We start from the raw sequence: 71834 nt of genomic DNA on the forward strand, positions 1-71834 counted from the left end.
TCACTCAGTATGTTTACATGACACTTGAAAAAAACGAATTATTGCCTTAATCTGACTATAACTGGACAACTGAAGTGCATGTAAACGCGTTACTCCGACTAATATCGGAGTTCTCCAAATCCGATTAAGACACCCAGATAATGCGATCGGAATTCAATTTTCTCCTGCATGTATACACTTTAATTGGAGTTAAACTAGACAATGCATGTGCGCATGCTCCACACCCCCTGTGCTGGCGTATGACCCCGGAAGAATCAAAGACATGCTATTGTTGTAGCCCTCCAACAGCATACGGCGTTCTTGTCTGCCTCTCGAAATCACCATGACCACGAGGGATAGCGTGCACCTTATCTGCACAATCAGTAACGCGTACTTATGTACAAGATGAACAAAGCTGTACGATTATCCATCTTGCTGTTGTTTGAAAATGCCGGTCTGCCGCCTGACTCCAGTTGTTTATTATTAAGTGACGTAATAGCTCAACCGGAAAGGGGGCCGTATTAACCCGCTGAAATGACGCATATCACCACCTAGTGTTGAGGAGGAGGACACGTTCCTGTCAGTAACTCGATTTTGTCAGTTGTATGTAAACTGGGACAAGGACAGAAGGCCGATTAGATGCCAAAATTGAATTTTGAGCATAGCTCGATTAAGCTGTGCATGTAAACGTACTGACTCAGAACCATACAGTTCTTCACATAGCCCACTGGCACCGATGGGCAGGCGTCCCTCCCTGCGATCTCTTGCACATCTGTCTTGGAGCAATATCTTGCCAGTGTTCTATAATTTATCCCAAACATCTTGGCAGTGCTCCGGATAGTCTTCTGCTTTAATTTCAGCTCCCTGACTGCCATCATCATCACATCTGGTGGAGTCTGGCCCTTGTCTGTCTTTTTAACAAAATTTCTCCCCATGTTCCTTTACATAAAAGACAGAATTCAATATTAATTTTAATTAATACTTTATACTACATCATACTTTTCAATAGTAACAGTTGTTTTGTTATAAACCCAACTGATCTTAATTAATTTTAATTTATTTTTTTAATGGTAACAATATTTTGTTATAAAACAAGCCCAGAAGAAAAATACTGACAAGCTTAATATTTACAAACTGACATGAAAAACAGCTATCTCCTGTGAACAACCAACCCCAAATGGAATTTTTGGCTATCAAGAAAGCTAGCAACCATCCAACAACTACCTGGCTAGCAAATGACAACCAAAACTATAGCTTTCCCTTCATACTTTTTAATGGTAACAATTTCTTTGTTAGAAACCCATTGTGTAAAAGCCCAGAAGAAAAATAGTGAAGAGTGTAATATTTACAAATTGACATGAAAAAAAGTCATATCCTCTCACCTCAAGGTCAAGCAACACACTCCAGCAAGGACTATGTAGATTAACTCTGTTCCCAATTCTGATCATTTCAATACCAATATTGTGTGACAGCGCTCTCTGGTGGGCGAGTTATAATGAGTGTGACAACCAACCCCGTTCTCCCCTACCTGCCTATTTCCTTGTTTGCTTTGATCATTGAAGAAGAAGAAGAAGAAGAAGAGGAGGAGGACACGGTTCGACGAGAGCTGCGAGGACGCGAGAGCGGTCGGAGTGGGTGAGAGCACGAGTTTGAATTGTTTGAAGATACGAGGTAAAGGAGCGGAGGGCTATTTTTGGCGGATTTGCAACAACTGTACCGTGAATGTAGCCATCATGGGTGATAGTACGGATTGAGATAATGACAGTGAAAGTATGGCATGGCAGGAGATAACCAGAAAGAGGAAAGATAGGAGCAACAGCTCTGGCAGTGCGACTTCTAGCTTGGAGGGAGATGATATGAACAAGAAAGTTAAGTCGGCCAGTCTGAGAAGAGTGGATGAAGTTGAATGGAAATAATAGTGACTCTCAAAAAAGAAGGAGGACGCTTTCACCCAGTTAAAATTATGAAAGCAATTGAAAAAGAAATGGGTAAAATCAAGTTTGCTAAATTCTGAAGCAACAAAAGACTACTGATATTTGCTAAAGATAAACTGCAAAGAGATAGATTTCTTAAAGCTGAAACACTGAATGGAGAAAGGATCAGTGCTCATATCCCTGGAGTAGCAGCAAAACTTAGAGGAGTGATTTATAATGTCCCATTGGAAATGAAGATGGATGAGATAATCCAGGAAGTGAAAGGAGGTAAAGTTGTGAAAGCGACAAGAATGAAAACACAAAGAAATGGTGTGAAAACGGACAGTTTATCAGTACTCCTTGAGTTTGAAAATATGATGCCCAAAAGAGTAAGAATGGGATATTTGAGCTATGATGTCAGGGAGTTTATATCAGCACCAATGCGTTGCTTCAAGTGTCAGAGAATGGGACACACTGCAGGACAAGATAAAGGAAAACTAAGATGTGCAAGATGTGGAGGCAAGGCAAGGCAAGGCAAGGCAATTTTATTTATATAGCACCATTCATACACAAGGCAATTCAATGTGCTTTACAAGGGAAATACGTTAAGATAAAACATTAAAGAAACAATAGATCATTAAAAACAAAAGCTAAAAGCAAGAAAAACAGTGCAGAAAATGCATTTAAAAAGCAAACATAAAGCAAAAGCAACAGCAGACAAATATAAAAACAATAGCTACAGATTATCCTAACAATAAGTTACATATCTAGTTCACTGGTAAGCTGCAGTAAATAGTAATGTTTTAAGCCCTGATTTAAATGAGCTGACAGTTTCAGCCGACCTCAGATATTCTGGAAGTTTGTTCCACAGGCGGGGAGCATAGAAACTAAAGGCTGCTTCACCTTGTTTGGTTTTGATCCTGGGAACACTGAGTAAACCTGTTCCAGATGATCTGAGGGGTCTGGATGCTTCATAACGTACAAGTATATCAGAGATGTATTTAGGCCGGAGACCATTTAGTGCTTTATAGACAAGTAACAAGATTTTAAAGTCTATCCTTTGACACACAGGAAGCCAGTGCAGTGATTTAAGCACTGGTGTAATGTGCTCCACTCTCTTGGTGTTGGTGAGGACTCTGGCAGCAGCGTTCTGGACGAGCTGCAGTTGTCTGATTGATTTTTTACTCAGGCCTGTGAAGACACCGTTACAATAGTCCAGCCTGCTGAAAATGAAAGCATGAACAAGTTTTTCTGTATCTGGTTTAGACAGAAATTCTTTTGTTCTTGCTATGTTTTTAAGGTGGTAGTAGGCTGATTTAGTAATTGTCTTAATGTGACTATTGAAATTTAGGTCTGAGTCCAGAACTACACCAAGATTTCTGGCTTGATTTGTAGGTTTTAGTGTCATGGCGTCAAGTTGAGCACTGACTATTGATCTTTGTTCTTTGGGGCCAAAAACAACTATCTCAGTTTTTTCTGCGTTCAGTTGTAGAAAATTCTGGCACATCCACGTATTGATTTCGTCAATGCACTTATTTAGCAGATGTAGGGGACTGTAGTCATCTGGTGACACTGTTATGTAAAGTTGTGTGTCATCTGCATAAGTATGGTAGGAGATGTTATGATATTCCATAATCTGAGCAAGAGGGAGCATATAGATGTTGAACAGAAGAGGCCCAAGAATGGACCCTTGAGGAACTCCACATGTAAACTTTGTTCACACAGATTCATAATTGCCAAGTGACACAAAGAAATCCCTGTCTTGTAAATAAGATTTAAACCAATTTAGCACAGTGCCAGAAAGTCCCACAAACTTTTCTAGTCTGTTGAGCAGTATCTTATGGTCAACTGTGTCGAATGCAGCACTGAGGTCCAGTAATACCAGAACCGAAATCTTTGATGCATCACGGCTCAGATGAATGTCATTTAAAACTTTTACAAGTGCAGTCTCAGTGCTGTGATGTGCTCGAAATCCAGACTGAAAGGCATCAAAGATATTGTTTTGCTCCAAGAAGGTGTTAAGTTGCTGAAAAACAACCTTTTCAATGATCTTTCCTAAAAATGGTAGGTTTGATATGGGCCTGTAGTTATTTATTACTGAGGCATCCAGATTAGGCTTTTTTAAGAGAGGTTTAATGACTGCAGTCTTCAGGGGCGTTGGAAAAAGGCCTGACTGAAGAGAACAGTTGACTATCTGTAGTATATCTGATGCTATGCAGTTAAAAACATCTTTAAAAAAGCTTGTAGGTCAAGGCAGCAGGTAGTGGACCTAAGGTTTCTAACTATGTCTGTCAAAGTAGCATAATTTAATGGGTGAAAAAGTGCCAAATTAACTGGAGTAGTCTTATGAGGCACAGGTGAAATAGCCACTGTGTTGGAGTTACAGACTGTCTGTCTTATCTTTAAAATCTTGTCTGTGAAAAAAGAAGCAAAGTCATTGCATGCCTTGGTGGATAGCAGTTCAGGAGGGACTGACGCTGATGGGTTTGTCAGTCTGTCAACAACAGTAAATAAAGTCCGTGCATTGTTGTTATTTTTGTTGATAATCTCAGAGAAAAAGGACTGCCGCGCCCTTTTTAGCTCCAAGTTATAGATGTGCAGACTTTCCTTATAGATGTTATAATGAACCTGGAGTTTGGTTTTTCGCCACCTGCGTTCTGCTTTTCTACATTCTCTTTTTTGAGCTTTTACCTGTGTGGTGTTCCTCCATGGTGTTTTTTTCTTACCAGAGACAACTTTGACCTTCATGGGGGCAATATTGTCCATAATATTCATAGCTTTAGAGCTGAAACTATGAACCAGATCATTGACAGAGACTGAGGGCAGAGCTGGTGTGGGTATAAAATCCTGGGTGAATAGTGTACAGGTCTTTTCGTTGATATATCGTTTTCTGATTACCCCTGTTGTACTTTTACTGGTGTCAGCGGAGATGGCCATTTTAAAGAAAACACAGTAATGATCAGAAAAGCCAACATCAGTCACCACAACCTCAGAAATGTTGAGCCCTTTGGAGATAATTAGATCTAAAATATGTCCCTTATTGTGTGTTGGCTCTGTTACATGCTGGGAAAGTTCAAAGTTGTCCAGGATGTAGAAAAGTTCTTTCGCACTGCCATCTTTGGGATTATCAATATGAATATTAAAATCACCCACTATAACAACACAGTCAAAATCAATACAGACAACAGACAATGGTTTAGAAAAGTCATCAACAAAGTGTGCACTATATTTTGGGGGCCTGTAAATGGTTACTAATACTGCTTGACAGGAGGATCTCAACTGCAGTGCAACATATTCAAAAGACTCAAACTTCCCATATGACAACTGTTTGCACTGGTAAACATCCTTAAATAAAGTGGCTACTCCACCTCCTTTCCTGAGTTCTCTAACTGAGCTGATAAAATGGAAGTTTGGAGGGGCTGATTCAATAAATACTGCTGCATTGTTGTTTTCATTTAACCAAGTTTCAGTTAAAAACATAAAATCAAGGTTTCTCTTGATAATAAAATCATTAATTAATAGTGACTTGCCAGCCAGAGATCTGATATTTAATAAAGCTAAGTTTAGTGTACTAACATTGTCTGACACAGTCTGTGGTTGACGCATAACTGGAGTAAGATTAGATAGAGTAGCTGTGCGCTTCGAGTACACATTGTTTTTCCTGATGCTAGTCAAAACAGGAATGACAGACCTTGGAGATGACTCTGGCTGATGCTTTTCAATTTCAAGATGTGTTTGACCATGCCACCGGCTATTTAAGATTGCCGGTATGTTTAAGGAAGCGGCATGGGGTCTGTCTCATCTCTGACAGGCACCTGAGTGATGATGTCTAGGGCTACTATTTAAGAGTTCATCAATTTGACTGAGCTTTAGAGTGGCAGCTTTAACTAACCCCTTGATTGGTGAGCGTGGTGGAGGGGGGGTTGACGCTGGCTCCGTGGTGATTGTGGTGGTGGTGGGGAGGGTCGACGTTGGCTCCTTAGTGTTTGCACCGGTGCTGGGGGGGGGGGGGGGGGGGGGGCGACGTTGGCTCCTTGGTGGTTGTGGTGAAGGGCAGGAGGGGGGTTGTTGGATCCCTGACTGGGACAGGGACATCCTCTGAATGCCTTGGGTGATGTGGAGCAAAGGGTCAGGTGAAGGGGGAGGGATGCAGGCTGTCTGTCTCTGTGCCACGTACTTGTCCTTGGCTCTTATCTGTCCATTCTTGTTTTGGTATGGCCTTCCAAGAGCATGACGTAGGTTGGCCCCGAGTAGTCTGCATCCAGTGATGTTCGGATGAATCCCATCACGCTGAAAACGATCCTTAGATGTTAAAATTGTCAATGAACTTTATCCCATGAGTGAAGCATGCCGATGTCAGCCATGTATTCAGGGCAAGGAGTCTGGTAAAAGACTCGATTCCTTTCCCCAGGGTTGGAATGGGGCCAGAAATGAACACATTTTGTGACTGACAGTCACTCAGTTTCTCCAGGAGCAGGGAAAAGTCTTTTTTCAGGATCTCAGAGCCAGTTTTTCCTCGTAGAATGTCAAAAGACCCAGCATGGATGATGATCCTCATGTTACTGGGGTGTGTAGAGAGGATCACTGGCAACAGCTCAGTTAGCTCCCTGACAGACGTGTCAGACACTGTTAGATTTTCAGTCTTTGCCATTCTTACATGCTTGGTTATTGAGTCTCCGATCAGGATGGTATCTGGCTGATCAGGTGTGGTGTTAGCGATACTTCTCCTGGCCCTTGGCTTCTCAGGTGTGGAGTTAGCATAGTTTTTTCTGGCCCTGGGTCTAGCAGTGGTTTTGGGGCTATTTCTTGCATTTTGGATAGCCTTGGCCTGCCTGGGTTCAGTGTAGTTGGTATGAACATGAATATAGAAGGTGTGATAAAGATGCAAAGATTAAATGCTGTAACTGTGGCGGTGATCATAGTGCTGCTTATGGAGGATGTCCTGTTCAAAGGCAAGCCAGAGAAGTGCAGAAATATAAAGTAACTAATCAGGTATCTCATGCTGATGCAGTTAAAAAGGTGAAGGAAGGGGAGCTAATCAGATCCAGCAATACACATGTGGTACACAGCGGTAGGAAGTCTGAGACATGTAATGGATACACCGTCTACCACACCAAAACACAGCCAAATGGAGACAAATCCATATTTAAAGAGGATTAATCAGGACACAATGATTGTGGATAAAATCAATTTTGTTGCTTTTATCTGCAAAGTGGTTAATATGGCAATGCAACAAAAGAAAAAAAGTGACAGAGTTAAGACAATTGTAGAGGCAGCGATAGAGATATTGGAGATAAAAGAAGTCACAGCTGAACTGATACATGAGGTTTTGAGTCCTGCAAACTATGATGGATTGTCTCAAGGTGATTAGTATCCTTATGGTAATACATATCCTCCACTGGAATGCCAGAAGTTTAATTTCTAATGGGCAAGAATTTAAGAAGGCTGTAGCTGATCTGGAAGTTAAACCTGATGTTGCATTCAGGAAAGATGGTTAAAGCCACACTTGGACTTTATTATGCCAGGTTACAGCTCGGTTAGATATGACAGAATCAACAAACAAGTTGGGGGATGTGTGACATTTATTAAGGATGCTATAGCATATAGAAGAGTTGAGGTAACAAATGAACATGAATGTGTAGCGATAGAAATGTGTAGTCCCAGAGGAGACATTAAGTTAGTCCATTTCTACAATCCTTGTAAGAAATTGTCAATGCAGACATTCCATGAAATCTCAGAATATGTTGGTAGGAGAGAAATTTGGTGTGGAGACTTTAATGCTCATAGCACTCTCTGGGGAAGTGAACATACAGACATAAATGGAGAAGTAGTTGAAGAACTCATGGAGGAGAGATCATTGGTTTGCCTCAGTGATGGTAGAGATACCCGGGTGGATGTTACAAGAAACTCAGTAACATGCATAGAGCTTACTCTGGTTTCTGGTAATATGAGTAATTTGTGTGAATGGAATGTAAAGAATGAGAACAACATAGGGAGTGATCACTTCCCAATATGGTGTTCTATAAATTTTGATGTTTATATGCAGGAAAGCTATGTAATTAAAAGATGGTGTTTCACTAAAGCTGACTGGGAAGAATTCAGGAAATGCTGTAGTGAGTCTGCTGAAAGAATATTGATTGAAGATGACATAGATAGTTGTGCAGCAGCAGTGACATCTGTAATTACAGATGCTGCATCACCATGTATTCATAAGAGTACAGTGAGCGGGCAAAAGAAAATGGTTCCCTGGTGGAGTGATGAATGCAAAAATGCTATAGCATTCAGAATATTAAGAAATCATCAAGTCAAGAAAACTTGATCGATTACCGAAGCTAAGGCACGGAAGATAATTAAGTCAACCAAGAGGAATGAATGTATGAAATACTGTTCCACCATAGGCAAAGAAGTAAAATTGGGTGACATCTGGACAATGATTAAAATGATGAGTGGGAAAAGGAAATCTGCTAAAATCCCAGTGTTGATAGAGGAAGATCATGTAGCAATTAAAAATAAGGAAAAGGCAGATCTGGGGAAAATGTTTGCAGGTGTACATAGTGGAAATCATTTGGATGAGAAACATAAACAGCGGAAAATAGAAATATTAAGAACTAATAATGATGTAACAAAGAAGAAGGATAGCAATAGATCTGTACTTGACATGGACCTGACATTTCATGAGCTGGAAATGGCCTTAAAAGGAACAGGATATACAGCTCCAGGTCAAGATCAGTTATGCTACGCTATGTTCAGACAACTGCCAGATGAAGGTCTGAAAATAATATTAAATCTGTTTAATAAGATATGGAGAGAAGGTGTAACGCCTAGCAGCTGGAAAAATGCTCTAGTCCTACCCTTTGTTAAACCTGGTAAAGACCCAGCTAGTGCAGGAAGCTATCGACCAATAGCTTTAACATCACACTTGTGTAAACTGATGGAAAAAATCATTGTTAGGAGATTATCATATTATTTAGAACAAAGAGGACTGCTTAGCTCATGCCAAAGTGGATTCCGTAAAGGAAGATCTACAGTTGATGCTTTGGTGAACGTTAGTAATGAGGCGGAAAAAGCAGTTAGTATGAAAGAGGTCATGGCTATAGTGTATTTTGACATTGAGAAGGCATACGACTCTATGTGGAGAGAGGGACTGCTAATCAAAATGTTTAAAATGAGTATTGGCAGAAGAATGTATAACTGGATTCTAGTCTTCCTATCCAATAGGACATTCCGAGTTAAAGTTGGGGATGCTATTTCAGAGGAGTTTGAAATAGTAAATGGCATTCCCCAAGGTAGTGCTATTAGCCCAATCCTGTTTAACGTAATGATAAATGATATCTTTCAAAATGTTGGTGGAGATATTGAGTCATCACTTTATGCAGATGACGGGGCGATATGGAAAAGAGGGAGAAATATCATCCATGTGATTAATTGCATTCAGAGGGCTATACAACAGGTAGAGAGATGGTCTTATAATTGGGGGTTCAAGATGTCTGATACAAAGTCTTGCTACATGCTCTTTACCAGGAAAAGAAAGCTAAGAGATATACAGCTTAAATTATATGGGCAAAACATGGAAAGGGTAAGTGAGTTCAAATACTTAGGATTGTGGTTTGATGAGAAATGTATATGGAGAAATCATGTTAAACAGGTGGAGACTAAATGTAAAAAAGTGTTGAATCTCATGAGATCAGTGGCGGGATATGCATGGGGAGCAGATAAGCAATCTTTAATGGATATATATGGCCTTAATACGATCTAGCTTTGATTATGGTTGTATGGTGTATGGTGTATGGAGCTAAGAGTGTTTTGGAAAAGTTAGATAGAATTCAGTTCAGAGCTATAAGAATCAGTATTGGTGCAGTCAGAACAACTCCAACTAATGCATTACTGGTGGAAGCAGATGAATTACCATTACACCTAAGATGATTAAAGTTGTCTTTAGCTTATTGGGTTAAACTAAATGGATATGGAGAAAATCAATCTGCAAAAGCGGTACTTTCTGATTGCTGGGAGTATACACAACAGCATATAAGGAGAGGGTTTGGATGGAATATCAAGTCTATAGCAGGAAAATATGGATTAAATAATTTGGAATTTGGCCCTGGTGTTGTATGGGGCAATGTTCCTCCTTGGATACTCCCAGTACCCACTGTAAATTTACAACTTGTAGAACAGAAGAGCGAGTGGAGCAAGATGAATATGGATAACATCATTATGTTGAGGATTATTTGAAGAGAAATTATTACAACTTTCTCCCCATTTTTACAGATGGGTCTAAAGATCCAGAGAGTGAACAAGTAGGAACAGGAATATACATACCAGAGTTTAATGTAAGTATTTGTAAAATAATCAATAATAGATTGTCTGTATTTACTGCAGAAATAGCAGCCATAATACTAGCATTACAATGGATAGAAGAGGTTAGGCCTGAGAGAGTGGTCATTTGCTCAGATTCCACTGCAGTTCTTCAGAGCTTAAATACAAATGAATCAATAAGAGAGGATCTAGTGATGGAAATATTAATGATTTTTTTTAATTTAATTAATTTCATTTAATTTTATATACTTTATTAATCCCCTGAGGGGAAATGCAGTTTTTTCACTCTTGCTGTCAATTACACACAGGTCTGAAAGACACACACACATGCACAAACAGGACCTATACATGCACAAAGTGGAGAGATATCAGAGTGAGGGGGCTGGCTTGGTGACGCACCCTGGGCGGTTGGGGGGTTCGGTGCCTTGCTCAAGGGCACCTCGGCAGTGCCCAGGAGGTGACCTGGCAGGGGGGTCTGCCCATTGGTCTGACAGCCCATTGGTCCGACATCCCATTGGTCCGACCATATTAAACCCATTGTTCCGAAGTCCCTTTGTTCCGAAATCATCATGATGCCCTGTGGTTAAGGTCTGGTTAGGTTTAGGCACAAAAACCACTTGGTTAGGGTCAGGAAAAGATCATGGTGTGGGTTAAAATGAAAAAGAAAGTGGCAAACACATAAGCTGTGAGCCTGCTTCGCCTCAAGCCTTTCCCAGCTGACCCAGAGCCGGTCGCGGCGCACCATCAAGGCTGAAATACGCCCACCGGGAGCCGTTCAGCACCGCGGAGAGCACCCCACACAACCCCGACCCCAGAGTTAATAACAGGAGGTTATGGTGTTTCATTCTCTCCTCTCTATGACACTTGTATCTCGACCAGTAGCCTACTTTTGTTTCGTTGCTGATCCTCTATGGTACACAAATACAGTATAGTACAGTATAATCACATATCGAAACGTTGGTCTAATGAGAGGTCGGAACAATGAGAGGTCAGAACTGCCACAGCACCACTGGCACCTCTCCAGCCACCAGTCCACGCTCCATATTTGGTCCGGACGGGGACTCAAACAGGCGACCCTCCGGGTTCCCAACCCAAGTCCCTATGGACTGAGCTACTGCTGCCCCATGTGATAATGTGGAGATTACACAGAAGTGGAATTTTTGTACAATTTTGTTGGGTTCCTGCACATGTAGGTGTTAGTGGTAATAAAAAGCAGACAATATTGCCAAAAGAACTTTAAGATTAAGTAATGAAGAGATAATGAAAATTCCCTTCGGAAAAGGTGAGGCAAAATCAATAATCAGAAAGGCAGTGATAGATTCGTGGCAGAAGAAGACACTACTATAAAATACAAAAGTCCGTTAACACAAAGGTTTTTAAAGGAAAATGCAGAAGAGAAGAAGTAATCATTTCCAGGTTAAGACTAGGACACACTAGTTTAAAATCAACTCTGTATCTAATGGCAAAGTCTGCGTCTGATAAATGTGATGGGTGCGATGTTCCAGAGAGTGTTGAGCATGTCATTTTGAAATGTAGTAAGTATGAGTTAGAAAGGAACAGGTTGTGTGATAGGATGTATGAGCTGGAACAGGAATGGAGCTTGGAAGGAATTTTAGGGATGAGTGGGAAAATGAGGGAATGTTACAGGGCAGTATTTAGTTTCCTCAAAGACACAGTATTAGAAAATAAAGTATAAGGGAGTTTTACCCGTGTTTTGTTTTTTCTTTTTCCTGTTTAGAATGTAACCTGAAGTACACACCATGACACTACACACTCCAGTACAGTAGGTGGCGGTATGCACCTGAAAAAGTTGGTTGTAATCCGCCATTAAATGAAAGAAGAAGAAGAAGAAGAAGAAGAAGAGGAAGAGGAAGAGGAAGAGGAGGAGGACCCCCCCCCCCCCAGTGCCAACTACCAAGAAAATGCGGAACAAGCAGCTGCCCCAGCACGGTCACTTCTTCATCAAAACAAGATGAAAATTTTACATTTGCTGCTTCTCTTGTGTCACGTGTCATCATCAGGTGAGATCACACTGTGAATATTTGCTTCACTTTCCATTGAGCTCTGTATTTTGTTTGTATTTTGTTCCTGCGTAGCTCCAGGAAACACTTGTTTAGTTTCACTTTTACTTCTACAGTACTTTAGAATTTGGTAAGACTGTAAGTTTAAAGTTGACCACAATGAATACCTGCCCTTTTGCGCTCTGACTAGATAAATGCCCTTTTTTGTTGGACATTTATTATTTATTTTGTCTTATTTTAAATTTGGCCCACGTGTTCCTGTCCCCCCACCTCACAGCTGCCCGGTGAGCAGAGTAAGACACCAAATTACATTCCCATGTCCACGTGTCGTTATAAACCAAAACTGAACTTGAAATAATGTTTAGATCCCCCATGCTGCAGCTGTGATACTTAATTTAAATAAATCTGAATGCAATTTGTTGCTGCACATGCCTTGCATAGAGAAGGAGAGCAAAGCTGCAGGCGCCTGTTCTCTAGGATTCTTTATTAATATTTAAAGTGTTATAAGATAATTATAAGAATTAGTGGCTATTATGACTATTTAATGAAATCACAGCAGTTTCCTTGTAAATTCAAAATTTTGTTTACAAGGTCTTCGGGGGGTGGATTGAATTTTTAAAAATGTGACTTTATTCTTATTTCTGAAGCAACAGGAAATAAAGCATTTAGATGGATCGCAGGTTAAATTAAAGGGTTCTGATGGGAACGTAACAACAAGAGAAAAATTGATGTAAATAGCCAAAACCAAACTACTACTACCTCAACAGAGTCTTTTCTCTTCAGCACTCTGTTAACTTCATATTTAAAAACTTTGAGGCAGAAATCATCCTCAGTGTGTCGCTGTGTCAGAGCAGTTTCTACTCTGTACATCCAGAACCACTGAAACCTCTCTGCAGAACACGCTCCGTCATTTACACACAGTAAAATGTGTTGACTCAGCACACAACATGACATAGGACAAGTTGATCTACAGGAGAATAAATATTTGAAAGCAGTACAGAATGCCTGAGAGTGTTACTGTCTTATATTCTATCATATTTTTTATTTTGAATTGTCGCCTGCCACCTGAATTTAGTTTTTTTTTTTTTCATAAATAAATACATTTCCACTATAAGTCAATGCAGACAACGTTACCAGAACGTGGAAAATAAAGAGTTTCCTGGGTCTGGGGTATTTTTTCAATTAATAATTATTAGAGAGGTGCCCTTTTTTTGCATGAGCACTGGCCCCCCCAAAAATATCTGTGCACGGGCCTGCCACATATATCATATTTATGATGGGTGATGATGATGTGTATATTTAAACTGAATGTTCCTCATTTGTCCTGCAGTAAAACACTCCCTGAAGTTTTTCTTCACTGCATCTTCTGGAATCCTAAAATACCCACAGCTTGTGGGTGCTGCAGTGGTTGATGACCTTCTGGCGGGTTACTGCGACACCAATATAAAGGTCGTAGAAGTGAAACAGGACTGGGTGAAAACAGCATTAGAAGACAATCCACAGCAGCTGGAGTGGTACACTGTACAGTGTCTTGTGATCCTGCCAAACGTCTCCAAAGCCGAAACTGACAGATTGAAGCAGCGCTTCAACCAAAGTGGAGGTACAGTTTGTATTTTAATGCTCTGTATCTTAGTTGAAAAGTAAAGTGACCCAAACTCATTCCCAAAAGTCAAACCAGAAAAGTGCACTCATTTCAGCACTGGTTCCCAGCCTGGGGGTCGGGGCCCTCATTCGGGGAAGCCAAAGCTTCACACAGGGTCACGAGGCCTTCATGATGTAAAGGGGTGTAAGAAAACTTTTCTTTTAAATATACAGTAGGCCTTTATCTCAGCATTTCATTCATTTCTGTGAGGAAAAGTAAATTAATTGGTATTTTTTAAAGTTTAGATTATGATTAATGTTAATGTTATAAATGTTATAAATGTTATAATGTTATAAACTCTCCCAGGATAAGGGCACGGTAAAGACCTGAACAGAAGCTACACTGCTTATTAAAATTAAGGGAACACTTAAATCACACATCAGATCTTGATGAACAAATGATTCAAGTTGAAAATCTTTACTGATGTACATTGTTTAATTTGTTGAGAACAAAATGACGTAACAACTGTCAGTGGAAACCAAAATCATCAACCCACTGAGGGCTGGATTTAAAGTCACACTGAAAATCAAAAGCCCCTTTTCCACCAACATTTCCAGGAACTTTTATTACCAGGAATGTATTTACCTGGGTAAAATAATTCCTGGTAATCTGTGTGGTTTGCGTTTCCACCGCACCTCAAAGTTCTGGAAAATTGATTCAAATTAGCGTGATGACGTAGATGATTCAGCGTGTGTCCTGTATTTGGCTTCGCCAGCTTGGCTGGTTACATGCTGGTGTAGAGAGTTGGGGCTGTTTGTCTCAGCCTGCAGCTCAGTTTAAAAGTATTTTAAGATAAGTGTCAAACTAAGTTAGTCTACAGACAGACAGCTGTCATTTGAGCTTATTAGTTACAGTTCGCTATCAGCTGAACTAGCATGCTGTCCTTGTGTGAGACATAATGTTAGTGTCGGTGGATGAGAGACTGTGGGCGGAGCATATTGAATATCACTGTCTACATGTTTATATGTTCATGCTCGCTGAACACACGTATTGATGAAGTAACGAGTGTTTGACAGTTTGGTCAGAAACATGCACACCAGCAGCCTGCTGGAGGTCATTTTGTAGTCCTGCTGCTGGGTCGATGCCCTTCTACAGCCCTGTCCAGCTCTCCAAGGACACTAGCAGAACACAGATCTAGAGAGGAGTCAGTCAGGAAGGATAAGGAGAGTCTTGCTTTTGCCTCTTCATTGAACCTGTTGTCACTTTCATTTGCACCAAAGCAGATGAAACTGATTCACAATCACTTGACAAATTGATATCCCTGAAGTTTAACTCACTTGCTGTTATACGATGACCAGAAAGTGTTCCCTTAATTTTTCGAGCAGTCTATATGTACAGAGCCTATGGTCTGTGTGAAAGGGCCAAACATCTGGCCAATGTAATTTGATTGAGAGGATAGCAGAGCATCACACAATGTACAATATGTTTAAGATCATCTTTCCACTGGAGGTATCATCTGTACATCACTGGTAATTACAGTCTCTGTTTCTCAGGTATCCACATTTTCCAGAGGGTGAGTGGCTGTGAGTGGGATGATGAAACTGGAGAGGTTAATGGTTTTATGCAGTATGGTTATGATGGAGAAGACCTCATATCATTAGACCTGAAGACACTGACATGGATCGCTCCGAAACCACAGGCTGTCGTCACCAAACTGACATGGGATGCTGACAAAGTCAGACTAAAAGACCATGAAAACTTCTTAACTCATGTTTGTCCTGAGTGGCTGAAGACTTATGTGGCCTTTGGAAAGAGCTCTCTGCAGAGAAAAGGTAGAATCACATGACCTGATGTAGTTTCATTAACATAACAATGTTCATACAACCTGCTCAGAATGAACTGCTGCTGTATTTTCACTCCAAACTGTCTGACATTAACTTCTGTTTGACTGTTTTCTGTGGCGGTAAAGTTTGATTTAGCTCTCACCAATCAGTAGAGACTGACATGTTGGAGTGCTGTGACGTTTCTGTCCATCAAAGCTGAGACTGTGGTAGTTAGTGCACAGTTAGCATGAGTTAAGTAAGTTTGAAAATAGACATATTGCTGTTTCATTGAACATTGCTGTGAACTGTTTTGCTGTAATCCACAAAAACAGGCGGATCCTTCTTCTCTGACTGTAGTGAGTTTTTTAAATGGTGGTGGAATTCCCTTTTCGGTCTACATACAGACAGTGTGGAGGTAGCTAAGGTAGGTGTAGCTGATGGGTTGTTATGTAGCAGTCGTATATTTTAATGCTCATAAGATTGTATGGGCTTATACATGTCATGCATGTATCTGACAGAAAAGTTGTTTACATTTTATCAGCCTGACTTATCTGTTGTGTCTTGAGTTCACTTAAAGGAACCGTATGGAGTGTTTGACCTCTAGTGGTGCTGTAGAGCAATCTTATTATAAGTGGATTCCTGTTTGTCTGTATCATGATGGTGTTGTGATTCACATCATGCTGCTGGTGTAACAATGGGTGTAATAAATAATGCATTCAACACATTTGTTAGAACTCAAAGATTCACACAATGCATTATAGTGAGAAACACTGGAAATATAACTGTTGTTTGTTTACAAGGAAACATGGCCCCCAGAGGAAAAACATTTCAGTATGATTTACATCATAGTCTGTTTTATTAGCAGCATTGTTGATGAATATTTACTCATTCTTTTTTTTTTTTTAATTTTGCCCAGAAGAATTTTCATGCCTCCTGTTGTTGATTGAGATCACTTTTAGATTGACCAGGAACAATTATCTTCCACTGGTATGAACAAGCATCCAGGTTTACTGTGCACATATGTCTTCACTTGCTTCTCTCTGTGCAGACCTTCCCTCAGTGTCTCTCCTCCAGAAGTCTCCCTCCTCTCCACTCAGCTGCCACGCTACAGGTTTCTACCCTGACAGAGCCATGATGTTCTGGAGGAAAGATGGAGAGGAGATTCATGAGGGCGTGGAGCTCGGAGAGATCCTCCCCAACCACGATGGATCCTTCCAGATGAGTGTTGACCTGAACCTTTCATCAGTCCCACCTGAAGACTGGAGGAGGTACGACTGTGTGTTTCATCTCTCTGGTGTGAAGGACCACATCGTCACCACACTGGACAAAGCAGTGATCAGGACCAACATGGGTAAGAGTGACAGATGTGAGAAAGATGTATTTATGTGGCGAGAGAGAGAGGATATCTATGGTGGTTGCGAAAATGCCACCTGGGGGAATTTCACCACCAGGAAATTCTGAGCCAAGATTTTAAGGAGTAAGGTCCCACAGGTTCAAAAATACCACGGGGGAAGAGGCTGTTTTCAAATTAAACAGGAGGGAAACTTTGTTTAACAAAACTAAATGAACTATTGAAAAGAAGAAAATCAAGTCTCACTCACCATTACGATAAGATAGAATTAGCACCAGGTGGCTCAAGGGTATGAGAACATGGCATAAGTCCTTAAGTTAAAGGAGAAGTCCAGTATTTTGCAGTTTGAGCCCCATTTCTGGGTTGTTTATGATGAAATAAAGTGGTTAAGACCAAAATTGTGACCATTGCTCCTTTTCGGAGAATTTTGCTTTCCCCGCGAGTTTAACATGCCAAGAGAAGAAGAAATATGCTAAACTAGGTCTGGTTACTATAACGTTAACATTACAATCAAGACAGTCAAACGCAACCCTGGAGTTTTAAAACTTAACCGGAGTCAGTGATGACTGATGAGTTTTAGAATAAGGTTACAGTGCTAACGTTAGATAGTAGCGTTAACTTTACTAGTAAGTGGAAACGCACAAGGAAGATAACGTTAATGTTTCAGAGGGTACGCTACAGTAGACTAACATTAGCCATTAGCAACTGGATGCTGTGTTGTCATATATAACGTTATAGCCTATGTTACATCAGAGGCAAACTAAAAATACCTGTCCAGCAGAAACTCTGCCACCATCTCGTCCCTTTTTAGCCCAGGATGAAGCTGCATCAGTATTCGCCATCGCTCAAAAGCAGAAAGCAGAGCCGCGAGCGGTTACGTCATTTGGAGGCCTCCATGTGGGGAAGACAGACAGGACGCTCGGCCAATGATTTTTCTTAGAACCATATGAGAATGGTATAATTATGAGTTTGTATCTCTGGTGGAATTCACTTACATTTTAGTGTGCCAACAGCTTATTAATAGCATTTTAACCAAAACAAAGAAAAGCGTAACATTTCCAGAAAGGTAAGTGTCGCTTTAAAACATGTCAAGCTATACTGATGTGGACAAACACAAGTAATTAAGTGAAACAAACAAAAGAAATAAAGCACAAAGAACAATAAACAACACTAAATTATAACATACAAAATACATATTAACCAAATGTTAAATTTAACACAAATGAAATGTTTTAAAACAGCGGAATGTCCTTTTAAGCGTGGGCCCAGACAGCTATAAGCCGCTGCCTATCAGGACATTCCTGGAGAGCCACATCGGCAAGCCAAACCAGCAAATTAAGGGAGAATATTGATCAAACCCAAAAAGCTGGAAGTCAAACAGAAGGGAGACAAAACAGCAGGGATCCACCCTGCTATTTTGACAGGTAGAGGTGGCCGAATACCGGCCAAACAATTTGCCAGGGTCTCTACAAGAGAATGCACACAGCTATAATCCTAGCAAAAATGAACTCCTACATATCACTCTGCAAAGCCAGTGACACCCAAGAGAGCTGGAGGATGAAAGGTTTGCTAAACTGAAGACAACTTTAACCTTGATTATTCCAGTTTTAGATTATTTTCTTATACATTGATTCCTGTATTATTATGCCTCTGCGCCAGTGATAACTGTGGCATGAGGCATTATGCTTTCTGGTTGTCCGTCTGTACCATTCTCGTGAATGTGATATCTCAAGAGCACCTTGAAGGAATTTGCTCAACTTTGACACAAACGTCCACTTGGACTCAAGAATAAATTGATTAGAATTTGGTGGTTGAAGGTCAAAGGTCATTATGACCTCACACAACTTGCTTTTGGTCATAACTAATTAATTCATACAGTAATTGTGACAAATTTCACACAAGTGTTAGGATGATAGGAAAAAAAGGTCAAAGGTCACCTCACTGTGACATCATAATGTTCTGCAAAAATTATTCAGCATCATAACTCAGAAACAGAAGGAGAGACATTTGCTCAGATACTGAATTGGTGACACTAATCTTGGGTGTCCACCTTGAAACTGTGCTGATTGTTTAGATCCTCTGTGCTGTCGGGGGGAAGATGTGTGTGAAGCATCCGTGTTGTCACAGACAAGGATATAAAAATAAACTGTTTCAAAGGGGGCACACAACCATGAAGAGGTAATTCTAGTTTTTAACAAAATGTGCCACAGTGTCTGTCATTTTAAATCCAACACATATGATTACATTTTTTTTTAAGATAAGAGCCCGTTATACTCTATTAACTCAAGTCCAAGTCAGTCTTAGTTCACAGCAACAAATCCATATGTATGTGTGAATGAAATGTTGGATGGATGGATGCTCTGACCTGCTTTTGTACCAGTCTCATTTTTCATTGTTGTTTTTGTTGTTGTTATCAGAGAAGCCCAGTGACATCACCGTCTCCATCACTACAGCAGTGGTTGTTCTCGTCCTCGTCGCTGCCTCTGGATTCATCGTTTACAAAAAGAGGAAAGGTGCTGTTTAACTGGCTTTTCTAGTTCTTTGATTTTGGCCTTTGAGTTGATGCTTTTATCCTGGTTGCATTTGAAGTTAATTGAAACAAACATCAGTTCCCTGCAACTCAATTTTATACAACCAACAGTAAGTGCTGTCAGGCTCAGAGCCTGTCATAATACGACTAAACCACAATGATGTAGGAGAGAAGAGATAAGTAAATAAAGTAAGGACTAATCAGAAGGATGGAATGGATTTATATATTCTGGCATTTCCGACTGTAACTTAAATTATAATTTCTTTTTTTTTTATTTCAGCCAAACTTCCCTCATCTCGTAAGTAAAACTTACTCTTATTCTATTTCTACTGATCAAATCAGATTAAAACAGGTTTCACATTATTGTGCTGATTATTTCAAGTGTGTTTTCTGTATTTGCTGTTTATAAAAGTTCAGAGCAGGATGAGTGGACTTCACAGTTTCACACTAACAGTTTGTTTCTGACCACACAGCTCCTGACGGCAGCTCTGAGCTCTCTGAGGAACTCAATCCAGAAACCTGACTGACTGATTATATTGGAATATTTTATGGCTTCAGAACAAATGAATTGCAGGTTTCTGTCAACATGTAGAGACTGAATGCAGTGCTGAAAATCACCTCTTGTGGTGGATTAGACAGGACAAGTGAAGAGACATGATTCATGAAAAGTTTACCACAGGGATTGCTAACTAGTAGTTATTTGTAATGTGGGATTTATACTTCTGTCTGCCGTACTTACGATGTAGGCTCTGCGTCGACATGGAGCCTACCCAGTACCCTACACCATAGCCCTACATGCACCTCCACATAAATGTCACTGCATGTCGCCGCAACGCAGACCTCCTGTCTATTCGTGGAAGCTTAAACCATTTCCCTCAGTAGAAATAAAGCTTTTATTTATGTTAATTTCACAGACAAGAAGCAATACATTGTGAAAACAATAAAGGTTGCTAGGCTAATTTATACAATGTAAAATGGCATAGGCTTGTGTTAATAACGTTAGCATGTTGTATCTGCTTGGAAAACGTGTTGAGTATCACAGTTATTTTGTCCATGAACCTTGTGAGTTGCAATAGAGCCAAAAGTTTACCTTTGTTAAATGTTGCTGTTGAACCTGGCTTCATATGAGTAGAGAAAATCTCTGCTAGCCAGTAGGCTAATTTATACAATGTAAAATGCCATAGGCTTGTGCTATTAACAAAAGCCTGTTGTATTTGTGGGGAAAATGTGTCAGCAAAATATAAGTGTTTGCTTCAGTCAAGCCAATTTGTGTAGTTGTGCAACTATTGTTGCTATTAAGCCATGTTTAATGTGTGTTTTGGGTGTGTTTTGAATCAACTAAACTTAACAGCACTTCATAGAAACCCCGCCGCCAACTAGTGTTTTGGAGGTGTAACTGTAGAGTGACACAGACACACCACCGCACAAGAAAAAATGCTCACAATGGCAAAGGCAGATGCATAGGTTACATGGCTAGGCTACGGAGTGGGGTCTGCACAGAGCTGACGCACAAGTATAAATCACGCCTAAGACTGGAGGAACCACATAGACAATGATTCTGGCCCCCATCTCTGGAATGCTCTGCCCCTTGTCCTGCGCCAGTGCACTTCCCTGGTTTCTTTTAAACGTCAACTGAAATCGTACCTTTTTAAATTAGCCTTCCCTGTTTTGTAATTTTATTGTTAACTCAGTGTTTTATACATTTATTTTGTGCTGTTATGTTGTTATCTCGATTGAACACTGTTTTTTTGACTGTTTGATGTTTTTGATGTTTTATTGTTGTTACGTCCCCCGGCCGCCTGTGTGTTTATTATGTGTATGTGTTTATGTCTATGTAGGTATATACATTTGACCAGCATGTTTAGTGGAGAGTTAGACCTCTCCTTTTTCCAGAGATCTTGTGTTTTATGTTAACAGGTGTGCAGTTGTTTCGCTAGACGATTGTGACGTTGCGCCGGCTGGATTGGCTGAACAAGGGGCTCGGCCTTAAGTGTCAACGGTCGCCTAATGGGTAACGAGCGTGACGTCACCGCTGCCGGATTGGTTGGGCAAGGGGCTCGACCTTCATAATGCCAGCCACACGGAAGCCTCGAGACCAGAGGCTCGGGAGGAGAGAGGAGGGGTCACGAAGCTAACGTCAGGATCGCGTGAGTTGGAGAGTGGTAGGATTGAAAACTGTTTGGCGGGTTGCATAAACTGTACTTTGACTGTATCATCATGTCAACTACCTCAGATGGTTTCAGTGAGAATGAAATGGAGTGGATGATATCCAGATCTACAAGACAGAAAAGGGCGGCTAGAGAGAGGAATAGGAAAGAACGGGAGTTAAACTGGTCAGATGGCAGCGAAGTCGAACCCACTAAGAGGAAAAAATCAAGACACAGTCCTCAGAAGCAGGACCAACATGGTCAAACAAACGACTGGAAGGTAGTGATTGAGTTTAATCAAGACGGAGGGCATTACCACCCGATAAAGCTTACTAAAGCAATCGAAGATGAGATTGGTAAAATCAAGTTTGCGAAGTTTATGAAAAATAAACGAGTAATGATACATGCAAACAGCAAGCAACAACAAGAGAAAATTCTCGGTATGTCTACCTTGCTTGGAGAGAGAATGAAGGCTCACGTACCCGGGGACTTAGCAAGTGTTCGAGGTGTCATTTCTGGAATACCTTTAAGTATGACTATGGAAGACATCAAAAAAGAAATTAAAGGTGGTAAAGTGATTAAGGCCTCAAGAATCAAAAATAAAAGGGATGGGGTACTAAAAGATACCACGGCTGTGATACTTCAGTTTGAGAAAGTTCTCCCCAGATCAGTGCAAATGGGTTACATAAATTTCAATGTAAGGGAGTATATCCCAAAACCCCTCAGGTGCTTTGCTTGTCAAAGAATGGGGCACATTGCCAAACAGTGTAATGGAAAACTTAGATGTGCAAGATGTGGAGGACAGCATGAATATGGAAAATGTGAAAAAGACGCTAAAGTTAAATGTTGTAATTGTGGTGGAGATCACAGTGCAGCATATGAAGGCTGTGTGGTGCAAAAAGAAGCCAGAGAAGCTCAGAGGGTTAAGATAACGGAAAAGGTATCATATGCAGAAGCACTCAAGAAAGTCAGAGTGGAGGGAACACACCAAGTCATTGTAAGTGAGCAGGCTCAAAGAAAAGTACTGCAAGATAAAGCCCATACAAGAGAAAGCCAGGTGCAGAACCCTGTACAGAGTGTCTGCAGTCACAAATGTAAGACTGGAGAAAACACCATAGCTATCAACAAAATCCAGTTTGTGGCCTTTATCTGCCATACCGTTAATGTAGCCACTCAAATGACGAGGAAAAGTGATAAAATCAAAACTATTGTGGAGGCAGCAGGAAAGTTCCTTGAAATGAAAGATCTAAAAGCTGACCAAATCCATGCTCTATTGTCAACGGATGAATCAGTTGGAAATGTACAAACTGTCAGTTAAAACATTAATTATGGTCCTCCTTATTCTCCAATGGAATGCAAGGAGTCTTATAGCTAATGGTCAAGAACTCAAAAAATATATTTACTCTCTAGAAACTGTCCCAGATGTAATATGTATTCAGGAAACCTGGCTGAGACCTCACTTAGATTTTATAATCCCTGGATTCAGTTCAGTTAGGCATGATAGAGCCAATAATCAGAATGGTGGAGGGTGTGCTACATTTATTAAAGATGGGTTAGCTTATAGAGAGATTGCTTCACCTATTGATATTGAGTGTGTAATTCTTGAGATATGCAGTGGAAGAATTAAGGGAAATATTAAGGTAATAAATTTCTATAATCCATGTAAAAATCTGGATGTAGAAGTGTTAAAAGAAGTGGCTGGAAGTCCACACAGAGGAGAAATATGGTGTGGAGATTTCAATGCACATAATACTTTATGGGGCAGCAATCACACAGACAGTAATGGTTCTATAATAGAAGACATTTTAGATGAAAGATCACTTGTATGTCTTAATGATGGACAAGGGACAAGATTCGATATAAATGGAGGTACATTTTCATGTATAGATCTCACGCTAGTGTCTGACTCTTTAGTTAATGCTTGTGAATGGAATGTTAGGAATGACTCTCTGGTAGGTAGTGATCATTTTCCAATACTAATTAAAATGAATAAAGAGGTATCTAAACAAGAGGGTTGCACGTTTACAAGATGGTGCTTTGATAAAGCTGACTGGAAGAAATTTAAACACTATTGTGAAGCCTCAGTAGGCTCTATTAGTCTTGAAGGAGATATTGAGGACTATGCAAAACAGGTAACAGACCATATTCTAGATGCTGCAAATCTGACTGTTGCTAAGAAAACAACAGGGAGTAGGAGGAGGGTAGTTCCTTGGTGGAATGAGGAATGCAGTAAAGCCATTAAAGAGAGAAACAGGGCTTTTAGAAAGCTAATGAAAAACATGATACAAGAGAACCTTATAGAGTTCAAAAGAAAAAGGGCTCTTGCTCGGAAAATAATTAAAGACGCAAAGAAGAGATCATGGAGAGATTTCTGTTCCACCATTGGCAGAGAAACAAAATTAGCTCATGTATGGTCTATGTTTAGACAAATGAATGGTAATAGAAAATCAGGTAAAACTCCAGCTTTGATTAATGAGGATGAATTGGTAACTTCAGACAAAGGAAAAGCAGAGCTACTTGGGAAAACATTTATTGCCACTCATAGTGGTGATCACCTTGATGATTTACACAGGAAAAAGAGAGAGCAGGTTCTTAGGGAACATAAAAACATCTGGGAGAAAAAAGAGAATTGTAGTTCAACATTAGATATGGAGTTCACAATGAAAGAACTTAAAACAGCCTTACAAGGCACAGGAAATACGGCTCCAGGACAGGATCAGATTTGTTATGCAATGCTCCGACAGCTTCCTGAAGTAACGTTACAGATAATATTGAATCTTTTTAATAAAATATGGAGAGAGGGACAGATACCCAGGAGCTGGAAGGAGGCAGTAATACTGCCATTCAGCAAACCGGGGAAAGATCCTGGAAACCCAAACAATTACAGACCTATTGCGTTAACATCTCACATTTGCAAATGGATGGAGAAAGTCATTGTAAATAGATTAGCGTTTTTTTCTGGAGCAGAAAGGGCTGCTAAATAATAATCAGTGTGGTTTCAGAAAAGGGCGCTCAACAGTGGATGCCTTAGTAAGAGTGAGCAATGAAATTGAAAAGACTTTTAAAATGAAAGAGGTAATGGTTATTGTGTTTTTTGACATTGAGAAGACTTATGACTCAATGTGCAGAGATGGTCTTCTTATAAAACTAAATCAAATGGGTATTGGTGGAAGAGTCTTTAATTGGATAATGAATTTCTTAACAGGCAGAAAAATCAAAGTTAAAGTAGGAATAGCATTATCTCAGGATTTAGAGGTAGAAAATGGTATTCCCCAGGGAAGTGCCATTAGTCCACTTTTGTTTAATATCATGATTAATGATATTTTTTCAAAACTAAATGGGAGTATTAATTCAGCCCTTTATGTGGATGATGGTACCATATGGATGAGAAGCAGAAATGACGCATGTTATCAGGAATATTGCAAGCGCTATACAGGAAGTGGAGAGGTGGTCATATGAGTGGGGGTTCAAACTTTCAGTCAGTAAATCCTGCTACATGATAATAACAAACGGAAGGTTAATAATGTAAACTTAACACTGTATGGTCAACCACTGCAGAAAGTATCGGAGTTTAAATACCTTGGCCTTTGGTTGGACAATAAACACACATGGAAAACCCATATCCAACATTTAGAAACAAAATGTAAAAAAGTAATAAATCTTTTACGAGCTGTTGCTGGATGCTACTGGGGGGCAGACAAACAAGCTCTAATGGACATATATAAAGCACTGATGAGGTCAGCAATAGACTATGGCTGTATAATATATGGAGCAGCAGCAAAAACTACTCTACAAAAAATAGACAGATTACAATACAGGGCTTTAAGAATATGCACAGGACTCATGAAAACAACACCAATTAATGCAGTCCTAATAGAGGCAGGAGAAACACCATTGGAGATGAGGAGGGACAAATTTTCACTAACATACTGGGTTAAACTGAAAGGAAATGGTGATGAAAACCCCTCAACTAATACATTAAAACCGTGTTGGGAATACTCTACATTTCAGAGAAGAGGCTTTGGATGGGAGATAGGAGATAAGGTGAAACAGTTTGGCATGGAGAACTTGGAGTTTACAAAAGCTAATCCTACAAGTAATGTTCCTCCATGGCTGTACCCAGAAACAAAAGTTGACATGAGCATTCTAGAAAAGAAAAGAGAATGGCGCTTGACAGAAACTGGAGTTAAAACAAATGTATATCTGAGACAAAAATATTATAGATACCTAAAAATATTCACAGATGACTCTAAAAATGAACATGAGTGTGTGGGTATTGGTGTTTTCATTCCAGAATTCAATGTACATATCTCTAAGAGAATTTAAAATCAACTGTCAGTTTACACAGCAGAGGTGGTGGCTGTCACTGTATGCCTGCAGTGGGTGGAGGAGGTCAGACCAGATCGGGTGGTGGTGTGCACAGATTCAGCAGCAACTTTAGAAAGTATACAGTCAACTAAATCAGACAGAGAATATTTACTAATAGAACTACAACATAGCCTATTAAGGCTTCACCGGGGTGGTGTGGATGTACAGTTCTGCTGGGTACCAGCACACGAGGGGGTGAAAGGGAATGAGACGGCTGACAAGTTAGCAAAAGCATCACTAAGAAAAGAAATTACAATACCTATTCAGCTAGGTAAAGGAGAAGGAAAAACAATAATCAAGAAAAAAGGAATGGAAAAATGGCAGGAAAAGTGGGATGAGGATCAGAAAGGAAGAGGATTTCATAAAATACGAAAGTCAGTAATAACTAAGATCTACAGAGAGAGGAACAGGAGGGAGGAAATCCTCATTTCACGTCTTAGAGTAGGACACACCGGACTGAATGACACCATGTGGTTACTGGGGAAAAGGATAGATGATTTGTGTGATATGTGCAGAGTAAAGGAAAATGCAGAACATGTGTTGCTTCAGTGTATGAAGTATAAAATAAAAAGGAAAAGATTTGAAGAAAAAATTAAAGAGGCAGGTAGGGAGTGGGGCCTAAATGGAATTCTGGGAACAGAAGGAGAGGGAGAAGAGATAAGGAAGGGGAGGAGGGCGCTGCTTGTGTTCCTAAGGGACACAGGGCTGGCGGCTAAAATATAAAAATAGGTAAGTGACATGATGATGCACAGTCTTGTACAGTAGGTGGCGGTATGCACCTAAAAGTTGTTTGCGACCCGCCATTAAAAAAAGAAGAAGAAGAAGAAGAAGAAGAAGAAGCCGCGAGACCACTTTCTGACATGGCAGCAGCGCATCGTTTCTCTGATCTGGTGATAAGTGATTTCTCGTGTGTGACCATAGTGTGTATGTTCGTATTTAGGTTGTCTTGCTAAATATTGTATCTTTTTGTTAAGACCTGTGCCTTAGGGCCAACTGAGTCGTTTGTATGTATTGTAAATAGTCACTACCACATTGTTTGCATGGAGCGTAGGGGTGAGCTGCTATTTCTGTTGGATCTGTTTTCTCCTGTTTTTCTTTAGCCTAGGGAGTTAGGCCTAGTATTGTACTTTTGTTTCTTTTGTTTTCGTTAGGAATTAGGTATATCGCCGGTCGGTAGACAGGTTGCTTTTTGTTTGTTGTTTTGGCCTGGGTTCACCCTGACGCAATCGCTCCATTTGTGTGCCATATTGTACCGTGTGTTTTTTTAAAGTGTGTAGCAATAAATTGCTCACCTGTACATTTATACTCGTGTTGCTGTGTGTCCTTATGTTACGCACCCACACCCCTAGACCAGGGCGTAACAATTGTCTTTGATTGTAAAGTGTCCTTGGGTGTCAAGAAAGGCGCTTTTAAATAAAATGTATTATTATTATGGTGGTTGCACCGCTGAGCGGACCATGGCATTTATGAAATTATCTGTTGTGTCAGTTGGGCCAGTCACTGTAGTTTAGCCTGAGCAGATATGATAAAGAGAAGAGTTTCAGCTCTTTGCTTGGGTGAGTGAAGGATTTAAAGGCAGCTTAAACATACATTAGGTCAGGGTCAGAGAATGGTGTCGCCTGTCAGAGGGCTCAGTAGATTTATAACGCCACAGCTAACCTAGGACCTAATGAAAGGTAAATCATTATTTATCGTGAATACTGAGCTTCTGTAGGAATCCACACAACCTTTGGCACATTTTCCTGTGTACTGATAACCATAAATGACTGTGAAAATCTTTGAGTTGAGTTTGAATGATGCTGCTCTTTAGCCAATCACAATGGAGGGGGCGGGGCCGAGACGTGCAGGTGTCCCCAGGAAATATGTATCTACAGAAACAGCAAGCTCCGCGTCCATGTCGACTGCTCCACCCAAAACGCCGTCTCGTCAACGTGAAAAAAATATTTTTTTTCCAGTGGATGTCTTAGTTACAACATGATTAAGCTAACTGGAGTAGTTTAATGTCGTATCCGACAACGGGAGGCTTTTAACAGATGACGTCCTGATGTTAGCTTTGCTGCTGCTGTTAGCTGTCCCTGTCAGCTGCAGTCTGATGCTTTCTAGACATCGTGATTTCCCAAAACTGAATAAATACCACACATAGCAACACAAAACTGCTTTGCTAGCTCAGTCATGTTGTAACTAAGATATCCGCTGGGAAAAATATTTTATTCACGGACCGTTTATTGAGTTACTGAGTTACTACAGACACTGCTAACGGGGCTAACAGTTACCCCAGCTAATCTACGATAACCATGCTATTAATTACAAAATGTGCACACAGAAATAGTAATTGTTCAGTCATTGTGTTTATAGACTTTACAAACATCAGATTAGTCTAAACAGTGATATAGTGACGTGAAAAATGTGAGATATATATCTATATATAGATATATAGCTCAACTCTGCTGGTTTTCTACCCAGAAGTATTTGTAAACAACAAGGCAATTCCCTGGGGGCACCGCCGGAAATGAAGGGCGTGAGCGATCGCCGAGGCCCCTGCACTTCAGTTAGTCGAAAAACTCTGGGGCTGCATCCCAAGTCTCTTAATTGTATACTGCTAACTCCTAACTCCTGGCTTGAACTGGAAGTCATTCGGGGTCCGCCATCTTTAAGGCTGTCTCATGTCTCTTATTCCTTCCAGTAAGGAGTTAGCGTTAGGAGTTAGGAGGGATCTGTTAGGTGCGTGACGCTTCAGAGTAAGGCCGTCTCATGTCTCTTAATAAGCAATCCTCGCTCCTCACTCCTAACTCCTGACTCCTTACATGTTTTCCTAAGTGGGAGGGACTAAACAGTTAGGTAAGGTGGTTAGCAGTAATTTTAAGAGACTTGGGATGCAGCCCTAAGAGACAGTGTCTCCAGGGGTAAAGGAAGGGAAAAAAAAGGGTTTTTTTTGTTTTTTGTTTTTCACAGATGGATTTCCAGATTGACTCATCTGTGACTATAGCTGCAGTAATATGAATATTACATTCAGTGTTCTTACAGAAGAGTTGGATTAAAAGACTGATATGATTGTCAGCTCTGAGCAGAGGAAGCTCCCAGACAAGCTTAGCTTAGTATGAACACAGAGTCAGGAGGAAACAGCTCACCAGTAGCTCTGTGAACTAAAAAAGTCCACTCAGTAGGAGATATCCACCAGGCAGTCACCTGAGCTGATTGTGGTCACTGTAGACAGCAGATGTGCTGCAGCAAGTTTCAGAAGCATTTCAGAAGCTAATAAAAATACACTCTTCATCTATTGTTGACAGAGCTGCAGCATATTTGGCAGAGCAGTTTGGTTTCTCCTGTCAACAGGCACTGTGTTTGAACCAACCCCGTTCTCCCCTACCTGCCTGTTCCCTTGTTTGCTTTGATCATTGAGGTAGATTTGCATCTCTACAGTCTTTGCATTGTTTTTCTGTCTGCTCCTTCCTGTTTTTTCCTTTTAATGCAACAGCAGATTTTTTTTGTAGAATTTTAGAGATTTAGATTGTATTTGTCTGATTTGAAGGTTTATTCTGTGAACAGAAAACATGTGTGACTGATAGTGAAGTGTAGTCATCAGAGACTGAATACATTCACCATAAACTATACAGAGTCTACTGTATATTAACACTGGGCTGTCAAATGGAGGATAAACCATGAACATAAACTACAGGTCGCCTGTAAAGCATTTTAATAAATTAATCTATCATAATTAAAACAACTGGAGACTGAGAACAAACTGATATATGGGTCTGATCATTTTTTTAATGAATTGACATCATTCCAGACAGGATGTTAGTGTGTCTGTGACTTCCTGCACGGACTGAAGGCTGCTGGAAACTGTCGGGAAACCGTCCGACTTCACCGCAGCTTTTTGTCACTGCCCCCCGCTGCGGCCGCCTGCTCTCTGCTACTTTCCAGGCGAGACGCAGTTTATCTCGAACGAGCCTACTCCCTCCTCCTAGTGCCAACTGGCAAGAAAAAGCAGAACAAGCAGCTGCCCCAGCTCGATGACCTCTTCATCAAAACAAGATGAAAAATCTACTTTTGCTGCTTCTCTTGTGTCACGTGTCATCATCAGGTGAGATCACACTGTGAATATTTGCTTCACTTTCCACTGGGCTCTGTATTTTGTTTGTATTTTGTTCCTGCGTAGCTCCAGGAAACACTTGTTTAGTTTCACTTTTACTTCTACAGTACTTTAGAATTTAGTAAGACTATAAGTTTAAAGTTGACCACAATGAATATCAGGCACATGCACACATAGACCCCAGGTGGTGTTCAAGCACCTGCCCTTTTGCCCTCTGACCAGGTAGCCTAAGTGCCCTTTTTTGTGAGACATTTTGTTTGTTTCTTTTTCTAATGTAATATTTACCCACAACGAGCAGAGTAAAACACCAGATTACTTTCTCACTTCCACATGTCTATAAAAACCAAAACTCCAGTCAAAATAATGTTATGATCTCCCACACTGTGGCTCTTATTTATATAAAAAAAAAATCTGAAATGCGGCTTGGTGCTGCACATGTCTTGTGCTAAGAGCACAGAGAGGAGAGGAGGAGCCCAAAGGTGCAGTCCCTGCAGGCGTCTGTTCTCTAGGATTCTTTATTAATACTTGAAGTGTTTTTATAAGATAATTATAAGAATTAGTGGCTATTATGATTTAAAGAAATCACAGCGGTTTCCTTGTAAATTCAAAACTTTGTTGTTTACAAGTTCTTCGGGGGGTGGACTGAATTTTAAAAAACATGAATTTATTCTTATTTCTGAACCAACAGGAAATAAAGCATTTAGATGGATCGCAGGTTAAATTAAAGGGTTCTGATGGGAACGTAACAACAACAAAAAATAAAAAATAAAATAAAATAATATAAGCCTAAGGAAAAGAACCATGTTTGTAGGAAGCTGAATTTGATGTAAATAAACCAAACTACTACCTCAACAGAGTCTTTTCTCTTCAGCACTCTGTTAACTTCATATTTAAAAACTTTGAGGCAGAAATCATCCTCAGTGTGTCGCTGTGTCAGAGCAGTTTCTACTCTGTACATCCAGAACCACTGAAACCTCTCTGCAGAACACGCTCCGTCATTTACACACAGTAAAATGTGTTGACTCAGCACACAACATGACATAGGACAAGTTGATCTACAGGAGAATAAATATTTGAAAGCAGTACAGAATGCCTGAGAGTGTTACTGTCTTATATTCTATCATATTTTTTATTTTGAATTGTCGCCTGCCACCTGAATTTTGTTTTTTTTTTCATAAATAAATACATTTCCACTATAAGTCAATGCAGACAACGTTACCAGAACGTGGAAAATAAAGAGTTTCCTGGGTCTGGGGTATTTTTTCAATTAATAATTATTAGAGAGGTGCCCTTTTTTTGCATGAGCACCGGCCCCCCCAAAAATATCTGTGCACGGGCCTGCCACATATATCATATTTATGATGGGTGATGATGATGTGTATATTTAAACTGAATGTTCCTCATTTGTCCTGCAGTAAAACACTCCCTGAAGTTTTTCTTCACTGCATCTTCTGGAATCCCAAACTTCCCACAGCTTGTGGGTGCTGCAGTGGTTGATGACCTTCTGGCGGGTTACTGCGACACCAATATAAAGGTCATAGAAGTGAAACAGGACTGGGTGAAAACAGCATTAGAAAACAATCCGTATCAGCTGGAGTGGTACACTCAACGCTGTCTTGTGATCCTGCCAGACGTCTCCAAAGCTGAAATTTACAGATTGAAGCAGCGCTTCAACCAAAGTGGAGGTACAGTTTGTATTTTAGTTTGTATCGTAGTTGAAAAGTAAAGTGACCCAAACTCATTCCCAAAAGTCAAACCAGAAAAGTGCACTCATTTCAGCACTGGTTCCCAGCCTGGGGGTCGGGGCCCTCATTCAGGGAAGCCAAAGCTTCACACAGGGTCACGAGGCCTTCATGATGTAAAGGGGTGTAAGAAAACTATTCTTTTAAATATACAGTAGGCCTTTATCTCAGCATTTCATTTATTTCTGTGAGGAAAAGTAAATTAATTGGTATTTTTTAAAGTTTAGATTATGATTAATGTTAATGTTATGTTATTATTGTTATATTAAGGGGACACTTAAATCACACATCAGATCTTGATGAACAAATGATTCATGACGTAACAACTGTCAGTGGAAACCAAAATCATCAACCCACTGAGGGCTGGATTTAAAGTCGCACTGAAAATGACATGTTTACATGTTCATGCTCGCTGAACACATGTATTGATAAAGTATTGGCTGCTTACTCACTAAGGGTTAATGTCACTTAGAGTAACGAGTGTAGCAGCCGTCAACTCGAGTCATTTTCGAGTTATCTTCACTTCATTTCCACTGCGGCTGCTCGGCTGTTCACCGGTTACCGTGTTGCGTCAGTGTATGTGTGGATGTGTGTGTGTGTGTGTGGAGATCAGCGAAGGCACATGCCGGTTAGTGCTTATCAATACTACGGTCTTTAATAATTTAGCCCCGGGGCTAATTTAGTACCGGGTTTCTGTACCAATCCTCAATAAAAAAAAAGCACAAACGAAGTGAAGCTTGAAGAAATGAACTAAAGTTTGCAGACACACTGACACGGAAGTGCGGAACGCTGCGAGTGTGTGTTCCACCAATCAGCGTTCTTCAGCACACAGCCCCGCCCCTCAAGAATTCCAGGTAATCTGAAAAGTCCTACCTCCCTACTAGGTACTTTTTTCAGGGAAAGTCTGGAGGGAAAGTTTTTTTATCTGGGTAATTTCGGTGGAAACGTGCAGAGGTTTTTCAAAATCTCAGATAAATGAGAAAACTTCCTGTGGTGGAAAAGGGGCTAAAGTCAAAACTGAAATCACAGGCTGATCCAACTTGTGTGAATTTTATCAGAGCAACTCATAATGTGACTCAGTAGTGCGTACGGCCCCCGCATGCCCGTATGAACTCCTGATAACGTCTGGGCATGCTGTTGAGTCGGTGCAAAGTGTCCTGGGGAATCTCCTTCCAGACATGGATCAGGGCGTCCTGCACCTGGGGGAACCCAGGGCCCACTGCAACAGCGTAAGGTCTGATTATTGCTCTTCATCCCGGTAGCTAACAGCAATCAGGGTACTGCTGGCTATGACATTGAGGTCTGTGCAACCCTCTAAGGATATGCCTCCCCTCACCATTACTGATCCACCACCAAACTGGTCATGCTGGATGATGTTACTGGCAGCAGGCATCTTGCCTGTCACATGTGCCCAGTGCGAACCTGCTCTCGTCTGTGAAGAGAATGGGGCACCAGTGGCAGACCTGCCAATTTTGGTGTTCCATAGCGAATGCCAACCGAGCTGCACAGTGCTGGGCTGTGAGCACAGATCCCACTAGAGGATGTCGGGCCCTTATGTCACCCTCATGGAGTCTGTTCCTAACAGTCTGGTCAGAAACATGCACACCAGTAGTCTGCTGGAGGTCATTTTGTAGGGCTCTGGCAGCGCTCCTCCTGTTCCTCCTCACACAAAGGAGCAGATACCAGTCCTGCTGCTGGGTTAATGCCCTTCTACAGCCCTGTCCAGCTCTCCTTGTGTCATGGCCGGTCTCCTGGTATGTCCTCCATGCTCCTGAGACTGTGCTGGGAGACACAGAAAACCTTCTTGTGACCTCATGTATGGATGTGCCATCCTGGAGGAGCTGCTGAACAAACTGATTGGGCTGCAGGTACCGCCTATTGCTACCAGTAGTAACAAAGACACTAGCAGAACACAAATCTAGAGAGGAGTCAGTCAGGAAGGATAAGGAGAGTCTTGCTTTTGCCTCTTCATTGAACCTGTTGTCACTTTCATTTGCACCAAAGCAGATGAAACTGATTCACAATCACTTGACAAATTGATATCCCTGAAGTTTAACTCACTTGCTGTTATACGATGACCAGAAAGTGTTCCCTTAATTTTTCGAGCAGTCTATATAGAGCCTGTGGTCTGTGTGAAAGGGCCAAATATCTGGCCAGTGTAATTTGACTGGGAGGATAGCAGAGCATCACACAATGTACAATATGTTTAAGATCATCTTTCCACTGGAGGTATCATCTGTACATCACTGTTAATTACAGTCTCTGTTTCTCAGGTATCCACATTTTCCAGAGGGTGAGTGGCTGTGAGTGGGATGATGAAACTGGAGAGGTTAATGGTTTTATGCAGTATGGTTATGATGGAGAAGACTTCATATCATTAGACCTGAAGACACTGACATGGATCGCTCTGAAACCCCAAGCTGTCGTCACCAAACTGACATGGGATGCTGACAAAGTCAGACTAAAAGACCATGAAAACTTCTTAACTCATGTTTGTCCTGAGTGGCTGAAGACTTATGTGGCCTTTGGAAAGAGCTATCTGCAGAGAAAAGGTAGAATCACATGACCTGATGTAGTTTCATTAACATAACAATGTTCATACAACCTGCTCAGAATGAACTGCTGCTGTATTTTCACTCCAAACTGTCTGACATTAACTTCTGTTTGACTGTTTTCTGTGGCGGTAAAGTTTGATTTAGCTCTCACCAATCAGTAGAGACTGACATGTTGGAGTGCTGTGACGTTTCTGTCCATCAAAGCTGAGACTGTGGTAGTTAGTGCACAGCATGAGTTAAGTAAGTTCAGTTTCAGAATAGACATATTGCTGTTTCATTGAACACTGCTATGAACTGCTTTGTTGTAATCCACAAAAACAGTCTTCTCTGACTGTAGTGAGTTTTTTAAGTGGTGCTGCAATTCCCTTTATTTCATCTATATACAGACAGTGTGGAGGTAGCTAAGGTAGGTGTAGCTGATGGGTTGTTGAATATTTACTTATTCAGTTATTTTGCCCAGAAGAATTTTCACACTATCTGTTGTTGATTGAGATCACTTTTAGATTGACCAGAAACAATTATCTACCACTGGTATGAACAAGCATTGAAATGTACTGTGCAAAAAAGGTATAACTCACATATGTCTTTATTTGCTTCTCTCTGTGCAGACCTTCCCTCAGTGTCTCTCCTCCAGAAGTCTCCCTCCTCTCCAGTCAGCTGCCACGCTACAGGTTTCTACCCTGACAGAGCCATGATGTTCTGGAGGAAAGATGGAGAGGAGATTCATGAGGGCGTGGAGCTCGGAGAGATTCTCCCCAACCACGATGGATCCTTCCAGATGAGTGCTGACCTGAACCTGTCATCAGTCCCACCTGAAGACTGGAGGAGGTACGACTGTGTGTTTCAATTCTCTGGTGTGAAGGACCACATCGTCACCAAACTGGACAAAGCAGTGATCAGGACCAACATGGGTAAGAGTGAGATCAGGAGTGACAGATGTGAAACATTTAATTGACTTCAGTTGTCCTGCAGTTCATTATTCATTGATTATTCACCTTTTTCATGCTGGAGCAGACACAGAAGCAATATCCTTAACTGCCAGTTAGCAGGCTGTCTCCCTCTGTCGCTAACCTGATAATAAGTTACAGATTGCAAACTATACTTTTTCATAGAGCAGATGAAGAAAGTGGGATAACTTCTTCCATTTTTTCACTCCATGGAGCTCTAGACAAGAGATTTATGTTGGTTTAGCTTTTATCATCCAGCTCAGTTTGACATTCATCAGTCTTTTTTCAGCTTTTGTTTAATTTCAGTGTCAAACCAATGCATACAAACTGTTGTAGATTACACCAACATCACATGTAATGAGATCATAACTACACTGCTCAAAAAATTAAGGGAACACTTAAATCACACATCAGATCTTGATGAACAAATGATTCAAGTTGAAAATCTTGACTAATGAACATTGTTTAATTTGTTGAGAACAAAATTACGGAACAGCGGCCAATGGAAACCAAACAATGGTTTGACATTGACAGCTGGATTTAAAGTCACACTGGAAATCAAAGTACAAAAAATACATTCACAGGCTGATCCAACTTGTGTGAATTTTATCAGAGTAACTCATAATGTGACTCAGTGGTGTGTATGGCCCCCGCATGCCTATATGAACTGATAATTGTGGCCATGCTCCTGATGAGTCGACAGATGATGTCCTGGGGCATCTCCTCCCCGACCTGGATCAGGGCATCAGTGAGCTCCTGGACAGTCTGTGTCAGATGCACCCATACATAATGTCCCAAAGGTACTCAATTGGATTAAGGTCAGGGGAACGAGAGGGCCAGTCAATGGCATCAATGCCTTCATCATCCAGGAACTGCCTACACAGTCTGACCACATGAAGCCGGGCATTGTCCTGCACCAGGAGGAACCCAGGGCCCACTGCACCACGAGGAACCCAGGGCCCACTGCACCAGCATAAGGTCTGACAATCGCTCTGAGGATTTCATCCCGGTACAGCAGTAAGGGCTATGACATGGAGGTGTGTGTGCCTCCCCAGACCATCACTGACCCACTACCAAAACTGGTCATACTGGATGATGTTACAGACAGCAAAACGTTCACCATAGCATCTCAAGACTCTTTTACACCTGTCACATGTGCTCAGTGTGAACCTGCTCTCATCTGTGAAGAGAATGGGACGCCATTGGCGGACCTGACAATTCTGGTGTTCTCTGGTGACGCCAGTCGAGCTCTCCTTGTGTAATGGCCGGTCTCCTGGTATCTCCTCCATGCTCTTGAGACTGTGCTGGGAGACACAGCAGACCTTCATTCAACCACACGTACGGATGTGCCACTCTGGAGGAGCTGGACTCCCTGTGCAACCTGACGGGGCAGCAGGTACCGCCTAATGCTGCCAGTAGTAACAAGGACACTAGCAGAACACAAAATGAGAGAAGACTCAGTGAGGAAGGATAAGGAGAGAGCAACTGTCTGCGGCCACCACATGTAAAACCACTGCTTTTTTAGGGGTTGTCTTGCTTTTGCCTCTCCATTGAACCTGTTGTCACTTTCATTTGCACCAGTTAAGTTTATCTCACTGGGTGTTATACTGTGATCATTAAGTGTTCCCTTAGTTTTGTAGATGAACATGTGTACAGTAGGTATTAATAAATGGATGGATGGATGTACTTCTGCTCTAACCTGCTATGGCTATATGGTCTTAGACATGTTGTTGTTTTGGTTTAACAGAGGAGCCCTCTGACCCGACCATTTCCATCACTGCTGCGGTGGCTGTTCTTGCTCTCATCCTCATCGCTGTCATTGGATTCATCATTTGCAAAAAGAAGAAAAGTGAGTTTTTTTTGAAGTGGTTTAGTTTTTTTTTCCACTGTGGGTTAAAAAGGTAAAAAAGGGCATCAATCACTGTTATGAAGCAACCAACAGAAATACTTTTAGCATGATGATGATTAGACAAAGGGTAGAAAAATAAAAGATATCTATTTAACTTGAGTTAAATAAATAAAAAAAAGGGGGATCAGAGTCAATGGGGAAAAGGTGACAACTAAAATGATTTGTCGTCTCTTCTTCCTCTCTGCAGACGCACAATCTCCATGCCGTAAGTAGACTTTGTTTTCATGCTATTTTATCTGACATTAACCTATTCACCAGAATGAACTTTGGCATTGTGCATGTCTGCAAACCTCGAATATGTTGCATTTGTACATTTCATATGTTGCAAAAATATTGAAACAATGTTTCTTTACATTTCAGCTGTGACAACTCTGTGGTTAATGTGTGGTTAGGTTTAAGCACAAAAACCACTTAGTTAGGGTTAGGAAAACATCACGTTTTTGCTTGAAATACCCAGTTTGGTCAATGTAAACACGGCTGGAAATGTCACGCCGTCTTGTGAAAACAATACCCACTTACGTTGGTCTTGAACAGTGGTCTGTGGCAGCCATCCTAGGTGTCACAACACCCATCCCATCCTCCTCCTGATGGGAGCTCATACACATTTAGTATAAACAACAGCATACATATGAAACAAACAAAATGGATCATATCTGTAGTTTGCAGACACATAAAACACAAACTTTATATACAACAGAGCATTCTCCATTCTGAATGACCAGCCTCTGCAACAGGTTGTAGCAGCTGTTTATTGAAGGCAGTTTAGTGCAGGATGAGTGGAATAACAGTGTCTTTTGTCTTACAGCTCCTGAAAACAGCTCTGAGCTCTCTGAAAGACTGAGTCCATAAACTTGATTCACAGACTCATTCTGCACACAATGAATTACTTCTAATGGGAGGGCAAAGCAGTAATTGCTGTGACTATTCACATCTCCAGTTAAACATCACCTTAAGCTTCCTACATCTAACCTTTATATAATAAAGCCACTGAAAGCTTGCTTTCAAATCTTCAGTTCAAACTGTTTTTCCTCTATAAGATTACAGTCATGACACAAAGCAACAATTAACTTTAAAGCATCTCATGATAATATTATCTGTTTCATCAGGACTTTGTTGGTGTGATACATATCACATATATACACACACATATATATATATACTGTCTTAAACAAAATAAACTTATAGCGTAGGTAAAACGCCTCGTTTTTACGTTTATTTCCTTGTGCAACCAAAGCACGTGGTTAGGGTTAGGCAACAAAAACTGATGGTGAGATTTAAAAAAAAAAAACATCATGGTTTGGTAACATTTACACGTAAAGTGAACAGCGGGCTCCCAGGTGAACATCCAGGGTTTATTGGACCCATCCACCTCCCCTCCCGCCATTCCTATAGGGACTGACACCACTGACACCACCTGGCAGCATATCATACCATCGCGAAAAGTGCCTTTCTGTGTCGGTGTCTGATGCCACAAAGCATGTGGTATTTGATGAGTTTGAAATGAGAACTGGCTGGGAATCCAAATTGGTGCAGGGAAATATGTGTCAGCTCCTTTTTGCTTTTTAGCTCTGCCCACTTCATTACTTATAGTGATAAGATGAGTAAGGAGATGAGGCCTTGTCTCTTTTTGAAAATTGGAAGTTTGCAAAAGAAGAAAAAAAAGAAAATTTCCAAATGTCCAGTGCTGTCCTGAGCCAAACCAAGAGGTTGCAATATAACTATAACCCTAAAGCCATATTGGCCAATCACGCAAAGAGGACATTGGTGCCATCAGTGTGTAATGGCCCCTGACGGCTTCAGGGGGCAACAAGAATCACAGACTTTCACCTGGGAGGCCAGTGTTCTCTTCTCACATGAATGTACAGCCAAACCCTGTTATTTTTTGTTAAACTCATGTGCATTTGTTGCCTAAACTGAACTACATGCATTTGTTGTTGAAGGAAACAAAACATCAATTCTCGGTGTTGTACCAATGTAGTACATTTATTTTAAGAGAGTGCATACAAACTATACTTTTCCTGTGAAAAAGTTAGTGTATTTTGAAAAGACACAATGCATGTAACAGGCAGAAGTTGACATGGCGTCCCAGAACATCAACAACAGATGCACCCAGACTACAATGTAAGTCATATGTAGACATGGAAAGTCCACGACCAAGCGATGATATGTGACGAGGTCGGAGTGAGAATGTCTTTTGCGAACGTGTAAAAAGTCCGGTTAGCAAGGTTAGAGCAACAACTATTGTGTGATGCCTCACAAAAGAGACGTACCCCAGTGGTTTAGTGGCGGTTTAAGTGGTGGGTGTATTACTTGGTAGATGTGTAGGTTAACAAGGAGGAAGTGGGCGGCACGGTGGTGTGGTGGTTAGCACTCTCGCCTCATAGCAAGAGGGTTGCTGGTTCGATCCCGGGCATGGGAGCCCTTCTGTGCGGAGTTTGCATGTTCTCCCTGTGTCAGCGTGGGTTCTCTCCGGCTTCCTCTCACAGTCCAAAGACATGCAGATTGGGGACTAGGTTAATTGATAACTCTAAATTGTCCGTAGGTGTGAATGTGAGCGTGAATGGTTGTTTGTCTCTATGTGTCAGTCCTGCGATAGTCTGGCGACCTGTCCAGGGTGTACTCTGCCTCTCGCCCGATGTCAGCTGGGATAGGCTCCAGCCCCCCGCGACCCTCAAGAGGATGAAGCAGTTAGAAGATGAATGAATGAATGAATGAAGTGGGTATACTCTCCTGTATATTCCAATGTTTTTTTGGCTGATAAATGGCTATACTGTAAACAGCCAGAAAAACAGATGGTTATACCCCGTTGACCTGCGTATGCCCTCCACAACATCACTGGTGAACACTGATGTCACAAGCCAAAAACTCTGTTTTCCCTGTTTCTACATGTCAACACTGGAAACAGAATCTCTGAAACTCTTCACCTTGGACAGAGTTTAGCAAAAATCTGTTTTCAATGACCTCAAACCCAGTTTGCATGTAGACAAAAGGCCACAGCACATAGAAACGCCTCTTTTGAAAATTACCCCAGTATATGTGGACTTTACCCATGTTTTCAGGGCCTTTAAATAAAGAGAGGTGATTAGGAGAAAAAACAAGATGTTTGAGGCACAGATACTACTTGATAATAAATAAATAATACTAAATAAAATGCTGAACACAGAATTAAAACAAAGAATGGCACTTTCAGAGCAGCATGACTATATGTTGTTAGTGTATATGTGTGGTTATCCTTTCTGTATTTTAGGTTTGTGCACACACAGTCAGTTCAAGGTACCCACCCACTTCACTCTATCTGTACTCTATCTAGACATGTCTATAGTTTGGCTCTTATGTGCAGAGGGTTTGAGATATACCACTGTAAAATTTTCTGCCAATAAAGTAAATATAATTTACTTTGTTTGAAAACTTGACTGCCATGTCCTGATAAAAAAATGTTAATGTGTTAATATTCAGTCTGTATATTTCTTTGAAGTGTTGTAATACTTTTGCTGGAATCTCAGCTAACACCAAGTGTGTAAGGATGTGTGTTTGATAGCCTAATACATTGTATTTTAGTTTAGAGTCATTATTTCAAATAAAATTACTCCAAATCTTAAATAGATTGATGCCTGTATTTTTTCTTTTCGTCAGAAAAGGTAAACGTTACATCTTCTGAATTATGAATAAGATTTTAAAATTATTAGTCAAACTTTGGCGCAAGTCAGATGTTTTGTGGACACGCTTCAGTACATTTTAAACCAGCAGTGTAAAATTCATGTAAGTTCATTGGTCACACACAGCCCAATTAGATCCCCAATGAGCCGGAGCAGTTAAACCATTGCACAATAATCTATAAATAACAACACCTCCAAATGATGAGCAGTCTGAGATGTCTTAAGGAAAGTAAGTGCAACTTCAACAATATGTCTCAGTTTTTCCACATTCAGTCAGTCTTATGCTCACTGTCATTACATGTGCATTTTTCCATTCACTTCCACTGCTGTGTAGTAATGCTGGCATCACCACACCAAACTAAAGTGGAAGCTAAAGAGGAAGCACATGACGTTCTGTTTGATTTCACTCTATAAACAGAAATAATGTCTTTTTCAGAATAAGCAAAAAAAACAACAGAATATTTTGTACATGTATTCACACTTCAACAGTCTGACTTCTCTGACGTTCTGAAAGCTTCATTCATAAATACACATAACACATTTTGATACAAAATATATTTTTTTAAAAAGGTGTGCAATAAGAATCAAGTGCTTCTTACAAAAGAAAACAAATTTTGATGCCGCAATAACTTCACTGGAGTCATCCTCTAATCTTCAGCAGTAGCCTGTTGTGACGGATTCACAAAAGGACAGGTTGAATAACTGACCAACACTTACTAGACTTCATAGATGACTTATTATTAAACTTTCATATGGAAGCAGTTTATCTGTTTCTGGACTGTAGGTGCAATTCTGAGGTACCTGTAGTTTACGTGAGAATTTCTATTTCCTGCTACATCATATTTCTTCTTCAGTACATTTCAGAGGAGCCTGTTGTTTACTTCATCCCCTCGTCACATTAGTTTGATTTTAAGTTCTGGTTTAAGTCCAGTCTTTGTTGGTTCCTTGGTTTTCTTATGTGATCAGTTTTGTGTTTTCCTGCTCAACCCTTGAAATAAAAGTGTTTCATTTAAGTTCCTGTTGCCTGCAGTCTCCTGCGCTGGGGTCCACCTGCTCCACACAATGACACTTTTACTTAAGAAAAGGATCTAAATATTTCTTCCTAGTCTCACAGGCATCAGATGTGCGTATAGCCACATTTCCACCAGACACTTCCTGTTCACTTAAGAACTTGTACAACAGGTAGCCTACATAAACGTTAGCTCTTTTTAGTGTTTCCACCACAGACACTACTCCTTGGGCTCATTTCTGCTCAATATTAGAAACATATACAGACACGGATGGAGCCTTCTGGCCGTACCCTGCCTTCGTTTTGTCTGTGTTTGTACATGTTTCGTTGTGCCGATGAAACAGCAGTACCACTAGAGATTTTGGGGGCAGTGTCATGTGCAATACGACTGTAGAAAGCAACAAAGACGTTTAAAAAAATGGAACAAACCAGTAACATAGTGAAAAGAATTCTTTGTTAACATGTCACAATGTATTTAATGGCCCTTACAGACCACTGTTATCTACAACGCAGCCTCCATTAACATGACTTAAAACAAATGTTCTACTAATAATGACCCCTACATGCAGCAGTGCATACTCCTATTAACATGCCCTAATATGTTGTTAATCATGTCAAATATGGAAAAATGAAACAGCTGTCACTTGTGCCATTGTCCTTCTTGGCATCAGTATAAGATTCTTTCAGAGTTTTCCACAGGTGGCGGGCTTGTTGGGCCGTGCGAACACAGCCTCCCTCGTTCACTCCTTCAAACACCTTCTTGAAAAGATCAATGTTGCAATATTTGTGCATATTTAAAAACCTGTTAATATCCAAGTCTTTCATAATGTGTAAAAGTAGGTGTGTTTCTCCTTCCAACCAAAAATGTAGGGGGGCATGCATCTGCAGCCTTCTAAACTGTTGTTGAGCTGGTTTGTGTACAAGGTATCCATGAAAACACACAGAGCTGACTGTCAACAGACAAGAGACTGTAAACTGCGGTAAAAACACCAATTGAGGTGAATATTCTCAATGCACTGCATTCAGGTCCAAAGAATGCTCCTGAAATCTGAATACTATTAGCATATCCCACATCTTAATAAGAAAATGCTACATTTGGAATAATATCTGAACAGAATTATGCTGTTTATAAGACTAAGAGAATAATAGTGAAGTATTAGTTTGCATGTAAACATAGTCAGAGCTGACAGAAACACTGCTGTGGTGGATAATCCTTCAGGAGTAACAACATCTGGAGAAAGCTGATGCTGCTGTCCAGCTATTTCTGCAGACTCTTTCTAGGTCACTAATCTGGGACCTTATGTGGGCTATATTTTTAGGCACTAGGCAGTCATTTGTTTTTTTGTGGTGATTATTAGGTAGTCCAGCCCTTTATCTGTCACATCATGGACTTCTTTTGGATTTTCCACTTTTGAAACACAGTAATAAAGAGTCTGCACTAAGCCACAGCTGTAAACGTTTGTCTTTCCATTGTGTCACAAAATAAAATACTAAATCTTAGTGCTTGTACATAAATCACAGAAGGGCTTAGTCCCGAGATATATCACTGACCTGCTTGTACAATATTACAGTGCTGGGCCTCTTAGATCTTCTGGAACAGCTTTGAAATTCTGAAAGTGTACACACATTTATCTTTATATTCTCCTTTTAGCTGCTATTTAATTTTTGTGTCGCTATTTTTCAGGCACATGCACACATAGACCCGAGGCGGTGCTCAGGCACCTGCCCTTTTGGTCTCTGACTAGATAAGTGCCTGTTTTATTTTTTGCATTTCTTTGTTTAGTTTTATATTGTAGTTTTTAAGTTTAGCCCATGGTATTGATTCCCAGTTAAAAGTGTGTTGCATTTGAGTTTTAATTCTGTGAGACTGCAGGAGCCCCTGCCCCTCCCTCTTTGACTTCCATTGTTGTCACAGTCGCCACAAATTGGGTGCCCTCTACTGGAGGCCTGGGAGTTTGAGGGCTCTGTCCAGTATTTTAGCTGTTCCTGGGACTGTGCTCTTCTGGGCAGAGAACTCAGATGTTGTACCTGAAATCAGTTGGACCCACTCTCCCAGTTTGGAGGTCACAGCCACCAGTGCTCTGATTACCACTGGCACCACTGTTGCCTTTACTCCCCACATCTTTTCTAGCTCCTCTTTCAGCCCTTGGTATTTTTCAGGCTTCTTGTGTTCCTTCTTCCTGATGTTGCTGGCGCTCAGGATTGTTTTATCTGTCACCACTGCCTTCTTCTGTTGTTTGTCCATCAACACAATGCCACTTTGGTTAGCCATCACCAGTTTGTCAGTCTGGATCTGGAAGTCCCACAGGATCTAAGTCAAGCTAAGTCATTCTCAACCACCTTAGAAGGTGTCTTCCATTGTGACCTTGGGACTTCCAGCCAGTGCAGATGTTCCTGTACACTATGCCAGCCACTTAGTTATGGCGTTCCATGTATGCTGTTCCTGCCTACATCTTACACCCTGCTATTATGTGTTGAACTGCCTCAGGAGCATCTTTGCGCAGCCTGCACCTGGGGTTGTGTCTGCTGTGGCAGACCCCTGATTCTATTGATCTTGTACTAAGTGCCTGTTCCTGTGCTGCTATGATAAGTGCTTCTGTGCTGTCTTTCAGTCCAGCCTTTTCCAGTCACTGGGAGGATTTCTTGATGTCGGCCACTTTTTCAATCTGTCAGTGGTACATGCAGCACAGGGGCTTGTCCTTCCACGATGATTCTTCAGTGCCTTGCTCAGGGGAACCTTAGCCGTGCCCAGGAGGTGAACTAGCATCTTTCCAGCTACCAGTCCACAGTCCATATTTGGTCTGGATGGGGACTTGAGCCTGCTGCCCTCCAGTTTCCAACCCAGTTCCCTATAGACTGAGCTACAGCTACCCCACTTTAATGCAGCACTTCTGAAGAAAAGCATTTATGATAATAACATGCATATATCTGAGACTTTTATTGCACATGTGGGACCAAAACCATTAAAGGTGTTTTGACTTCAGTCTTGAAGGAATGCTGTGAGTTTTGGAAGCCACCAGATGTCACTGTGCTGCTGCATTTGAGGCCCCAAAGCTTCATAAGGATTCATCCGCCCATCACAAGTTCTGACTCGACTAAATTAGGGATTGTACAAAACTTACTAGGACAGGAAGGGGGGTAATTTCACTAAGCTAAAATTCACATCTATGTCCATTTTGAAAAAAAAAAAAAATCATACTGTGCAACCAAATTATTACTGTTTTCATTGCTGTTGATAATTCAATATTTTTTATAGGAATGGGAATCTGTTTTTCTGATTTACCCAACAAAAAAAAGAAGAAAAACACATACAATCTGAATGCATCTTTGAAACACTTTATTTGCTTTAATCATATTTACCTGACATACAAGTTTCTGTCTTAACGTACCATTTGTCTTTTTGTCCACTGGATGATAATTTAAAAACCAGCACAAGGCTAATTTCATCAGTCTAAATCTGTCTGACAGGGAGGTGGACCAGCTGTATGTGCCAGAGCAAATAAAAATAAATGAGCTCACAAATTCTTCTGGTTCCTATTAGAGTAAACATCACTTATTTTTATCTACAATTACCATCGCTGGTCTTTTTTTTCTTTTTTTCTTTTTTTTAAATGTAACGTAACAGAAGTTTTACATTAAATGGTAAAACAATTTTAGAAGCTTTTAGCTTCAGGCAGCTTGTTTAACTGGAGGTGTGAATACTTAATGTCACAGCATTGACTGTTGTGTAGTCCTACATGATGTCACTGTGTGCAGAATGGTGTGTTTGTCAATTATGTTTCTGGATTCAGTCTCTCAGAGAGCTCAGAGCTGTTGACAGGAGCTGTGAGGTCAGAAACACACTGTTAGTCCTTTATCCTGCACTGAAGTACGTCAACTCACACTGAAATACTATTACAATCAAAACCCTTCTTAATCTACAGAGTGTGAGTCAGATCAGAGACAATACAATATAAATAAGTTCTACTTACGAGGTGCAGGGCGACTGGCTGAAATATGAGGAAAAGAGAAATTTTAGTTGTCACAGTTTAAAATGCCAAAACATTTTTATTCTCATGTCTTTCATATAAATCAATGAATAAAACCTGTTTCCTTGTCTTTTTAGATCTCTTTATATTTTGTGCATTAGATACTCTGTGGCTTACAGAGCTAAGGCTGATTGCTGCACTATTAAATGTTGCTTCAGTTTAGCAGTCTGAATATGAGCATCAGCTCAGCTGCTCTGAGTCTCTCACCTTTCTTCTTTTTATAAACTGTAAATCCAACAGCAGCAATGAGGACGGCAGCAAGAACAACCACTGCAGCAGTGATCGGGACGGTCATGTTACTGGGCTCCTCTGCTCAGACCATATATAGAAATTAGAAATGAACAAAGAAAAAAGATCACAACATGTGCAGACGCATTTAAAACAGAAGTACATCCATCCATTTGTTCATCACACATACAGGTGGTGAATACAGTGTAATGACAATAGGCATCAGTGTGTGTGTGTGTGTGTGTGTGTGTGTGTGTGTGTCTGCAGAGATATACAGTACTTAAAGGGCACCACATATAAGTTAAGCTAAGTAGATACTGTACATGTTACTGACTTTGATGTATTTAAAGAGTGGACAGGCAGCATTAAAGACACCTGTCATTATGTGGTGAAAAAAAAACAACATTTAAAAACAAGCACCTCAAGCTGGACTCGAAGGTTACAATATTTTTGCTGAAGGCCTACAATACAAACTAAACAAAGGGAGTTTATCAAAAGAAGTAACACTAAGCAGTGATGGTCTAACTAAAGACACTGTTGAGATGCATTATGGGAAATGCAGGACCCAGTCTTTTGGGGGATTTTGAAGACAGGGGGGCCTATCTTACACCCGGTGACCCAGTGCATAGTGGCACACATTGCAACGCAACTGTCAGCCAGCACCCACGTTGTGTAAGTAGCAAATGTACCTCCGCCCATCTGGATGCCAACGGGCATGCAGGTCTGAGGTGCGGTTAGGTGCATTGTTAGCATATTTCTTATTTGTGGCATTAAGTGACAAAAACCTGGTGTAAAGTAAGAATGACGCAGTATTTTCCTACTACTTAGATAAAATTTGGATATCAAGATGCACCTACATAGGCAGATTCACAACACATGTACACTCTGCTGGTGACACACACAGGGCAGGTGGGTGACATAATACATCATGAATGAGGAAAGTATTAATGACATTTTGTACAATGTGAACAGAACAACAGAGCTGCAGAGCTGCTGTCTGACTCCACATTAAGAGAGATGATGTGTGCATTTACTCATGAGGAGCAGAGTAACTTGGCTGATGATTTTGAGCTAAAAGTTTAGCTCTTTTACCCTAATTAGGTTTTAGTTTTGCTGCTTTAATATGCCACTATATTTGCTGCAGTGACATTACTGCTCTTACTTCATCACTCTCAGCAGAAAACAGCTTGCTTCCTCAGTTTAATGAATTTACCATGTAAATAGCACCAGCTGCAGGTACACCTGGCTTTAAAAGGGAATGGGGAGATTACATTTCAATTGGTTCAATTGATGTTGGGCCCAAAACACACCTACAGTTATTTAAGGGGCAAAATGTAATCCCTTTGCCCACTGAATCTTAGTTTGCAGTTAGATTATGCACTGGTTAACCAGCAAAGAGAAGTTGGACACACCCTTGATGCACTTGTCCCATGCACCTTAGACCATGTGCTGTAGATTGTTTAGCTAGGGCCCTAAAGGTCAGGATATACTGGACTTTACTGCTATGCCTTTCATAAGTTAGACTGCATGATGAAAATGCGTCATAAGTCACTAGAATGTCCCTTTAAGGTAGCATTTCTGTGACTTTACTATATATTAAGAATTGGTAATTAGGAAGTGTACTGTATTTGTAAATTACGCATAAAGTCTTCATGTCACTGTGAAGGTCACATGGTCTGACCCGTGATCCTGGAAAAGGAAGATAAATTAATATAATACTGATCTTAAAATTATTAACAAATCTCGAGCAGATGATAAAAGCAAAAGTGACAAGAGAGCCAAACAATGACATCATTCAGCATACAAAAACAGCAAGAAATTAAAAAAAACCCTCACCTTGGTCATTTGTGAATGCAATTTTGCCCCAGTTGGTCCTGATCACTGCTTTGTCCAGTTTGGTGACGATGTGGTCCTTCACACCAGAGAGATGAAACACACAGTCGTACCTCCTCCAGTCTTCAGGTGGGACTGATGACAGGTTCAGGTCAACACTCATCTGGAAGGATCCATCGTGGTTGGGGAGGATCTCTCCGTGGTCCACGCCCTCATGAATCTCCTCTCCATCTTTCCTCCAGAACATCATGGCTCTGTCAGGGTAGAAACCTGTAGCGTGGCAGCTGACTGGAGAGGAGGGAGACTTCTGGAGGAGAGACACTGAGGGAAGGTCTGCAGAGACAGACAGAACAGTTTATATGATCATGAGGGTGAGTTGTTATGTATTAAAAAACATGAAGTCACACTAAATCTAACAGTGAACATATCTTGTGCATCAATTCAAATGCACAGCATGCAGTTTACCTGCATGACACTGCACTCACTGAATATTCAGAGAGGTACTGTACTACATCAGCATTACTCAGTTACAATAATGTAAAGATACTCCATCTCATGTAAAAGTGCTGTAGTCAGAACTGATGCCTCTATTTAGTTAGGTAGTTTAGTCCAGTGGTTCCAGACCAGAGGGTTGGCCCCCATTTACAGGGTCATGACATAAATCTGGGGGATCATGCGATGATGGACATAATAGAGAGGAAAGAGGAAAAATGGACTTCTGTGACACAAATCTGTATTAACTCTGACTGTTTTCTAATCTGTGCTTTTTCATTAAATATTGGATAATTTTACCTCTTACAGCCATGAATAGTTTTTTGTTGTTGTTGTTGTTGTTGTTGTTGTTTAACTTTAAGAGTTTACATATAAATGACATCATTTGACGTTTAGGCAGGCCTCCGCCACCACGCTTGAAGCCAATTTGACATAGTGGCCAAACCATGAAACTACAACTTCCAGGTCCATTACATGATGCCATAGAGACAGAGCGCAACGCGTCATAATTTGATCGAATCTTATAGAGGAAATGTATCTTTGTCTGACAGACTTCTGAAAAGAGATGGGGGCCCCGAACAAGAGTAACAGCTGTTTTGTAATAAGTTGTAAACCAAAAATTGTAAAATTTACAATGCATTGTGTTTTATAAGCTTATGTTTTTTAATGTAAATATATCTGTTACTGTTAATAACCACTCATTTTCTATGCACAAAATTACCATTAACATCAATAATCTATCAATAAATCAATAAATCAGCCCTTATTGTCAATACTATTATCCCAATATGAGGTACTGTGAATTAAACGTATTAGTAGCAGACACAGATGTGAATACTATCACTAAAATGAGATTTATGAGAAAAAGGGAGAGGAGAGTGAGAATAAAGAAATAAAAAGAGGTGAGGGACAGTATGTTCATATCAGTCCGTTCCCATTCCCAGGTCAACAAATACCGACACTTTGCCATGCCCCTCAGCGTCTGATAGGGACACACAGGGCACCCTTGAGTGTATCAGGCTGTTCTTCTACACTGTTTCATGTTTTCCTGAAATAAGTAATGCACCAATATGTACATATCCTTCGTAATTATGAGCCAATAATTCAAGGATGCAATTATGTGACCAAAGTGCTGACAAGCGTAAAGAATAAAGGATCGGATCCATAAGGGGGAAGGCTGGAGAGGTGGATGGGTCACAAAACCCAGGACTTTCCCCGGGACACCTGTACTCAGAACCATGTGAACTTATATCAAGGTTATGGCAAGGTATGTCCTTGCCATGTTTCTTCTTCTAACCCTAACCTCAGTAACTTTAAGTTAAGAGCATAACTTCATTTAAAGTACATAACGTCATTTGTAGGTGCTAGTTGACTTCTGGTTTCACATGGGACACAAACTGCGGTCCCCTGGTGAAAGGGTTTTGTGTGACCCACTCCTCCTCCACCGTACATGAGCTTTCTTGCTCTACAATCTACATCAGTTGGTCTCAGCATCAAGTATTGCTGCAGATGGGTTTACAATACAGTTATCTAAGCCTGGCGCATCTCATAGAAATGACAAGGGTTGCCTTTGGCATCAATATCATAACCTAAGGGGTGTAAAAAGGGTCAGTGTTTGATGTCCTGGGAGTGAAAATGGGCTGTTCATATTTATAATACACTAAAAACAGGAAAGCTGAATGAACACTTTTGTGTCATTTAAAAAGCATCAGTGGTTGTGACTGTACCTGTTCTCTGTAGAAGACTCTTCCCATAGGTCCAAAACATCTTAAGCCATGCAGGAAACTCGTTGATGAGGAAGTTCTTCCAAAACTCATTATTAGCTTTATTTCCACCCCACTCTTGTTTAATGATTTCAGCCTGCGGGTTATTGGCGATCCATGTCTCTGTCTCCGCGTCAAATGTGAGGAAGTCCTCTCCATTATAACCATACCTGACCAAACCATCTACCTTTTCAGTCTCGTCATCCCAGTCACAACCGACAATCTGCTGGTGAATGTGTACACCTAAGAGACAGAGATAGAGAGAAACTGCCTTGAGGTCCCAACACAGTCAGCTGTAGTTGATATTACATCTTATTACAGCACTTTATATACTTGTGCATTTGCACACACTACATTACACACTAAGGCAGAAGCTCGTTCACAGGCAGAAGCAGAGTAATGTAGTGTATACAGTTCAATGCAGCCAGGAATGCACAAATGTGTACACTGGTGAAACAAAACAATCATTCCACAAGCGCATGGCACAGCACAGGAGAGCCAGCTCCTTACACTCCTTTGAGGACAGCAATGTGCACATCTTGGCCAGGGAAGAAAGATGATTTGAAAGAGGCGTGAAAGAAGCCATCTATATCAAACTGGAACAACCACCTTAAACAGAAGAGGTGGCCTATAACACCCACCTAAAATGCAGTCTTGGGATCCCTCCCCAGACAACTTAACACCCATTCACACCTGGACCCATCTAACCATAACAACACTCATGATGGCCTGATGGGTCAGTGACTCACATGTGACCTCGACGACTCTGCAAGGGCACACACCCACATACTGTTTAAAGAACTGAAGAAGTCTCTTGGTTGCGAGGTCTTCAAGAAACTCAAGCAAGTCCAGCTGACTACGATATAGCACTTAAGATATGTTTACTTTAGTGTATAATCACCTGGAAATAACAAATATCACACATTTGTTACCTTAAAATAATCTGTTTATATCTATATGGGCAGCATGTCCTTGTCTATGGGGATGGCCATGTTGCACTGCCATGTTTCTACAGTGGCCCAGAATGGACAAACGAAACACTGGCTCTAGATAGGGACATTGTTGTTTTCATGTCAGCCACTGTGGTTATCAGCCCCTCCCTAATAGTGTTGGAAAAACACTAATTTTGAATGTGAAACTGATTTTTTCACTGTTTTTGCTGGTTTAAATCATCTGGTCCGTTTGTTTTTTGAGCAGTGGAGACGTCTGCGGATAAATTGTCCATCAGCAAGCCCCCCTGATCAATGAACACTGAAGGAAATTTTACTAGGACAGTTTCAGATGGTTGCAATCTGCAATCATCATTCTCAGATGCCACTAAATCCCCCTAAATCTTACACACTGTTCCTTTAACTAGTGATGGCCAAATGAAGCCTCGTGAAGCATATTCTTTATTTTATGAGCCCAATAGATGGCGCTCTTGGTTTGTAGAGAGAGGCTCAAAGAATGGCAATTCAGTGTGCTTTCAACCTTTTGTTGAACAGAAAGTGCGATCTAGTGGGCTCATAAAATAAAGAAAATGTCTCATGAGGCTTCATATGGCCATCACTTCCTTTAACATACCTCCAGTTTGGTTGAGGTGTTGCCTGAAACTGTCGGTTTGAGCTTTGAAGAACTGCTGATAATCCACGGCGCTCTGAGTGATCCTTTCCCAGAGTTGTGGTTCTTCTTTGATTAATTTTCTTACCCAGTCTTGCCTTGGTTCTGGTGTTGTCATGCTGCCGTCATAGTAAGACAGAGGGACTCCTTCAACATTTGCGACAGCCACATAGTCTGGGATGTTTGGAACTCCAGAAAATACCATTTGGTAACCCCTAAGGGAGTGTTTCACTGTAAGACAAAAAGTAATTTAAATGTATTACATTTATTTTTGACATGTTTGAATGGTTGTCACCTCTCCTGAAGACCAGAGAATCTTTTTTTTCTGTCCACTATGTGCCGAGACAGACAGAATACATATTAGCCCTATACCTTTTAGTTCCACTGTAAATTTGTGCCTGTTATCTGTATTATGTTGTTGCCTTCCAAGACCTTTATAAAAAGGTAGCAATAGAAGTAGACTACACACCTTAAATGGTATTCCTTAAACTTGAACTGAATTGCAAGCACATAGCAGATACTCGTGCACTTCCAGCAACCCACATTCAGAGTGTTAGTGTATAAATAGCCTACAGTTATTATCAGTACAAGACACCCAAGGAAAATATTGTAAATGCTATTGTACATAATTTTGATAAATCCATTTAATGTAACCAAATCTTAATGAATACATCATGTAGGCTATCTTTAGCTCATACATTTATTTAATTTCACCTGACAACCAACACACAAGTATCTGTGAACACATACAGTACCCTCCTGCACATATACAGTAATTATAGCCATACCAATAAAACAAATTAGAAAATATAGTTTTTGATCTTAGCATGTATCATGACCTTACCTGCAAATGCAGCATGACAGAGGAGAAGCATCATCATCATCTTCATCTTATTTAGAGAGGAGAAGAGCTGTGTGTCTGAGAAGAGTCTGTCGGTTTATGTTTTCGTTCAGTCAAAGGACATTTGTTGGCTGTGTTTGCGTTCTCTGAATATCTTAAGGCATGTTCACCTGTGAATGACTCCCTACAGGTAATCACTAAAAAAAATCCCCTTTACACACACACACACACACACACACACACACACACACACACACACACAGATGTTATCAGTAGCATGACAGCATATTTTCTCCACAGTGTGTTCAACAGAGACTTGTTCCTTGTCCTGGCTCTGTGTGGTAATTTGAGCCTCTGTTATGTGTTCATGTGTCTTTAGCAGCAGACAAGCACAGACAGAGACCTTTAGAAGAAGCAGGCAGTGTATCATATAACACACAAAATTTGACCCATTGGACTTGATGCAATTCACCTGTAAAGCTTTATTTATAAAGCACTTGTCAGTGAGTACAGCATGCTTTACAAAGGGCACTGTCTGCAGCACAGCAGTAGTTTCAGTGACAACTTGTTAATATTCTCCTGATAATACCAGAACTGTGGATTATAAAGGTCTGTCAAATTACACACAAACTAAAGTTGTTTCAGTTTGTTTTGTACCTCTGTGTCTGTCTTCACAGCCCTCTTGTAAAAACAAAACAAAAAACCCATGATTGACTTGCACGTTATTTCCTCATAGATTGCATGATAAAACAGTTTCAGATAACAAGTCCAGCAAGAAATGAGGTCAGATGTTCCTTTCTTCCTGATGACTAGAACCAATTTATTTACTGTTACAGTGATCATGAATGAAAATCTGCAGAATTTAGCTGACGTTTTTTGGTTGTTTGTTTTTCTTGTGATGTAATACAATAATAAATTAAGAAAAATGTAAATGCATTAATTTTAATGTATTTATTTTAAATCAAATGGGAGAACTATGGAGTTGCCACTGAAATTTCGCAGATGCAGGTTCCCTGTAGGCCCACTGATAACACATTTTCAACACAAGGATGTATGTAGATTAAACAAGTAAGTTTAATGTTTACCATGTTGTTTTCTTAGTTTAACATGTCAGTCTGCCAGGTGATACTTCACAATAAGGGACAAACTATTTTGAGTACTCACTAAGGAACAAATTAGGAATGACTGAGGGACTAAGTGCTAGTGAAACATTAGTTGATAACAATCTTTCATGAAAACACATTCCATTCAACTGCGACCATTTCAGATAGCAACATATGACAGCAGTTATTTTTATAGTACCAAACATGGACATGACTGTTTGATGAATCCGTCTTTGTATTTTAAATATTAACTCTCATTGAATGTTTTGATGAAATAGTACTTTGAAATAGTAATGTTCGGGTACCCATTAGCTGACCCGGGAGAGCAGGCGACCCATGTCCTTGCCGCAGCGGCCGGGGGTTCAATTCCAACCCATGACCCTTTGCTGTATGTCATCCCCTCTCTCTATCCCCTTTTCACACTAATAACCTGTCCTATCGATTAAAGGCAAAGAAGCCCTCAAAAATATTGTTAAAAAAAAAAGAAAATAAATATTAATGTTCTTGTAGAATGGAATCCCAGATGAAAGATATTGTATATCATTTGTTAGAACAGAATAGAAAGCTTTTGTTGTCATCACAAGGGAATACAGCAAAATTAGCTGTGACATCAAACAAAGAACTGTACACTGGTCTGTGTCACGCTTCTTCCTGAAGTCCAGTATCATCTCCTTTGTTTTTGTGATGTTCAGTGTAAGGTTGTTCACTGAGCACCCCTCTGACAGTCTCTGTACGTCCTTCCTGTACAGGGACTCATCCTCCTCCGAGATGATGGTTGTGTCCTTTGCGAATTCAAAGATGTTATTGGACGAGTGGGCTAGTGAGCAGTCGTAAGTATACAGAGAGTAAAGGAGAGGGCTCAGCACACAGCACTGTGGGGAGCCAGTGCTGAGAGAATTCCTTGATCCAGGCACAGATGAAGGAGGAGAGACCCAAGTCCAGCAGTTTGCCAACCAGGATGTCTGGTGGGATTGTATTGAATGCCAAGCTGAAGTCAAGGAGGAGTATCCTCACATAGCTCTCTTGGTGTTCCAAGTGACTCAGCACAGTGTGGATAGTGATAGCTATAGCATCCTCAGTTGACCTTTTGGCTTCATAGGCAAACTGATGCAGGTTGAAGGAGGGTGGAAGGTTGGTTTTGATGTGATGGAGGACCAGTTTTTCAAAATACTTCACTTTCACAGGAGTGAGTGCAACCGGTCTATATTTGTTCAAATCCCCTGAGACTGCCTTTTTGGGGACCGGGATGATGGTTGCAGACTTCAGTTGTCATATTAACCTCAAACCTGACAAAGAAGCGGTTTAGCTCCTCAGCCAGTGCACCATTAGTGGACGCAGTGCTGTCAGTTCTGCCTCTCTCAGGGTAGATAGAAGGATCTACATGACACCGAGAGGGCATCAAGATCAGGGCAGCAGTGTCGGGAAACAATCCTGCTGTCAGTACACCGGTCATGGTGAATATAGATACAGAGTCCCCCTCCTTTGTTCTTACCTGACTCCCTGCTCCTGTCCTGTCGGTAGCTAGTGTAGCCCGCTAGCTGTAATGTGGCTTTGGGAATGAGCAAATGTAGCCATGTTTCCATTATAATCAAACACACAAAATATGCACCAGACTAGAGAGCCAAGAACTGCTGCACAAGTGCATGCTGCCATCTTTTTTTGCCATCTTGAAATGCAGATGATATGCTGCTTTATATATCTTATTCTAAAAATCCCCTTTCCAACTTATTTCTATTCATGTAAAGATTTGGGATCATTTCTAGGAACAGATCAAACCCTTGTTACATATGAATCTTTGTAAAAACCTGACCTGAATAATAACTATTAAAATGGTCTAAATATGGGCAGTGTTGACAAAGTTCATTAAAGCAGACAAAACTATAGAAGAACATTTTAACCAGACATACATCAGGGTTAAGTCCAGCCTGTTCTCATTATGAACTTATCAAATACCTATGCTTATTCAGTGATTTCAGCATCAGATGCTGACGTGCAAAGACACCTTTTATGGCAATATGATCTGTACCTGGGGGGTGTCAGTTTGTAATGCCACTGGGTGGCATCACCGAGTAATCCCACCAAGCAACGTAACTTTGTAATGCCACCGGTAACAAAGTAATATTAAAGGAGCTATATGTAAGAAATCTAAAGCAAATAGTTGTAAAATAATACTAATGTGTCACAGAGACTAAGGAATAATGTTCATATAACATACTGATCTCACCGACAACAATAGTACAGCCAGAATATTTGCATTTAAAAAATTTTTTTTGCAGTCTGCAAATCATGTTTATGTTTTGAATTTGTGTTTTGGCCTGTTGCGCCACCCACCGCCGTCGACCAATCATGCAGTCAGTAGAGTCTCAGCATCCAGGTTGCCAGTTACGACTGAGCTACAATGGCTGACGGTGCGACTAAAACCAAACGACCTCGTTATGAGTCCCAAAAACGCCAAGACAAAAGTCGAGGCAAAGCAAGGGTCTATATAGGAGATGTGTTTGAATGGTGGAGACGGTTGAAAGCGGAGAAGAATTTGAAAACGGATGTCGAAGTGGCTACTCTTCTCCTCGACAGGTAAGCTATAGCCAAAGTTGGCTAACTAGCATCATAGCTAGACAGGGATGGACATTTCGAATACTTTCAACTGTTATTCATTTTCGATCATACATTGTAGCCCATGTGCAGGTGGATTTTTTTGAGAAACAAATGTTAGCTGCACGGCAAGCAGCATTAGCAGTGTCCCGGTACATAGCATTAGCAGCCGGCTCCTCCTCAGCTGTATCACTTGGAGTGCTTCCCCCTGTGCCGGCACCAACTGTGGAGGAACTCCTGCACACCAAAGTCAGGAGAGGTCTTGGTAGGTGGAATGTCTTCACTTCTTACCCATCGGGCTACATAAGACACTCTACAAGTTAGATCTCATGTGTAACATAACTTCATGCACAGACAAGAAATCTGTATTTTTACATATCTCTGTGCCAATGTTTTAATCCATGGATTTTTCATTTTATTTGTTTTTCTCCTCAGCATTCCAGAGTGGCTAAAGAGCAGCAAGAGCAGTATGGAGCCTCAATACTTTCAACACATTGTCATTAGACATATTGTAAATTTTATTTACTCTGTGTTTACTATGTGTTTACTCTCTTTTGTTATTGGTGTTTATTGTAAATTTAGGGATGTTATTTTGCAAAAACTATCTGCTCAGTAAAATGAAGTCGCCATATGATCTGTAGTGTGTGTTATTTATACTTCATCTTGAGGTTTATTGCACTATTTTCAAACTGAAATGACTGAAAGAGGACAGAATAGCTAAATCTTTACTTCTACATTTATATTTTAGTTAGATCTTCACTACTATACCAAATTTTATATTTTTTGGTAATGACAATGTTCTGAGTTTTTTGGTTTGTTTTTTAGAATTGGACATAATGAACTTTCACAACATATGATAATATTCTGATTTCAGCATTTCTGGTATGCTATCATGGTCAAAGACATAGCAGTGCTATTGTGAATAGACGTTTTTTTTTTATTGAAAAACAAAAACAAAGAGTCATTACAATCACACTAAAATCCAATTGTATGTACAATATATTGTGACAACAAAAAATAACAATTAACAATAAATAACAAATAACAATTGTAACAATAAATAACGGAAATATGAACAGTAATGCAAACATGCAGGAACACAATATAGGGTCAAATTGAATCAAATAGTGGGCATAAAGCCTGTGTACTGGCCCTGAGGATCAGGGTATTTGTCCCTAATTCTCCATACCCAGCAGCTAGGGATTACACAACGGTTACCCTGGCCCAATGACCCATGCTGCCAAAATATATACTGCCGATAGGCAGCATATCGGTACTCCCTCCTGTCCTCCCCTGGCTCTCTAGCATCACCATCCACCAACACATCATTCCTGTGCCGTCTGTGAAGGTCCAGACAGTACAGGGTGAAGTGTGGCAGTTGGCTGATGCAGTGGATAGGACCCTGGCCACAGCATTTTCTCTCTGCATATGTGGCCATCTCCCTGCAGTTGCCACAGGTGCACCAAGGAAGAGCGGCCGCTGGTGGAGGAGTAGGGGTGTCCCTGAAGATCTCTAGGGCATCAAAAACCAACCCTGGCTCCCGAGAAAAAAGCTGGGTGGCAAGCAGTCTTAGCTTCACTTCCCTCATCTGCTGAATGAATGCCTAGGTAAACACATCACAAAAGAAACAATGTTATGCATTTCAACTTATTAAAAAAAAACCTGACATCCATATAACACTGCCTCCGACCCATATAATTCAGATGGTCTACACTAAAGGTCTTACTTATAGCCATGATGTCACTGCAGTATTCATTTAGCACAGTTTTAGCATACTCTATGAAAACCTCTTGTGGAAAACACTAACCTCTGTTTGAACCCTTCTGTCATTTTGGATTCCCTGGATTCTTTCCTCATCCTCTGCTTCCTCTGCCACCTCCTCTGTCACTGGGACCGGCACTTTCTCCTCCTCTTCCACCTCTCTGTCATCTGCCCCCTGGACCAGGAGCTGCCCGCTCTCCTCTTCCTCCTCCTCCTCCTCCTCCTCCTCTTCCACCTCGCTGTCCTCTGCCCCCTGGAACAGGAGCTGCTCGCTCTTCTTCTCCTCCTCCTCCTTCTCCTCCTCTTCCACCTCTCGCACTTCTCTTCCTCTGTCTGCACCGGTCACCTGGCTCATCATCAGCCTCACTTGGTAGTGAATAGCTAGGGTCTGTATCAGGCTGAAACAAGTCAAAATAAACATGAAATGCTAATGTTATCTAGCGTTAGCTCTGTATCAGGCTGTAACAAGTCAAAATAAACGGGAAATTGTAACTTTATCTAACGTTAGCTTAGCGTCAGCTTGGGAGCGCCATACTGCTAAAACCACCATGTTGTTCAGTATTGACTAGAAACTTTATTTACTTACAACTTAAAGTGTAGGACTCGTCGCTTGCCATGGTCGCTCCTCGCTCATTGCTTGACGGATGCGCCAACCTATCTGGCAACCACGAGTCTGTAGGGGAGGGGGGGCGGACACGACTCGCAGCAGTATTTTGAATTTGAGTGCAGTACCCGTTTTGGCCACATTCTTACATACAGCGCCTTTAAGGCCAAATCCCAATATCCCCCCTTACCCACTACCCCTTAGCCCTTGGCCCTACCCCTAGCCCTTGCCCACTACCCCTTGGCCCTCGAAATGAAGCAACAAGGGGTAGGGGTTGAAATCATTCCCTAGGAATTGGGACACCACTCACTACGTCACCATGTCGGTTACGTTCACGCATACGTAACTATTTTAAACGGGAAGCTGCCAGCCATCTACATTTCCAACCGGCATCTACAATGGAGTCTTCAGTTGAGTTCATCCTACCGATCGCGTTTGCTGTATTCATCGTGCTTCGTTCGACAGGGGACTTCTGCTAGCTAGCTAACTAACCAGCTAACATTACGAGGCAGCATAGTTAGCTGGCGTGTTATCGCAATGTGAAAATTCCGACAATTTTGCAGAACAGGACAGATGACAGACGCCAGATAGTGCGAGCTAGCTAGCTAGCTAACAAGCAACCTGACAACAAGCTTTCTGTCAACTCCAATCAAGACATCGTGAATAGCAATAAAAAAATCGTTATACCGTTCTCTACACAAATACACAGTTATTCGCAAATGTTTTTACAAAAGTTCCATGTTTATTTGTGAAATTATACGTACATGTATGAACTTTTTTCCCTGTCTCTTGCTCGGTGGTAGCCATGGCGACATCTACCCCTCGCTGGCAAGTCAGCATCTGAAATCCCTCGCTCCGAAGGGCTAGTTTCATACCCACTACCCCTCGTTATGCCCCCTACCCCTACACGCAAAAAGGAATTGGGACACCCCCACCCCTCGCGGGAACGCGCAAATCTAGGGGTAGGGCCAAGGGGTAGGGCTAAGGGGGGGTACTGGGACAGGCCCTAAGAGCTGGAAAGACAGGAGGGGGGGTGGATGGGTCCAACAAACCCTGGACCTTGCAAGGGAGCCAGCTGTTCACTCTCTGTGTCAGTTTAAAGCCAAACCATGATATTTTTTTCTCAACCTAACCATGTGCTTTTGTTGCACAAGGAAATAAATGTAAAACGAGGTGCATTACCGACTTTGTGAGTGTATTTTGAAAAAGACTTAATGTATCTGATGAGCAGAAACTGTATATTTCATACAAGCATAGATTGACATGCTGTTCTGAAACATCAACAACAGATGCAGGAGGTGACCTAGCCTAGATGTGAGAGTCCGTAACTATGACAAGCACAAATTAATACACCGGTGCTGGGGGACACACACCTGCTGGTTCCCGGTGTGCTGGTCAGCTTCAACAGCACCAGAGAGAGTTATGCATAAGAACGGGACTGTGTGCTGGTGTTGCTCTGCAGTTGTGGGGGATGTGAATAGAAACGTCCAACATACTGTATACTATCAATTCCCAGATGTGCCGATCAGTGCTGTACACAGACATTTTTGAGGACAGGTGGTCGAGCAAAAATTATGTTCATTCATCATTATGTACTGCTCTCAGAAATGTATCAAATCAAACCAGGCTTTAATTGTCATCTCACCAAACATACAACAGTAATGCAGGTAAAACGAAATAGTGTTTGCGGGGGTCGTTCCAACACAAAATTAATAAATACGAATACCATAAAATACACATCAATGAAAAACATTAAAACCCTAACTATCCAGCAATAAATCACAAACTAAAAGTCTAGTATGACACTCACACATCACATATCAGCAGTGACCATTTTCAGAAAAAGTGACAGTTGGCAGTGGCCATGTGCAGTGCTGTGCAGTATGTATAAGGTGCATGCAGCAGAGAGGCCAGTTTAACTGTTTAGCACCCTGACAGCTTGTGGGAGGAAGATGTTAAGAAGTACTGGTCCCAGATTTGACGCTGCGGTAGCGTTTGCCTGATGGCAGCAGTTCAAAAAGCCTGAGGAGAGGGTGTGAAGGATCCCTGATGATGCTCAGAGCCCTGTTCCTGCATCAGCTCTGAAAAAGCTTGTCCCTGTACATGTCTTAATTGTTCATGTGGATGAGCCCAACAACTGTGGTGTCATCCGCAAACTTGAAAATCAGGTGCCCCTGGTGTCTCGCTACACAGTCATGTGTAAGCAGTGTAGACAGGAAAGGGCTGAGTACACATCCTTGAGGGGATCCTGTGCTCAGCGTGATTGTGTTGGAGGTCATGTTACCAACTTGGAGTGACTGAGGTCTCTCAGTCAGAAAGTCCAGGATCCAGGGACAGGTGGCGGTGTTGATGCCAAGTTGAAGCAGCTTATCTGTTAGTCTCTGGGGAATTATGGTGTTAAACTCTGAACTTGAGTCCATGTACAGGATCCTGGCGAAGGTGTTTGTACGGTCCAGATGAGACAGGACCGAGTGAAGTGTGAAGTGAAGGCGGGATACGTCCAGTTTTTTTGGCCACAGGGATAATGGTAGAGGTTTTGAAGCATCTTGGGACAGTGGCTTGGCTGAGGGAGACATTCCATTAAATTCAGCTTCTTACAAACATGTGTACATGTATTACGGCAGGGCTTGTTTTTACATTTTCTTGTGATGTTACTTTGCCATCAACACTCTTTAATTTAACTACAAAGTCAATTGTTGCCTCTGTTGGACTAAGAGTTTCATCCTACTCTCCAATGTGCTATGTGTGAGCTCAGTCCTGCGTGTTCTTTAATGAAGCAATAGGAGAAGATATTCGGTCTCAGTTAATGTAGTTTATTAAGCAGTAAAGGAATAAAATTACAGAGCTCTGGGTCTCAACTTCACGTCCCTGACGAACAACAAAGGTGTGTCAGTTCACGAAGTCTGACCTCCTGTCCTTTCCCTGACCCAGTATATTTGAGCGTAACAGAGTGTCATTGTGCACACAAGGCGTTGTCCTTTTCTCATTGGCAGTTCCACTTCCTCCTTCACCACACCACGCCCCTGCCTCGTGTTAATCTGACTCCTTCCCACTGGCGGTGGGGGCGTGGTTCCTGTTTTGAAAGACAAGAGAACAACACAACTCCCTACACGTGCTGTACCTTACTATCTGTATATCACTTTCTATTCTTTTTACCATATATGAAACTAATTATCTAAGCATTGCGGTATGTGCTCCTCAGACTTCATGTCTCTTCCTCTCCTGTACTTCTCCACTTCTGCAAAGCAAACACATTCAGATCAGCTGAAATCATCTCAGTATTCTCATTGTTCACACATCTAAAACTTATATAGTGAAACACAACTTATAGTAAAACACATAAAATCATTCTATTCCCAACAGTCCCCCTTTTGGCCTCATAGGACTGAGGCCACTTTTTTTTCAGTCCCAATGTATCCAGGTCCCCCTTTTTAGGTCTTGTGATTACTGCACTTTTTGTTTCTTTTGAAACAAAAAGTTATAACTCCCCCTTTTGGTCTCATACACATGAGACCACTCATACTTTGTCTTCTTCTGAATCTGAATCTGAATCTGTCGGCGGTTCCCCCAATAGGGTGGCCGTCTCCATTTGAGTCATCTGATACGGTGAGGGTTGTGGATGTTTTCTCTCCACTGCTGACACTATGATCCTTTCACAGAGAGACCTGATGCATGGGATGCAACAACAGCCACACAATGCTAACACCCCGAGCATTCCCACCGCAGACAAAAATACCGATACCACTAGATTCTTCCACTTACCAAACCATTGTTTGAACACTCCGCCTATGGGGTTATCGATACCTGAATGCTCATGCATCTCTTCGGAGAGTGTACGTAGCCCTTCCAGTGCTTTAGTGACTGACCCATCTGGAGCTGTGTTATTTGGGATGACAGTGCAGCAGAGACCCTGGAACATAGAGCAGACACCCCCTTTCTCCACCAAAAGCATATCTAAGGCAATTCGGTTCTGGATTGTCATTAGGGAGGTGGCCGCCAACTGCTCCGACAGTGTCCCCTGTCCCCCTGTCGTTCGGTTTCGTGGTTGCTCTGTGGCTTTGTCTCTGGGGGAAGACTCAAAATATAAAAAAGGGTAAAACAATAACACAGGTCAATACAAAGCCTCCCAGCCAACACCACTTATGGTGGCGTTGAATGATGAGATTGTTGGGAGTAGAGCCCAACAATCTCATCATTTCCTCTATAATGCATAAATGAATGTAAATGTAAAAAGTAAAGGTAAATATGGAGTGTAAATATAAAAATGTGGCAAGCAGACTTTCAGTATATCCTGGCCTGCTATATTCAATCGTACTCTGGGCAAAGTGTTGCTTCTAACCTTCACATTGATCACAGGATATCTTTACCGCACTTATGCTGAACTAAGAGTAAATGTAGGTGTGAGTGAGTTTTTTTTTTTTTTTATTGTCTCTTATGTCTTCCAGTGTTCGGGCAGGTGTCTCTGCCACTGCACACTGACTCCAGTGATACCATGTGTCACCTTTTCCCTGTAGTTTGACGGTGTGGGACGTCCGTTCCACGACTTTGTAGGGGCCAGTCCACCTATGCTCCGACCACTTTCTTTTAATCACCTTGAGCAGGACCCACTCTGATGTTGGGTGCCCCTTTCCTTCTGCTCCCTCCCGAGCTGCTGTCACCTGTTTGGAGAAAGCTGACACCAATGCTGTTAGTTGGTCATAATACGGTTTATATTTTAGAGGACTTTCTTCCTCTTCTGTAGTTTGAATCCCAGCTCCCGGTCCCGGGAACTGTTGCCCTGTTTTCAGCTCATATGGAGTAAAACCTGTCAGTGAGTTAACAGAGCTCCTGATGGATAATAGAGCTAGGGGTAGTGCATCCACCCAAGTCATTTTAGTCTGGGCACAAATCTTGCCTATTTTTCCCTTAATAGACTGATTCATTCTTTCCACTCTGCCCTGTGACTGTGGATGATAGACTGTGCCAAATGTATGTTTTGGCCCCAATGCCTTCTCTACCTGCTGTAGGTCTTTGTTTTTAAAGTGAGTCCCGTTATCAGATCTGATTTGTTTGGGGAACCCGTGCCTGGGGATATATTGATTTATCAGAAATTTGATTACTGTCTTTGCATCCTCTGATTTGGCAGGTATGGCTTCTGGCCAACCAGTGTATGCATCCACTGCCACCAGAAGACACCTGTACCCTCCCACTCTCTCTAGCATGTCTGTATAGTCAATAATGACCTCTTGACCTGGGAGTTTAGGGAGGGGAAATCTCCCCCTGATGTGGTTTCACCGTGGGTCTAACATTGTATTCTGTACATATCTTACATTCTTGGACGTGATTCTCAATCATTGCTGGCAAACGGGTGCCACAAATGAGTGAGATATCGCGCCATTTGCATTTTCCCACAGTGAGTCACACCATGAGCTTCTTGAAGGACTGATCTCCTCAGCCCTGGGGGCAGTGCAGGTCTCCCATCTGGAGACCCCCACATACCCTCTGTCTTTACTGCTCCTCTTTCTCTCCAGACTGTGAGCTCCTCTGGAGAGGCTTTCTGCTGTTCTGCTATTAACATATTTACATCACAGGGCGGCAGGAGGTCATGCACTGTTCTCTCTGTTTGTAGCATTACATACTGCTGACTGTATCCTGCCTTTCTTTTGGCTGCCACATCTGCTGCGTCATTCCCTCTGGAGACAACTGTCCCTGTTTTGTCATGACCCTTGCATTTAATCACTGCTACCTGTACCGGCTTCATCAGAGCCTCCCGTAGTCTCCTCATATCCTTCTCATGCTTAATGGGGGTCTTTGCTGCTGTTAAAAAGCCAGATCTGATCCACTGTGCCATTTCCACATGGATCGCTCCTACGACATAGGTACACATACATAGTCTACACATAGTCTGTGTAGATGTTCACTCTTTTCCCTTCTGACCATTCTAATGCTGCAATCATTGCTTGGAGTTCAGCCAATTGAGATGATTCTTTTCCTGTCACACTTTCTGTAATCACTTCCTCAAACCCTGTCTCTGTCTGTCTTACCACTGCATATGCTGCTTTGAGTCCCTCCATTGGATGTCTAAAACAACATCCATCTGTGAATAGTGTTTTTTACACATAGGGCCTAAGTCTTTGGCTTGATGTTTTGCATGTACTGCCAAGGATATGTGAGGGGAGGCTTCCTCCGCCGCCTCATACCACTGCAATTGCTCTGAGGTCAGTTCAACAGCTGCAGCCACTCCCTCATTTCCCACCAGTATGCAGGTGGATGTTATCTCCTACATTTTCCCTTCTGTCTCATAAAATGCCTGTTGATACAGCTTGTCGCCATTCCTGTCATAATAAAGAGTTACATGGAGGGGATCGGGAGGAGGCGTGTAGGGATTTAATGACTGAACCCAGGGACGCCAAGACTGATAGAGAGTGCCAATGCCAGGCGTCTCCATGGTTTCTGGCTCGAGAAGGCCCCAGTAGATATCAGCCCAATGTCCTTCAGCCGTGGGGGAGGTATCCGCTGATAACAACATTTGCGAGGAGGAATGCACAGTTGTTAACGAGCAGTTCACAGTGTAGCCATTTGGGAAGGTCACTATCAGCCCATCTGGGTGCAGAGTATGGAAGCTCCACACTTCAGCAGCACATCTCTCCCCAATAGATTCACAGGGCATGACAAAGAAGAAACATATCTGCGTGAAAATGTCTGTTCAGCCTGGAGTATGGTGGTAGTGAGTGGTTTGGTGAGCGGCAGATTTTGTGGTTGTCCCGAGAACCCAGTTAGTTCAACTGCTGAGGATGATATTTGGTGTTTAGACACAGGGAGATTCAAGGTGGCTCCACAAATAAAACACCCTCTACCGCCCTGACCCCCTCTTGGGCCGCCACGACCCCCACCCCTGCCTCTGAATCCTCCTGTACCTCCTCTCGAGCCACTCCAATGGGGAGGGCAAGGATCAACCCACTCTGGGGTCGGAAATAGATCTGGAGTGTGTATGGGGGAGGGCGGAGGCTGCTGAACCATCTGATTGGTTGATTTTTTCTCTGCTTTTTTGCATCGTTGGTTTTACGACATGTATCTTCCAATTGGAGTTTCAACAGCTGAACCTGTGCTGACTCTGCACTGTCCTTCTCTGTCTTTCTCTGATGGCATTGTATATGACTTTATTAATCCTGTAAGCTTCACTGCTCTCTCCTCGTATTCTTCCCCTGAGTCTGTGTCTGACCATATCTGATCTCCCTCGTCATCTGCTTCCTCTTCTGCATCATACTGACGTGGTTCTTGCGTCTTATTCTCACTCTTCCTTCTGCTGCTATTCCTCCCTGAATCTTCTCTATTCCCCCTTATTTGGAACACTGTTTCTGCTAGTGCTCTTGACTCTTCCCCTCCAGCCTCCACTTTAGGTGTACTGGTGGAGAGAGGGCCCTGTTTTATGCTCCTGCCGCTGCCTCTGCTATCTATGCTGCACACCTCCTCTTCCTGTTCCTTGCCCCAATTGAAAGACCTCAGGGGGTCCTGATGCACACTCTGTGCATTAGACAAAACGTTTGCTACTTCCTGTCTCAGTCTCTCTACATGTGCTAACCCCTGTCTTATTTCCCTAGTTACTTCCTGTTTAACTTTCTCATACTCCTCCTCATCCACCACATCTGCATTGATCACTCCCTCCTTAATCACCAGCAAAGGCATTTGCCTGTTGCTCCCCAAGTATGGTGGTGGAGATGGGGCTGGGGGTGTCTGAGGTAGCTCAGGATACAATCTATTATGGGTGGGCTCTGGTGGTGTCGGCGCAGGAACTGGCGCAGGAGTTGGCGGAGTTTGTTTGTCTCTGTTTTGTTTTTTTGTGAGTCTTATCAGTGTGTTTCCAATAAGCCATGGCAGTAACTGCCATCTGATGGAGCAAGGCGCGTTTACGTTCCTCATCCTCCTTCTGGTTTTTTCCATTGTCTTTTTATGAGTTTTGGTTTATTCTCCTTTTTCGTATGTTCTTCCAAATCATCTCTCGCCTTTACCTCTGCAACCAGCAATTTCTTTGTAACATTTACTGCCTCCTCATCGCCAGGAAGCTCATTTTGGGCCTGTAATGCCTTCCATAAATCATCAAACTCCTTTCCTACAGCCTGTCTCTGCTTATCTATTACTCCTGACAATAACTGTTTCCTAATCTCCCCGCACTGTGTTTTTACTAGGATGGGAGGACACCCACCCTGCTCACGATAGTCCCTGTCAAATTCACCGTCCATGATGTCTCTCTGTCCCTCCTCTGTCCTTACTTATTTTACTCAGAGGGTACTACTTGTCACGATGTTACAAAACTTCACACAATTACAACAATACACACAATACTCAGCGCCACATGACCGCTCTGCAGCGCAGTCCGCGCGGACTTATTTTCCCCTTTCTACCTTTGTGATTTTGCTGCTTAAGTTCCACCAAATGCAGGCCGACACACCCAAGCTTCTACACCGCTCTCCTAGGAGGGTGCGGGGTGCCTATGGCTCGGCGGCAAATGGCTTCTATCTTAAGGCGAAATTACACAACTTCCTTTTTTTTTTCCCACAGAACGCGACCACCGCACAGGCACGAAAAGAGTTGGAATTCGAGTCACCTCTAATAGACTCTACACAACTCTTTCGCCCCGTAAAAATAGCTGGTTGTCGGTAAGCCACCCACAAAACAATAACCCCTTAAAAGACTTATTTATTTACACTCCCAATATCAGGGTGGTTCTGCGGACCACTGAATAGATGTCTCAACATGAGCGATAGTATTCAGTGTTAGGGATCACATGGAAAACGCTCCCCTGCCCGCAGAACTCTGTAACCTCTTTTTTGTGTTGTAACAATCTACACAAAGGTCTTTCAACCTCAGACAACCCGTGTCTTCAGACTATATTCTCAGCTGTCCAAGGAGCAACCTTATGGGTTCCCCCCCGAGCTTATCAACCTCAGGACACTCGTCTTTTTCTTTTTTAGAGACTAGATGGAAAACCTAGTCTCAGGGGTTTTCACCCGACTATGTTTCATATTTAGGAGTCAAATTTATGATTTGCTCCAGGGCCTTTCACCCTGTCCTGTCGAGGTGTTGACTATGTTTCGTATTTAGGAGTCAAATTTATGATTTGCTCCAGGGCCTTTCACCCTGCCCCGGGGCATTTCACTTTTGTGTTTTGTTTTAATTTTATTCCTTTACATTTTAGACTAGGAGACTGTAGTAAAATGACAACACAATCTTTTAGCATTTCCAATTGCAGGACTTCGATAAAACAGGCGTCTGCTTACCTTTTTCTCAGGCCGGCCAAGTGTTGTCACGACACTGTCGTCCTCCGCTGAATAGTTGTCTTTATTCCGTCACTTCTCCGTCTTCATCACGTCGGGGTCACCAAATTGTTGGACTAAGAGTCTCATCCTACTCTCCAATGTGCTATGTGTGAGCTCAGTCCTGCGTGTTCTTTAATGAAGCAATAGGAGAAGATATTCGGTCTCAGTTAATGTAGTTTATTAAGCAGTAAAGGAATAAAATTACAGAGCTCTGGGTCTCAACTTCACATCCCTGACGAACAACAAAGGTGTGTCAGTTCACGAAGTCTGACCTCCTGTCCTTTCCCTGACCCAGTATATTTGAGCGTAACAGTGTCATTGTGCACGCAAGGCGTTGTCCTCTTCTCATTGGCAGTTCCACTTCCTCCTTCACCACACCACGCCCCTGCCTCGTGTTAATCTGACTCCTTCCCGCTGGCGGTGGGGGCGTGGTTCCTGTTTTGAAAGACAAGAGAACAACACAACTCCCTACACGTGCTGTACCTTACTATCTGTACATCACTTTCTATTCTTTTTACCATATATGAAACTAATTATCTAAGCATTGCGGTATGTGCTCCTCAGACTTCATGTCTCTTCCTCTCCTGTACTTCTCCACTTCTGCAAAGCAAACACATTCAGATCAGCTGAAATCATCTCAGTATTCTCATTGTTCACACATCTAAAACTTATATAGTGAAACACAACTTATAGTAAAACACATAAAATCATTCTATTCCTAACACCTCATTTCCTGCTGGTTCATAAATAAAATTAAATGTATGTTTTAAAATTCAATCCAAGGGGCAAGGGCTCTTACAGACTCGCAGAATTAAAACTGCAAATGAAGCTCTAGCCAAAGTTCAGTCAGGAAGACAATACCTTTTCATGCTTAGGCTGTAACTTTCTTCTGCACCCTTGAGGTCTGTAAGGTAGTGCATAATGACATGACAACACACAACAAACTTCGGGGGTTATGGAGCAGTGTGGATCAGTGTGTATGAATGAAAAATGAAAACAATAAACAGTTTATTTCAGTTGATAACATTGTAACATGTAATAATAACACACAAAATCCTGTTGGTAACAAGTTACAGTACAGGCCAAAAGTTTGGACACACCTTCTCATTCAATGCGTTTTCTTTATTTTCATGACTATTTACATTGTAGATTCTCACTGAAGGCATCAAAACTATGAATGAACACATGTGGAGTTATGTACTTAACAAAAAAAGATGAAATAACTGAAAACATGTTTTATATTCTAGTTTCTTCAAAATAGCCACCCTTTGCTCTGATTACTGCTTTGCACACTCTTGGCATTCTCTCCATGAGCTTCAAGAGGTAGTCACCTGAAATGGTTTCCACTTCACAGGTGTGCCTTATCAGGGTTAATTAGTGGAATTTCTTGCTTTATCAATGGGGTTGGGACCATCAGTTGTGTTGTGCAGAAGTCAGGTTAATACACAGCCGACAGCCCTATTGGACAACTGTTAAAATTCATATTATGGCAAGAACCAATCAGCTAACTAAAGAAAAACGAGTGGCCATCATTACTTTAAGAAATGAAGGTCAGTCAGTCCGGAAAATTGCAAAAACTTTAAATGTGTCCCCAAGTGGAGTTGCAAAAACCATCAAGCGCTACAAGGAAACTGGCACACATGAGGACCGACCCAGGAAAGGAAGACCAAGAGTCACCTCTGCTTCTGAGGATAAGTTCATCCGAGTCACCAGCCTCAGAAATCGCAAGTTAACAGCAGCTCAGATCAGAGACCAGATGAATGCCACACAGAGTTCTAGCAGCAGACCCATCTCTAGAACAACTGTTAAGAGGAGACTGCGCGAATCAGGCCTTCATGGTCAAATAGCTGCTAGGAAACCACTGCTAAGGAGAGGCAACAAGCAGAAGAGATTTGTTTGGGCCAAGAAACACAAGGAATGGACATTAGACCAGTAGAAATCTGTGCTTTGGTCTGATGAGTCCAAATTTGAGATCTTTGGTTCCAACCGCCGTGTCTTTGTGAGACGCAGAAAAGGTGAAGGGATGGATTCCACATGCCTGGTTCCCACTGTGAAGCATGGAGGAGGAGGTGTGATGGTGTGGGGGTGTTTTGCTGGTGACACTGTTGGGGATTTATTCAAAATTGAAGGCACACTGAACCAGCATGGCTACCACAGCATCCTGCAGCAACATGCCATCCCATCCGGTTTGCGTTTAGTTGGACGATCATTTATTTTTCAACAGGACAATGACCCCAAACACACCTCCAGGCTGTGTAAGGGCTATTTGACCAAGAAGGAGAGTGATGGAGTGCTGCGGCAGATGACCTGGCCTCCACAGTCACCGGACCTGAACCCAATCGAGATGGTTTGGGGTGAGCTGGACCGCAGAGTGAAGGCAAAGGGGCCAACAAGTGCTAAACACCTCTGGGAAGTCCTTCAAGACTGTTGGAAAACCATTTCAGGTGACTACCTCTTGAAGCTCATCGAGAGAATGCCAAGAGTGTGCAAAGCAGTAATCAGAGCAAAGGGTGGCTATTTTGAAGAAACTAGAATATAAAACATGTTTTCAGTTATTTCATCTTTTTTTGTTAAGTACATAACTCCACATGTGTTCATTCATAGTTTTGATGCCTTCAGTGAGAATCTACAATGTAAATAGTCATGAAAATAAAGAAAACGCATTGAATGAGAAGGTGTGTCCAAACTTTTGGCCTGTACTGTATATTGCTTTGTGACTGCTAAAACATAATATAGCTATTACTACTAAATTGTGTTCACCTATAAACTTTCATCTTATAATAACCCATAATATCCCAGCATCGAGGATTCACTGATAGTCCCAGTCAGTTTGGTCCGGTGTGAAGCAATTGGTCTAAATGCTGTAAATTATATATAAACACTGAAGTGACACTTGGTTGTTATTGTGATTCACTCTTGAAGTCCTGTTGATCAGCAGGCTCATTTCTACGCATCTCAAGGTGCCTTGCATTGACCCTTTATGGTTGGATGTGGACATGGGAGCACATGGGAGAAGATTTTCTTGTAGGCTTTCTCCAAGAAATCTATTTATTTGAATCCTTAACCAGGACATCCCCTTCTGGTAGAAAGCCCTCGAGGACAGTGTCTCGTAACTGAGGACAATTCCAAGCTGATTTGGGATTCATAAAAGGAAATTGCTCACTGTCAGGCCCAGGCATGGCTTTATAAGTCAGAATATTTTTTGGCACACACAATTTTCTGCTTTTTTTTGTGCATACACTTTTAGCATGGATCCTATGCACTGTTTCATAAATGAGACCCCAGGTATGTTGGAGACATTTCCTCCAGAAAACTGTCACAAAGAGTATCACAGCTCTTCAGGACAGTCCACAGACTGATTACAGCAGTACTGTGGGGCAAATTCACAGACAGTGACATCTGGTGGCTTTAATTGGATATGGCAGCAGAGAGCCAATAGAGTGCCCCAGGAATGAGTTCTACAACCCAGACCATCAATAAATCTGCTTTCTTCAACCTGAAAAATATTTCTTGACCCTGACATCTCTCTCTGACTCCATGGCAGTCACCCTCATTCACGCCTTCGTCATATCCGGTCTGGACTATTGCAATGGAGTCTTGTCCAGGGTTCCCAACACGGCGCTGAACAGGCTCCAGTATGTGCAGAACTCAGCTGCCGGGGTTCTCACCCATACCTAGCCCGAGCATCAGATCACCCTCACCCTTTTCCAACTTCACTGGCTTCAGGTCAAATCCCGCATCCACTACAAACTCCTC

General features: G+C 41.6%; 3 protein-coding genes and 1 long non-coding RNA gene across 4 annotated transcripts; 2 read left to right on the forward strand and 2 right to left on the reverse strand.

Annotated features, from left to right (window-relative positions):
* Window positions 1-1537: 1537 nt before the first annotated feature.
* On the forward strand, window positions 1538-23975 carry LOC117263554 (major histocompatibility complex class I-related protein 1-like). The gene is made up of 8 exons (XM_033637054.2): window positions 1538-1614; window positions 11944-12226; window positions 13557-13826; window positions 15362-15640; window positions 16680-16982; window positions 19400-19495; window positions 19793-19810; window positions 19986-23975. The coding sequence occupies exons 2-8, from the start codon at window positions 12037-12039 to the stop codon at window positions 20033-20035; spliced, it is 1206 nt and encodes a 401-aa protein (XP_033492945.2). The 5' UTR covers window positions 1538-1614; window positions 11944-12036; the 3' UTR covers window positions 20036-23975.
* Window positions 23976-29919: 5944 nt separating this feature from the next.
* Window positions 29920-38282, forward strand: LOC117263552 (major histocompatibility complex class I-related protein 1-like). Its single transcript, XM_033637051.2, has 7 exons — window positions 29920-30111; window positions 31536-31805; window positions 34136-34414; window positions 35026-35328; window positions 37112-37213; window positions 37461-37478; window positions 38079-38282. Exons 1-7 carry the CDS (start codon window positions 30063-30065, stop codon window positions 38120-38122), a joined length of 1065 nt encoding a protein of 354 aa, XP_033492942.2. The 5' UTR covers window positions 29920-30062; the 3' UTR covers window positions 38123-38282.
* Window positions 38283-45260: 6978 nt separating this feature from the next.
* On the reverse strand, window positions 45261-52921 carry LOC117263548 (major histocompatibility complex class I-related protein 1-like). The gene is made up of 7 exons (XM_033637047.2): window positions 52726-52921; window positions 51846-52112; window positions 50247-50525; window positions 48031-48360; window positions 46174-46275; window positions 45910-45927; window positions 45261-45761 (listed from the first exon to the last, which is right to left on the reverse strand). Exons 1-7 carry the CDS (start codon window positions 52769-52771, stop codon window positions 45712-45714), a joined length of 1092 nt encoding a protein of 363 aa, XP_033492938.2. The 5' UTR covers window positions 52772-52921; the 3' UTR covers window positions 45261-45711.
* Window positions 52922-62370: 9449 nt separating this feature from the next.
* LOC144467396 (uncharacterized) lies at window positions 62371-68806 on the reverse strand. The gene is made up of 2 exons (XR_013493627.1): window positions 68040-68806; window positions 62371-63454 (listed from the first exon to the last, which is right to left on the reverse strand). It is a non-coding gene; the product is annotated as an uncharacterized LOC144467396 (long non-coding RNA).
* Between the last annotated feature and the right edge of the window lie 3028 nt (window positions 68807-71834).

This window comes from Epinephelus lanceolatus, chromosome 16 (assembly GCF_041903045.1).
Source record: "Epinephelus lanceolatus isolate andai-2023 chromosome 16, ASM4190304v1, whole genome shotgun sequence".
NCBI classification, from domain to species: Eukaryota; Metazoa; Chordata; class Actinopteri; order Perciformes; family Serranidae; genus Epinephelus; species Epinephelus lanceolatus.

What these genes read in the sequence shown, in the direction of transcription:
- LOC117263552 (XM_033637051.2), top strand. Translation starts at nt 30,063, where the DNA reads ATGAAAAATCTACTTTTGCTGCTTCTCTTGTGTCACGTGTCATCATCA. An exon ending in GTGTCACGTGTCATCATCAG is followed by an intron (nt 30,112 to 31,535) that starts GTGAGATCACAC and finishes TTTGTCCTGCAG; the next exon opens with TAAAACACTCCCTGAAGTTT. An exon ending in AGTGATCAGGACCAACATGG is followed by an intron (nt 35,329 to 37,111) that starts GTAAGAGTGAGA and finishes TTGGTTTAACAG; the next exon opens with AGGAGCCCTCTGACCCGACC.
- LOC117263548 (XM_033637047.2), bottom strand. Translation starts at nt 52,771, where the DNA reads ATGAAGATGATGATGATGCTTCTCCTCTGTCATGCTGCATTTGCAG. An exon ending in CTGTCATGCTGCATTTGCAG is followed by an intron (nt 52,113 to 52,725) that starts GTAAGGTCATGA and finishes TTTGTCTTACAG; the next exon opens with TGAAACACTCCCTTAGGGGT. An exon ending in GAGTCTTCTACAGAGAACAG is followed by an intron (nt 48,361 to 50,246) that starts GTACAGTCACAA and finishes CTGTCTCTGCAG; the next exon opens with ACCTTCCCTCAGTGTCTCTC.
- LOC117263554 (XM_033637054.2), top strand. Translation starts at nt 12,037, where the DNA reads ATGAAAGAAGAAGAAGAAGAAGAAGAAGAAGAGGAAGAGGAAGAGGAA. An exon ending in GAGCTCTCTGCAGAGAAAAG is followed by an intron (nt 15,641 to 16,679) that starts GTAGAATCACAT and finishes CTCTCTGTGCAG; the next exon opens with ACCTTCCCTCAGTGTCTCTC. An exon ending in AGTGATCAGGACCAACATGG is followed by an intron (nt 16,983 to 19,399) that starts GTAAGAGTGACA and finishes TGTTGTTATCAG; the next exon opens with AGAAGCCCAGTGACATCACC.